Source organism: Eumetopias jubatus, unplaced genomic scaffold (assembly GCF_037043125.1).
Source record: "Eumetopias jubatus isolate StellerSeaLion01/CBP00866 unplaced genomic scaffold, mEumJub1_p1.0 scaffold_4, whole genome shotgun sequence".
Taxonomy (NCBI): domain Eukaryota; kingdom Metazoa; phylum Chordata; class Mammalia; order Carnivora; family Otariidae; genus Eumetopias; species Eumetopias jubatus.
The window spans coordinates 28,802,729-28,874,817 of NW_028274810.1; the positions used below are offsets into that span (position 1 = coordinate 28,802,729).

The following is a 72,089-nucleotide window of genomic DNA, read 5'->3' on the forward strand; positions in this document are numbered from 1 at the left end:
AGCAGGGGGAGTGGGAGAGGGAGAAGCAGGCTTCCCGCTGAGCAGGGAGCCCGATGTGGGGCTCGATCCCAGGACCCTGGGATCATGACCTGAGCCGAAGGCAGACGCTTAACGACTGAGCCACCCAGGCGCCCCTGTATCTATTACTTTTGATGGTACACCTGGGTTACCAGTCCGCCACCCTGGACTACCAAGAACTAACTCTCAGAGGGGGCACCTGGGTGGCTCAGTTGTTAAGCATCTGCCTTCGGCTCAGGTCATGATCCCAGGGTCCTGGGATCGAGTCCCACATCGGGCTCCCTGCTCTATGGGAAGCCTGCTCCTCCCTCTCCCACTCCCCCTGCTTGTGTTCCCTCTCTCACTGTGTCTCTGTCCAATAAATAAATAAAATCTTTAAAAAGAAAAAAAAAGAACTAACTCTCAGAGGGGATGAGAAAATGAAGTAACACAGGTAAAGATCTAGTACAAAAGTGTCCCCTTCATGTCATATTTATCATATATTATAAACTATCTTTATATGTGCATTTGTACTATACTTCTTGTTTCAATTCTCAAAATACAAATCTGTACACTCAAAAAAACATGCTTGTTAGGAAGCAGATATTTGTACACTTATGTCCCTAGCAGCATTATTCACAATAGCCAAAAAGTGGAAGCTACCCATTCATCAATAGATGAATAAACAAATGTGACATATATACACAATGGAATATTATTCAGCTGTAAAAGGAATGAAGTTCTGATACATGTTACAACATGAACCTTCAAAGCATGATGCTAAGTGAAATAAATCAGACACAAAAGGGCAAATACCGTTTGATTCCACTTATATGAGGTACCTAGAATCATTGAATTCATTAGAAACAGAAAGCAAAACCGTGGTTACCAGTGGCTGCAGGGAGAGAAGAATGGGGAATTACTGTTTAATGGGTACAGTATTTTAGTGTGGGATAATAAAAACGTTCTGGAGATAGTGATGGTTGTACAACAATTATCAATGTCCTTAATGTCACTGAACTGAACACTTAAAATGATTAAAATGGTACGTTTTATATGTATATTTCACCACAATAAAAGCGCGTTTTATATGTATATTTAACCACAATAAAAGCAATTAAGGGGTGCCTGGGTGGCTCAGTTGTTACGCCATCTGCCTTCGGCTCAGGTCATGATCCCAGGGTCCTGGAATCGAGCCCCACATTGGGCTCCCTGCTCGATGCGAAGCCTGCTTCTCCCTCTCCCACTCCCCCTGCTTGTGTCCCCTCTTGCTCTGTGTCTCTCTCTGTCAAAAAAATAAATAAAATCTTTAAAAAAATTAAAAATAAAAAAATAAAAGCAATTTTAAAAATACTTGTTAAAAGATATACACTGCAATGAGACAGTATACCTGATCTATCTTAAACTGGGTTTGGCTAGGATCTCCGGGTGAAAAGCAATGAGCAGGTAGATTTAAAAAAAAATTTTTTTTTAAGATTTTATTTATTTATTTGAGAGAAAGAGTGAGTGAGAGAGAGAGAGAGAGCTCATGAGCAGGGGGAGAAGGAGAAGCAGGCTCCCCACTGAGCAAGGAGCCCAATATGGGACTCTATCCCAGGACCCTGAGATCATGACCTGAGCTGAAGGCAGACACTTAACCGACTGAGCCATCCAGGCACCCCAAGCAGGTAGTTTTTTAAGAACTGGACCAGCTTTCTAGGGGGTACAGAGATCTAGAGATGTGAAGTCAGAGCCACCTTTAAGATTTTACTTTCCTTAAAATATATTTTAATCCTGGGTCTATTCTCTCCAAATCACCTTGCTTCTTTTTGTCTTATTGATTTACACCATGTGTTGCTTCCAAACAGAGGTTCAATTTCAGTCTTTCCCCAGTACCCTATCCTAAAAGTAAAAACCTAGATGTTGCAAGGTTCTCAACAAGGGGTGATTTTGTTCCCCCTCCCAAGACATCTAGGGATGTCTGGAGGCATTTTGGGCTTGTTACAAATGGTGGGGGGTGGGCGCCTGGGTGGCTCAGTCATTAAGCGTCTGCCTTCGGCTCAGGTCATGATCCCAGGGTCCTGGGATCGAGTCCCACATCGGGCTTCCTGCTCAGCGGGAGGCCTGCTTCCCCCTCTCCCACTCCCCCTGCTTGTGTTCCTGCTCTCGCTATCTCTCTATCAAATAAATAAATAAACTCTTAAAAAAAAAAAACAAATGGTGGGGGGGCGCTACTGGCACCCAGTACATACATAGAAGCCAGGGATGCTGCTAAACTCACAACACACAGGACAGCCTCTCATAACAAAGAATTAACTGACCCCAAATGCCAATAACGCTGAGGTTGAGAAATCCTAAGAAGTTCTAAAAAATTAAGAAATTCTAAGGTTCTACTAAGTTGCTTGATTTCTGGTAGAAATTGATTATAAGTTATAAGTTGCCTTCTTTGCTTCCCTACCTTCTCTTTTCACTCATATCTTGTATAGGGAAAAAGCAAATTTAAGTACATATGTAAGAGTAGACCTTTTATTTTGAGGAAATAGAAGAAGGATCAGTGGTGATGCTTGGGGGGATAGGTGAAAGGATGCTATTTATGCAGTCACTCTCTTCACCCTGGCCAATCCTACCCATGATATTCTATGCCGTGGGGCAAGGTAAAAAGTAGAGGGGGCCAAGGCGTTGGGGACAGAGGAGAAGAAAAGAAACAAACACAATCCAAGTGAAGCCCAGTGGGAGGCAGTCTATGCCATCTGGATTAGATAATTCTTCCTCGTGGCCATTTGGGTATGAGGAAATATCTCTATTTCCAAAAAAGGTTATAACAAAAACATTTTAATTCAATTAAAAATGTAAATCATATATTTTCCATAACTAAACATTCTATTTACAAACTCAACATACTATTTATGATTACCTAAAACGTGCATTTCTTCTGAGGAGCAATAATCTGAGTGCACAATACTACTGTGTCTATAATAAGAACAAATACTTTTGCTTTTATTTTCATCCTGTGTGATATTAAATAACAACAGACCTGCTGTAGCAAATATAACTCATTTGGTAAAATTTAGGTATTCTGAGAAATTCACTAACATTGTCAGGCCTCTAGACCTTTAGAGTAATTCATTATAATGGTACATATTAAAATAGTGCCATCTAGTAAGCTTTTGGAAAACTGACATACATACTAAAACCAAATATGTGCACACCCCATGACCCAGCAATTCCACTCCCAGGTATATATTCAACAGAAGTGCATATATACAGTCACCAAAAGACATGTATAAGAATGTTCTCCACAGCATTATTCATAATAGCCAGGAACTAGAAATTCCTCAAATACCCATCAATGGTAGAATGGAAAAATTTTGGATATAATAAAAATGGTTAAACTAATGAAATACTATTCAGCAATGAGAATGAATGACTATAAACACATACATTCTGAGTAAATCTCACTCTAGCAAGTTGAATAACGGCCTCCAAAGAAATCTAGGATCTAACTCCAGGGAACCTGTGAATGTTATCTTATGTGGCAAAAGAGGCTTTGCTGGTGTGATTAAATTAAGGATCTTGAAATGAGATTATCCTGGATTATCCAGGTGGGCCCTAAAGGTAGAGGCAGAGGAAGATTAGACTACAGAAAAAGTGATGTGATGATGAAAGCAGAGGCTTTAATACCAGGTAAGGGGCCACAAAAACTACAGGGAGCCACTGGAAGCTGAAAAAAGGCAAGGAAACAGATGTTCCATTCACAACCTTCAGATTCAGGAACCAACCCTGCTGATAGCTTGACTTTGGCCTAATAAAAATAGTTTGGGACTTCTGATCTCCAGGACTAAAGAGAATGAATTTGTGTTGTTTTAAGTCACTAAGTTTGTGGTAATTTGTTACAGTGGCATCAGAAAACCAGTATACTCACAAATATAGCAATGATCAAATAAAATAGTATACCACGGTGGGGGGGGTGGGCAGTGCCTGGGTGGCTCAGTTGGTAGGCATCTGCCTTCAGCTCAGGCATGATCTCAGGGTCCTGGGAGAGAGTCCCGCATCCGGCTCCCTGCTCAGTGGGAAGTCTGCTTCTCCCTCTCCCACTCCCCCTGCTTGTGCTCTCTCTAATAAAAAAAATCTTTAAAAAAAAGAGTACATTGGGGTGCTGAGTGAGGTGGCACTGGATTGGCAGGCAGGCAGGGCTGCAGTCCATGACGCTAGGGAGCAGCTCCAGAGCCTAGAGCGTGAGGCAGAGGGCGATGGAACAGGGTATGCCTGTGCATGGCACCTGTCATAGACTTCCTGGCCCAGGGCTGTGAGGCACCCAGAATGCTGGCAGCCCTCTTCTAGCCCCCATCCACCTTCTCTCCCTCTTTTTCTGTCCCTACTCCCACTCGTGTGCTCTCTCTTGCTTTCTAAAATAAACAAATCTTAAAAAAAAAATATTTTAAAGTAATTTCTATACCCAGCATGGGGTGTAAACTCACAACCCCAAGATCAAGAGTCACATGCTCTACCAACTGAGCCAGCCAGGCGCCCCAAGCTATTGCTCATTTAATGAGGTCAGCTAAAGAAAGAGCTCTCAGGATCCTTGAGATGATAATTCTCACATCCAGAAGATCAGATCAAGGGAAGTAGCTCTGAAAAACAAACTTCATGTTACTTAAACGAACTACAACAGCTTGCCACCTTAGGAAAAGGTAGATATGAAAGAGTATACAAGATCAGGAATAAATTAGATGGTCAATGTTTTGCAATTAAAAATTTACAATTAAAAAAATCCTGATTAAGGGTGCAACTAAACATTGCTTGAAGGTACTATGGTGAGTGAAGGTATTGGCAGGTCTTCGGTATCCTACTTGTAGGGCCATCATAATGCTTGGATAGAACATGTTCCTGTGGCCCGAATGCAAGGTAGAATTTCTATTCAGTTGCCATCTGTGGAAGTGAGGTTGGAACCAGGAGGATGACAAAAATCAGTATGATGTTAAAAATGATTAAAGTAACAGCTCATCCACTATCCTCACCAAGTTCACCCTAGAAAAAGAAAAATTCTTAGAAGAATCTGGCATTGAAAATCAGACTAACAGACTGATGAACTACATCACCAATTTAGTCACAAAAGATGCCAGTGAATTTGAATCATTCCTTTCACTCCAAGAAAATGGCTTGGCTGATTTGTCTTCCAGATTGTTGAACATCAGCGGCCACTTAGGCATGATTGCGACTTTGAAGAGAATTTCACATCCATCGAGGAATCTTCTGAAGAAAACTTAAAACTTGTTGGGGCAGACATCATCTCATGGAGTGCACCTGATGTTGCACATCCAGATCCAGCTGTGGGACTCTCTCTGTGAGACTGGATAGCTGAGAGAAACAAGCAGGGCCAGGAGTGTGGGGGCCAATCTGCATGTCCTTATGTTATGGCCAGTGTTGCAATAAAAATTTTTCAAGAATTGGAGGAAGGTGTATTTTATATTCATAACATGAGAATAGTACACATATATCTGAAGCCCAGAAATATTTTCCTCATGGCCCTGATCAGCAAGTAAAAATAGGAGACTTTGGTCTGGCCTGCACAGACATCATACAGAAGAACACAGACTGGATCAATAGACATGGCAAGAGAACACCAACACATACTTCCAGAGTAGGTACTTGTCTGTACCCTTAACCTGAAGAGTTAGAAGGATCTGAGTGTGACGGCATATCAGATATGTATAGCTTGGGTGTGATCCTACTGGAGCTCTTTCAGCCGTTTGGAACAGAAATACAGCAAGTACAAGTTTTAACAGGTTTAAGAACTGGTCAGATACTTGAATCCCTCAGTAAAACACAAGCCAAGTGTATCCAGCACTTAACCAGAAAGAATACAACTCAGAGACTGTCTGCTCTGTTCAGCTGCTGTAAAGTGAACTTTTCCAAAATTCTGGAAATGTTAATCTCACCCTACAAAGATACTAGAACAAGAAAAAGAAACTGAAGAAAGAAACAGCTAAGCCTCCTTTCTCAGGACAAAAGGGTTAAATATGAAATGGAAGATAGGAATGTGCCTTTCTAGCCTTAATTAGGCTCTATAAATGTGGAAGTGGTCTCAAACTCTTTAAGCTAGTCAGCTGGAATGTAAATTTTCAATTTTTATTATGGTATAAAGGGTATAATACTTTTCTTTAGTAAGCCTGTATAAGACTTATTAAAGTGAAGTTGTAAAAGTTTTTAAAAAGTGTATTATTTATGATTGCATCTACACAAAATAAAAGACAAAACTAATCTATGGTTTTAGAAAACAACAGTAGTTACTTCTGGGGAGGAAGAAGGTAGCGTTAAAATAGGGGCAAGAGGGGCTTCTGGGGTGTTCGTACAGCTGTATGTTGATCTCAGGGTCAGTGATAGGACTACGTTTAATTTGTCAAAACCCTCACTTATATACTCTTCTAGATGGATGGTATATGCAGTTTTTAAAAATTGGTAACTTTTCAGCATTTATCAATTTGATAGGCTACTGAAAAAGATATGTATTCAAGGAAGTGGGGAAAATATTTACTAAACAATAACCTTATTTCTCAAGAACCCTAAAGATTTGTTTCTATCTCCACAAGATTTTAAAAATCTCAACGGACAGTATAGTGACTTTTAAATGTTAAAAAATAAAAGTAAAACACTGCTTAATGAGCTTTGTTATGCCTAGATCCTAGGACTGTAAATTACAAAAGTACAAGTAAAACCACATTTCCTGAAATAACAATAAAGGAAAAAGTCAGGTACTATATACCAAATGATAAAAATATCTTCTGGGCCTAAGATTCTTAAAATTAGTAAAAATGTTAATAATAGAAATCTGCTGCTAATCTACATAGATTATTAAATGTAAAAACAATTTATAAAACACATCAGAATTTTATTGCTTGAAGAATACAGCATATGAAATCACAAGAATGTCAAAATGAAAAGTCACTAGGCTTCAAACATATAATACATTATCAGATGCAGTAAAATATTAATTAACCTGAACTCTGCATCAGGGAAAAAAAAAGTGTGGAAAAATATCTAAGTTGTTTACTTAAGAAACAGATAATCTTAAAATAGAAAGTATATGGATGTTACAGTACAAATTAGAAAAGCCAACACTTATTAACTTATTATTTCTTAGACTAGACTACCTTTGGTACTTAAACTTTTAAAAAAACAACCCCTTCTATCTTGTCCAAAGCACTTCAAGGATACAGTATCAACTTCAACTTAAAACATCCAGCAAAATTAACCTTTTCATGGCATGGGGGAAGTGTATTTAATAAACATATGCTAATATTTGATTTTTTCTAAAACTGCAAAATAAGATCATTAAGAAATCTAATACTTATAAACTTCACTTATTTAGCTCTTCAATTAAAATTGGAATCCCAGCAGCCCCAATTTATCCTTGGGCTTGGTAAATATACAAATTTAAATGATTTGGCAACTGACATAGGAATTTAGATTGCTTTATACTATCTTAAGAGGCTTTTTCATTCTGTTTCCAAAATACACACACAATATGCCATTTCCTCAACTCACTGGATTCCTATAAAAATCACTACTTTATTTTTATTGTAACCAAAGTAAACCTTCTCCCTTTTAATGAGTAGGTTGAAACTATTTATGTTTCACATAGGGCTGATCTGTTATGACATGCTTTCTTAAACAAAATAAAGCCAATCATTTTTAAAGCTATCACTCAATTTTGATGGAGACAATGATGCCATTTCAAAAGGAAGCACTGGACACTCTAGGCCATCTAGTCAAGAAAATGTAAAAGTAATGCTAAAAACAAACAATAAGTAAACTATAACTACAAGTTAAATTACAAAAAAAATCCCTCTTTTACAGTAAGCATGCTTATTAACTTTCATTTCTTTCCCCCAGCAAAGGTTTGAATATTCATGAATCTCCATTAAACCAATGGAACCTAAGCAATTGTTTCACAAGGTCCAATAAACATGGATGGACTAAGCAAGTAATACTATTAACAATTATTGGAGTGAAATAGTTAAGAATCATGACAGTCCTCAAAATTGGGCAGTCTTTGAAATGTAATAGCACAGCTCAAGATGAATTATGCCATAATAAAACTGTAGTTTTTACCTCTACATAAAACAAAAACAAAATCAGAAACATAACCCACTGAATTTATACAACTACTGAACACACTCCTTCTTAGTTTTTGAATGTTTAGAGATTTTTTCTAAACAAGTATATTTATCTGAGCATATATATTTACTGCCTATATATATATATATATATATATACTCATTTTAAAAGACAAAAAATTCAGATACTACAAAACTGAACTCTGTTTTTTCACCAACCTGATCTAACATCTACTGCATCACACAACACCCTCCCCCCAATAATTTAAAATTCCCAATTTTTAGTTTAGTTAAAAGGGCAGAGGAAATGCAAATGCAGATTTAGTTTCTGTATGTATAAATTTCACTGTATTTTATAAACTTGACGTTTTCTGTAACACTGTTTATTGATCAAATAAAGGACTCACTGCTATCTAAAATTTCATAAACACCATTAAAAATTCAAAATTGATATTATACTGAACCTTAAATTTTCAATAGTTCAAAGAGACAGTTTTTACATGAGTAGCACACAATAGATGAAACTTAACAACAGACATCCCTAGAATACCAATGGCAAGTCCACCAAGATGCATACAAAATTACAGATAAGCATTTCTTTCACTGTTTTCTTGTGCAGGGAAAAACATTTATAGAGGAAATAGAAACTCAGCTGGTAAATTTCAGATATCATCATCATCTTCTTCATCCTGAGAAGATCCTGCCTGGTGAGATGCACTGGCTGTGGCAGCAAGCTGTGCTTGTTGAGCAGCTTGCTGCATTTGAAGCCATTCCTGCTGGGCCAATTCTGCTTGTTGCTGTCTAGCCTAAACACCAAAAACATAAAAACAAATAATGTATATATTTTTTAAACTCACAACATATACACTTCAGTTAAATATAAATTAAGCCAATCACAGACTTAATTATCAAATTTGGGTATTTTCCAACCACAATATAACTGTTATACATCTGGAGAACATGAAATTTATAAGAAAATATAGACGACTGCCTCTCTGTCAACTAAGGACAGTTTCCAAAACTTCGTTCTTTTACAGACAGTCCCCTTTATGCCACATAATTTTATGACCTTTGGCTCAACTGAAGTTGAAAAAGCTGGTAGAAAAATCACAATGTCCTCTCTTTGGTTCCTTTCTCTGCTTCTCATTCCTTTTGTTTCACTTGATTCTTCCGTCCCCTCAACTCACAGTTAACATGCAAACATTTTTCAATCTAAAAATTATTTCTGTGGTTTAAATGTTGTCTAGTACAGTACCTTTAACTCTTAAGGAGAAGTACTATACGTGAATGCAATAGCTACCTTGATGTTTGAGGGTTTTTTTTTTAAGATATTTACTTATTTGAGAGAGTGAGCGAGCGCACGGGCTTGAGTGCCTGGGAGAGTGGCGGAGGGAGAGAGATAGGGACAAGCAGACTCTGCCCTGAGCACAGAGCCCGACGGGGGGCTCTAACCCACGACCCTGAGATCATGACCTGAGCCAAAATCAAGAGTTGGATGCTTAACCAACTGAGCCACCCAGACACTCTGATGTTTGAGTTTCTCTCACAGTTCCCTACCCTATACATACATTTCTCCTCTGTCCCTCTCCCCATAAATACACACACACATACACACTTCCCATACACAGTAAAGAAAACGCACTTATCCAGGGCTGAATTTAAGTGAGATAGTTAAAATCCGTTCATCTGATATATAGCCTCTCCAACAATCATCACAGAATTTTTAGAAACCAGGGTGCCTGGCTGGCTCAGTAAGTAGAGCATGAGACTCTTGATCTCAGGGTCAGGAGTTCAAGCCCCACACTGGGCATGGAGCCTACTTTGAATAAATAAATAGAAAAATAAATAAAGATTTACATTCTAAAGCTTTATTCTTAATAAAGAATTTTAGAAACTAAAATACATACATATGCATTGCGCACACTGTTGCAACATCTAAAGCTCTTTCCCAATTTAATTTCATCCACTCACAGAAAAATCCCACGAAAAGGGAAAAAAATGAATCTGTTCTTGAAAAGATCATATAATTTCCCATTGGATTCTTTTTTTTTTTTAAAGATTTTATTTATTTGACAGAGAGAGACACAATAAGAGAGGGAACACAAGCAGGGGGAGTGGGAGAGGGAGAAGCAGACTCCCCGCTCAGCAGGGAACCCGATGCGGTGCTCGATCCCAGGACCCTGGGCGCCCCTCCCATTGGATTCTACCGAAATAATGCTGTTTCTCTTTCTCTGCCTTTTCTCAGAATTGTTCCTTAAGCCTGGCTCATATCCTCTACCTTCCTTTATGCATGGCCAATTCCTAGTTATCATTTAAAATAGAAATTGGTCTTTCTTGACCCTTCTAGGTCATATTGAATACTCTATTTCATATGCCATAATTCTCTATGCATTCCTACACCTATCTACTTTATTCTTTAATTATCTGAGCATATTATCTTTTTTCTCCACTAGACTTGAGAATACAGAATATTTTCATACTCTTTGCTGCATTCCCAACATATAGGCCTCCAGTATTTTCTGAATGAATATTTTGTGGGGAAATGGTAATACTCAGCATAACTCTAAAATTAAGATTTTACCATGTGCATTCCTAACTTTTCTTAATAATCTGTCATGAATTTACTATCCAAACATTTCTAGATGAGAATTCTAATCAGGCCATGATCATACTTTAAAAAAATCGTCTGTTATACCAATTAAGTCCACTTTCTCAGCCTAGAGTTCAAGGTCCTCCAAATTACTGCCTGCCCTAACCTATCTCCCAAATCAACTTCTGTAATATATACTTGGTACTCCAAAAAAACTTAGAACATAAAATATTTCCCAGATACACCATACCCTCCCATTTTTGCTACCTTAACTCATGCTGATATTCACTCTATTTGAAATTTCCTAATTTTCATGAAATTCCACTCTTCCTTCAACTCAAACTGAAATACTATTTTATCCATTAAGTTTTTTCCTGATTCCTAACTGTATCATTCAGGATCTAATCAGGAGACAGAAGTCACACTAGTAGGGGAACAGAGAAAATGAAATATAAAGGATTGTTAACCAAGTATAAAGCTGGGAACTACGTCATTGAAAAGGCAAGAAAACACTAAGATATCATGCAACTGGTAACTATCAAAACCAGCCACCATCCCTAAAACTGGGGCAACAAAGGAAGAGGCTGGAATTTTTAAAACTTAGAAGCTTAAAGGAACAATCCATGGAACTGAAACTCAGACCTCTGAAGAAGGGACATAGATTGGCTGGTAAGCATCTCTTGAGCTTGGTAGAGTGACCCAAGGTTTGAGACCCACATCCCTAAGGAAGAGGGTGAATGTTTAGGCTGGTTCTGTAAGTATTAAAGAAAACTGCAAACTGGATTCAAGTCCTGCTACAGGAAAAAAAAAAACAAAACTGATGCAGCCAGAGTGAAGAAGCACTGGTAGGTTATTCAAAAGAGCTTGAAGCCAACAGTTAGTAAAAGAAAGGAGCCCAAGTGCTGCCTTCCACCTCCAACTGGCAATCTCCCTCCAGAACCCCCTCGTGGCAGCAGAGTCTATAATGAAGTCCACAAGAAAAGCAGAAACTCGGTTTGCAGAGTACTAGGCTTGGTCACAAATCAAAGCATAGAAAGGCGGGTTTCAGGCTAAGAAAATTGTTTAGTAACTGGCACATGGTGTTTTTTTCTTTTTAAAATTTTATTTAAACATAATTATGCTGGGCGCCTGGGTGGCTCAGTTGGTTAAATGGCTGCCTTCGGCTCAGGTCATGATCCTGGAGTCCCGGGATCGAGTCCCATATCGGGCTCCCTGCTCAGTGGGGAGTCTGCTTCTCCCTCTGACCCTCTTCCCTCTTGTGCTCTCTGTCTCTCATTCTCTCTCTCAAATAAATAAATAAAATCTTAAAAAAAAAATAAACATAATTATGCTTACAAAAATACACTCATATTGGGTAACAGAATGCAATATAAGTTTAACTTACTCTACTCAATTTGGACCAAAAACTTAGTATATAGTTTAAGCTCAAAAAAAAAAAAAAGGATTTGCAATTTGATTTATTTTTCACCTACTACAAGTGTATACAAAAGATTCTCCATCAAATGCTACAACAAAACATTGTAATGTTTCAATGCCAGTTTACAAAGTTCAATAACTAATGGATTGTTGAAAAGGGTGGGGAGAGCCTATGTAAAAATGTGAAAATGTAAAGCTATCCAATTTTTTTTTTTAAGATTTCACTTATTTATTTGTCAGAGAGAGAGAGAGCATAAGCAGGGGGAGTGGCAGGCAGAGGGAGAAGCAGACTCGCCCCTGAGCAGGGAGGCTGATGTGCGGCTCGATCCCAGGACCCTGGGATCAATGACCCGAGCCGAAGGCAAACGCTTAACCAACTGAGCCACCCAGGCGTCCCAAAAGCTATCCAATTTAGTTAATTATTGCATGTGGATCACAAATCTACACAAATCAAGATTCAGATAATCTTGAATCTGAATTAACACTATCAGCTCAGTTCATCTGCTGAGGTCAACAAGAAAACTGCACACTAGCTGTTTTTCTGAATTATGCAAAAAAGAAAATTAAGTTTCTTCCCCAGCTTTTCAGTCCAGAACTGATATTATACTACAGGCAAGGTATTCCTTCCATTGTCAACATTCATAAGGAGACATGTGAAGTCGGCTTAGGTTTAAATTTGTATTAGCACTCACATGCAAAATAACTGGCACACTCTTACACTGCCAAAATCTAATGTGATGTCTCCGTTCTTGGGGTCTCTATACGTTCCTCATGAAACAGTCAGCCTCCTATTATAGTTGTTAGTGTACCTATTATCATACCTCTCCTACAAAACAAAAACTTTTTTTGTTTAGGAAATAAAAAACCAGATATTCTAATCACCACTTTCATCAATTTTTATTTTAAAAAAGTATGGAAAATAGTTATTCTAACACACAGACATATTTACTTTTATGGCAGGAACACCCGGAGTGTAAAACAGACTAAGAATGCTTCATGAAAAACATTTTAAGAGTTCATAATGGGGTGCCTGGGTGGCTCAGTCGGTTAAGCATCTGCCTTTGGCTCAGGTCATGATCCCAGGGTCCTCAGAGGGACCAGATCAGGCTCCCTGCTCAGTGGGGAGTCTTGCTTCTCCCTCTCCCTTTGCCCCTCCCCGCTGCTTGGGTTCTCTCTCACTCGCTTGCACACTCTCTCTCCCAAATAAATAAATAAAATCTTTTAAATAAAGTTCATAAGAAAATTATAGGTCAAACCAAATATTTGAATTTAATAAACTTAAGAATACCTACTCTGTGCCTTAATCAACTATAAATAGGTAAAATTTCATAGCACAGAAAAAAAAACTCAAATAGTTTCAGGTCTCTACACAGGTTTAATTGCAAAAGGTGCTTGATCTCATGTTTATTCAATGATCTGCAAAGACACGTACTGGTTACAATTAAAATTTAACTGACTTTTAAGTACCATGGCCCCATATCAGCAACCACACTTTTCTGTCTGGACATAAAAACATTCCCGTGCCTTTAAAATCTTTGCTGACTGATAGACTTTGTTTATATTCAGTGGTACTTTTTCTAATTTCCTTTTCCCTCTTGCCTCTTATCCAATGTACCCCAAGTATTTTTCTTCTAAAATGGGAGTGTGAAAGAGAGTAGACATATATTTCCTAATTCATTTCTTCTTTTGGAGAGTTTTCCTATGTTTTAAGAAGCTCATTCCCAAATACTAAAACGACTCATTTATAATTCAGAGTTAGCCTTAATTTCAGTATATTAATGGTTTCCCCTTTCCAAATATTTGTTGCTAACAGCTGAAAGACAGCTTCAAATGAGGCTGCAATTGTGTTAGTGTTTAAAGTCTAAAAGATGAGGGGTGCCTGGGTGGCTCAGTCATTAAGCTTCTGCCTTTGGCTCGGGTCATGATCCCGGAATCCTGGAATCAAGCCCCACGTTGGGCTCCCCGCTCTGCGGGAAGCCTGCTTCTCCCTCTCCTGCTCTCCCTGCTTGTGTTCCCTCTCTGGCTGTCTCTCTCTCTGTCAAATAAATAAAATCTTTGAAAAAAAAAATAAAGTCTAAAAGATGAAATGAAACTAATGAAAAAGATATTATATTTACTTAACAGTTCCTTTCATATTTAGGACTTCACTGCTTTGTGCTTTGAGGAAGAAGTACTAGATAGGTGCTATAATTTTATCTCTCTGCTGATCTTCTCACAAGAGCAAAGAAATACTAAGGGATCTTGACCCCATAGATGAGGGTAAGAAAGAAGGGAGATAAGGAAGAGGAAAAAACAGATGACAAGCATAGAAAAGCAAAGACAGATTTGGCAGATTTCTTTCGTTCTTCTTTTTGCCCTGGAAAGGATAAGGCATGTTCCACTTAAAAGTTCCAAAATAGGGGCGCCTGGATGGCTCAGTCGTTGGGGCGTCTGCCATCGGCTCGGGTCATGATCCCAGGGTCCTGGTATCGAGCCCCACATCGGGCTCCCTGCTCGGCCCCGCTTCTCCCTCTCCCACTCCCCCTGCTTGTGTTCCCTCTCTCACTGTCTCTCTCTCCATCAAATAAATAAATAAATAAAATCTTTAAAAAAAAAGTTCCAAAATAAAGTTAAGCAGACAAAATATGGGCTAGAACATTAGCATGGTAATGAAGAAAGAGCAAGTTTTGGAATCAGAAGATGTGAGTTTTGAATTTAAACTCCAACACTTCCTAACTATATGAACTTACTTGTTTTATTTAACTCAATCCTTTCCAGTAAACTACGTTTCAGAATAGCAAGAACCATGTCTCTTTTGTATACCATTATAAGCCTAGAATTATACGTCTGGTAAGTAGTGAGGACTTCAGTAATTATCTGTAAAACAAATGAATGAATGATCTCAATCAAGTTTCTCCATCTCCAAATCTGTTTCTTAATGTGTAAATGAGTATAGGAAAATTTACATTTATTTATTTTACTCATACTTATAAAAACTCTGCAAAGTATGTAAAGTATCTAGCAGAGAATCATTTTCTTTTCATCAAATATCTAATTTGGGGGGCACCTGGGTGGCTCAGTCGGTGAAGCATCGGACCTCTTGATTTTGGCTCAGGTCAGGATCTCAGGATTGTGAAAAAGAGCCCTGAGTCGGGCTCCGCACTGTCATGGAGCCTGTTTAAGATTCTCTCTCTCCCTCCCCCTCTCCCCCTCCCTACCCTCTCTCCCTCCCTTTAAAAAAAAAAAAAAATCTAATTTGGAACTCTCTAGGTGATCTACAATAGCAGAGAATTAATAAATAATAGCCATTAATATTTTTTAATCATCTTTCTTTGTAACCTCATATTCATATGGATTATATAGTTTGCTTGTGTTTACGCCTGCTTCAAAAGCTTTTAGTAACTCTTTAGTACGTATAGGTGGTTGTGAGGATTAAAAAAATACAGGTAAATTACTTAGCAACATGATTAACACATGGTTAGAACTCAAATGTTAGTAAACTTTTATTTTTCTTATTAGTTTAAATGGTTTCTAGTGCTTAATACCTGACAACATTTAAAATTCAAATGCTTTTTGATTCAAACCCAAATGACTGTTATTACTACAGAGATCAGGTATGGTGCCAATCTGGAAGAGATTACCTAAAATGATACTTCCCAGTTCTACAACACAATACGGGTAACTACAATAACTGGTACAAAATCTCACCCTTTCTATTCAAACCAAAACTGCCTTACAATCTCAAATGAGAGGCCAAAACTTAGTGGGGAAAAAAGAACTTTATCCTCTCTCTTCCTTTTTTATTTTTTTTTAAATAGAGGAATATTAAAAAATAAAATAGAGGAATATTAGTACTTGGTGCTAATCCTTCACAAACTGGTAATCAGAACTTTAATAAGAAAAAAAAGTTCTCTCCCTTTCTCTGTTCTACTAGCCCTTCAAAATTTTTTAGGATTAGAATGTTTGTTTTATTATTTCTTTTAAAGATTTTATTTATTTATTTGTCAGAGAGAGAGCACAAAGCAGGGGGATTGGCAGGCAGAGGGAGAAGCAGGCTCCCCACTGAGCAAGGAGCCCAATGTGGAACCCAATCCCAGGCCCCTGGGATCATGACCTGAGCCAAACGCAGACGCTAAACCGACTGAGCCACCCAGATGTCCCTATAGAATGTTTGTTTCAAAGGTGTGTTAAAAACTTAATTTAACTAGGGTGACGGGCAATAAGGAGGGCAACGTGATGTGATGAACACCGGGTATTATAAGCAACTGATGAATTACTGAACTCTACATCTGAAACCAATGATGTACTATATGTTGGCTAACTGAATTTAAATTAAAAAAACTTAATTTAACTATAAAATAGATGTTTATCAAATTTTCCTCATATGCTACTCATTATAAGATCTGATATAGTATTTTCTCACCAGTCCCATCATTTTAAATTTTAAGAATGTTTAGGTATACTTCTCATGCTTTTAAGTGGGTATTTTGTCTAGAAAAAAAAAAAACCATCAAAGTAAAATCTCAGCAGTTATTTGGAGTTATTCTCCTCAGAAAACAGGTTGCTACAAATATATACTTTTCTAAGAAGTAAATAACTGGCCAAACAGAGTCAAACTGGTTAGTTAGATCTAAACATCAGATTCTATGATCAAACAATCAGCCACAGAAAGAAAATCCTCTGGGTATGTATGTTGATTTAGGAAATGATTTCAGAAACCAGTATGATTTCTGTTAGCAAACAGGGTAGGATTCAGATGAAAATAATTTAAAATGCATTACTTACTTTTGCAAATAACTCTTGTTGCTGTCTTAATAATTCTTCTTCAGGAATGCCAAGGTTTTCCAAACGAGAACTGGCCTTTCTTCTTTTTAACGCTACAGTCTTGCATTCTTGTAAGACTTCCTTTACTTCACTGATATAAGAGCCAAAGCCCAAACTTTCTAGTGCTAGGGAAATGAAAATAGGAAAACATGAAAGAGTGATAAAATTTAGTCTTTCGCCCATCTATGGAACACTAAGTTTTTGTGGGTTTTTTTTTTGGGGGGGGCCGCTGTCTTGTAATAATTTTACCTATTTTATAGTTGCACAGCAACTATCTGAATGACTAAATCCATTTTATCAACTTTCTTAATATTAAATTGCAAATTAGATAAAACTTGAGGAACATTTAACAGCATAGGTCTTTCCTTTTCCTTTTCTTTCTAACTTTTAAAAACCAAAGCATTTCCTGTCAGAAAAACAAAAAGTCCAGTGTAAGAATATGTGCTTTTAGTAAGAAAACATTTTCCTATACCACTCATTGTAAATCAAACATCATTAACTCAGTCACTTTTTCAAAGAACACAAAAAAAGGAAATATTTGGAATCTATTTGTTAATAACATATTTTGTGCCATTTGGCTTAGAAAAGGTAGGCTGGTAACACATGTTCTAAGTGTCAGTACGATAGGATGAAAGAACAGATAAGTTCTTTTGTACAATATATCAACAGAAAACTATTTTTAGCAAAGACACTGAAACTGCCAAGTTTAAGAAATACTGGTGGAAATAACTTATGAAATTCAGCATTTATATTCAGCCAACAAGTTTCCCTTGAAAATAAAATTTAACACAAAGCACTATAAAAACATTTCAAGTGATGTGGCAGAAAAATGGGATAAAGGAAAACTGTAAGGATAGAAGCATTAACAAAAAATTCTCTCCCTTTATTTTTTCACACTTAAAAAGAATATTTTATAATAATGCACTTTCTAAATGCCTTCTGTAATCAAGACAAAGCATTAAGTTTCCTTTTGGCTCACAGTAATTAAAATTATATTTTATAGTTTACTATCTGTTGATATCTCCAAAGGCATTTGGGGGTTTTTTGTGGTTTTTTTGGCATTTTTGTTTTCTGACCCAATGATGAAATATAGGTGGTGAAAAACATAGTAAATGAACTTAACTTAGTTCATCAGTTCTTGTAGTTTTTCAACAATTATGATGAAACAGAGTGCCCTCAATAAAGATGCCCTGAATTCTAACATCAGGGATTTGCTCTTCAGGGAGAATACCAAATACACCTTTATGGATACACATTCCCCCCTGTGTAAGCTGTGGTTTTTAAGACATTTTGAAATGATAATTTTAATTACTTCAAATATCAAGCTATTTGCATCAACCTTCTTCAGAAATAATCTTGATGCCAAAAAGCATAGTACTTGCTTGAACTTTAATTATATTAACTTATTGCCCCTCTTCACCCTCCAAAAAACTTCAGTAAAGCATTACTCTGAATTCTGTATATGAAATTAACCACCACATAATTCTTGGCCTCAAGGAGCTTGGGGTATAGTGGAAAATTAAGTGAAGATTAGGCAACCTGCATTTTTTATTTGAATTGACAGACGGATTATTAAGCGTCAATGACAGAAGTCAAAATTTTTCTTTTACTCTCTTTTTTAAAGGCATGAACGTAATAGTATATTTTCAGTAATATTGGCTGGAGATAATACCAAAACCAAGAATGGCTTATGGTTCCTCCCACATTCTGAAGAAAGTCTTATTTCCTTAGTGTACACCAAGTTTCTCCAGGATGTAGCCCCACCTTCCAGCTTTATTTCTGCCATTAAATCCCTGCATACTTATGCTAAATCTGACAGCTCAGTGTTTCCCAGCAGACATCAGTTTCCCACATTCATCCTGATGGTAATGCATTCATGGCTCAAATAAAACTCCATCTTCAAATTAAGCTTTCCTGATCCTTCTATACAGAAGTAATCTCCCCCTTGTAAAATCAAACAGATATCTTAGAATTTGAAATTTGGTTGTCAATATATTCATATAACCTTCAATACATATCTCCAAGCTTCAATTTTCCTTCTCTGAGAATAGCATCTATTTCATATCTTCCTAAAACATATGCAGTATAGTGGTTATGCATGTAGGCCCTAAGGCTGCCAGACTGATACCAGCTCTGCCTCATTTCAGCTGTGTGACCCTAGATAAATTCCTTCACCTCTGTGCCTCTAAAACAAGAATAACAGTATCTTTATCTCATCAGATCAGGTTACTGTGAAGAATAAATGAATTAATATAAACAAAGAGCTTAGAACACAGGATGGCCCATAGAATGAGCAAATAAAGTACTCACTATTATATTTTTATTATTTTTGGATGTGAGAGTAATATCAAGTAATCTAAGGCATTTAACAGTGTCTAGCATGTAAGATTAGCTTAACCACTTGGACTATTTATTATTCATCTTTATTTTTTTTCTTACATTTAAAAGAGTGCCCTACCAAAAAAAAAATTAATTAAAAAATAATAAAAGGGTGCCCTGATAAGTGTATAGGACCTAAATAAATGTAGAGATATGCAGTATCACACTAAATTCAAGTTGAACGAATGTATTTGTAATATAAAATAGTAAAATTTATAAAATTAACAAATCAACACAATGGAAATAACTCTTCAAAATATCATGAATTACTAGACTAGACATCAAAAAAAAAAAAATCCAATCCAAACTACCTTTAACCATGGGTGGCTTGAATTAAAAATTTAAAAAAAAACAAAGAATTCACCTTTAAAAACATCTAAGGTTGAGAGCACTGCTTTCAAAAAATTTGCAAGTAAATCCAAGGTTAATATTTAATATTATTCAAAGAGCTTCCATATACAAATCTGTACTCTCAATAAAATGGCTCAATGGGAAGAGCCATAAATTTAATTTCAAAAACTACATTGACTTTAATCCAAATTTTAAATACATTTTGGCTAACAGATAGCCATAAGTGGTTACAGTATCTTCTAAACAAGACGTTTTACATCATTTGTTACCATGTAGTAATAATCATTCCCATTTTACACAAAGGAGAATCTTAAAGGATAAGGGAAATGATTCATAAGCAGGGCCATCATTTGCAGTGGTGCAGGTTATTTAGTGCACAACAGTACCATATCTAAGGAGGGCCATTCCTACTGTAAACACAGATTTGTATGTTTATTATGGCACTTTTCTGGCAGATAGTAGTAAAGGTTTTTAAGTAAAAAGTGCCTTTTTCTAGTTTGTGTAAAGAGACTTAATGGACTGTTATGGCCCTGGCTCTAGGGATCTCAGAGTAAAAGCCAGAAAAGAAAAAAAAAACAAAAAAACTGTGGGTAAAACACATACATCACTTGCTCCTCAGAGGTCTGTCTGCTATCCTCTGCCATGTATTTTAAAACTATACCCAGAAAAGTGCATGGTATATTAGGGGAAAAAAACACTTGGCACAGTTTTCAATTTGAAAGACAGATGTTAACAAGACAAACACTTAAAAAACACTTTAAAAAAAAAAAGGTAAAACTTCCACCCAGCAACAATAATTCTAATATAGTCTTATCTTATTTTACAAAAGTGATATAATCTTATAAAGTTTTGTTATAACAAGACTTTGTGTGACCTGTATAATGCAGGTTTTTCATTAAAAAATTAAAAAACATAAAACAGCATTCTCAAATTTCTCTATTTTCTTTTGTTTATAAGTTAAGGGAAGGGGGTTGATGTAGTTCACTTAAATATATTTAGAGGATAATATAGGCCAATGTGACTTCTTGGCTCATGAGCCTGGCAAAGGTTTCTGAAGACCCTTAACCATGTCCTCTATGGATCACTATTCCTGAGAATCTGGGACAATAATGAGACTGATAGCAGAGCAGGAACCAAATATCATCCATCTTTCTATCCTTAGCAGTATCTAATACAGTGCCAAGTACCTAGTAGTATTCAAAAGAAATTGTTGGGTGGCAGAAGGAAAATAAAAACGAAAGATATATCAGTTTTAAGGAAAATAATAAAATCCCAACTTGAAAAGAACAATGCCATATACAATGTGTCCCCTTGGAAAAAAATATAAGCATGCATGATTATTTAGGTAATACAGTATCATTCTCCTTATTATTACAACTTCTCTGCAATCACTCAGGTTCTCTGATTTAAAAACTACTTCACAACCACTTTCTAAAATAGACTGTGGTTTAGGCTTTATAGCAAATCTACTCAAACTATGGTCCGTGAACTTGTGCCAGAACTGCTTATAAAGGTCTGTGATGGGTTAAGTATGAAAATCAAAGTAAGCATTTTGGAAACTTCACAGCAAAACTGTAACTACGTGCGGGTGATGGATGTGTTAGATAACCTTACTGTGGTATCATTTCACAAATATGTACACATATCAAATCATTATGTTGTACACCTTAATCTTACACAATGTTATGTCAATTATATCTCAATAAAGCTGGGAAAAAAAAGAACCTTCATAGCAACTTGACAGTAATTTTATGTCTACTAAATCTAACAACAAAAACTGAACTTTTGTCTTTTTTTAATTTTGTTTTTCTAGTGATCCATTTTTACTGTGTTTTACAAAAGTACCAGTGTGAGAGGGACTGAATTTTTAAAAATCCTTTAACATAGATAGCTTGGAGAAACTCAATTGCTGAAGAAGCAAATCTTCAGAGACTTTTTCAAACTTTCACTACTTTCAGTTACTATTGTTATAAATGTGGGGGGGGGATTTAGCAGAAGATTAAAAATGAAAAAAAAAGTCACTTAAAATATCCTTACTTACACTTTGGCTTTAACAAATGGCATCATGCTGTAAGATTAAACATAACAGACTTCCAGCTTTATGTTTCAATCAGTATCATTATAATTTTAAAAATGATTATTAGAGCATATCATGTAAGGGTCTCAACCTCAACTGATTCTCAATAAATGCAAGTAATACCTGAAACAATTAGGTATTATATATACATAAATGGGGAAACCTTTAACAGAATTGCATAAGGCCAGAGACTTTCCAGTGTAGAACTTGCCACTTTTTTTTTTTTTAAAGATTTATTTATTTATTTTGAGAGAGTGAGAGTAAATGAGATTGGGAGGGTTGGAGGGAGAAGCAGGCTCCTCACTGAGGAGGGAGCCCGATGCGGGACTCAATCCTGGGACTCCAGGATCATGACCTGAGCCGAAGGCAGTCGCTTAACCAACTGAGCCACCCAGGCGCCCGAACTTGCCACTCTTAACTCAATGTCAGTTCTTTCCATAATACAACAGACTGTGTTAAAATTCATTTAAGAATATGTGTTCACAGGGGTCCCTGGGTGGCTCAGTTGGTTAAGCGTCTGACTCTTCATTTCAGCTCAGGTCATGATCTCAGCATCCTGAGATCAAGCCCCAGGATGGGGCTTGAAATTCTCCCTCTCCCTCTCCCCTTGCCCCCTCCCCCACACTCTCTCTAAAATAAATACATCTTAAAAAAAAAAAAGAATGTGTTCACAGAAACCAGCGGTGAAATAAAAGGAACACCTTTTATAGCTTAGAACTCCTCTGCGTATCTGTGATCTTCAATACGAAGTCCACTTTCCTAAAATAAATACATTTAGAAATTTTTTTTGAATTTAACTATTTCAAAGATTTTCTGGCAATAAAATTATTTCAACTTTAGTAACTTGCATTCTACAGAACTGCCTCAAATGCTTAATTTGCTCCGAGAAGGTAAAGCAAAGTAGCAAGTGAAAAATGACATGTCCTAAAGCAAAATCTAGTTCATTAAACTTATTACTAGAAAATCTAAACTTCAACATGTGAGATTCATACAACTTGAAATATACATTACTATTCCACTTGGATATATCCTACATACCAAAATAATCAGTGCTTACAGAAAAGCAAAAAAAAAGTGTATCTACCATGATTTAGCAAGCTTTAAACACCTAAAAAAATACACACCCTAAGGATTTCTTTTTAAAAATGTAACCACTCAAGACAAAAATTCTTTAAAATGATTAAGGAATGTGAGATTAATACAAGATGATAAATGTATATATTTTATTCCCCTAATTGGACAGAATTGGGGGCAAAAATCGTAGGTCCTTATCTACTTAACAACAGCAATGTTACCAAAAAGAAGGGTAAATTTGTAAGAGTGTAACAGGTCAATGGATGATTTATTTTTCCCCCAATGAATGATTTTTTTTAAAAATTAATCATCCTCAGTACACTAAGGAAAATGCTTTCACTGGAACTTTCTGACTCACACCTTAAACTGAATTTAGCATATTCCAAAGTTGAGCTATTTAGCATACTGCACGCTACAGCTGTACTTTTATTCCATCATGTCAATCAGAAATCTAAATATATCCTAGAAAAGAATAAAGTACCCAAGAAGACAGATTGTAATGTGTTATTAGATTTTTGGAATGATCCCCACTTCTGTGTTGTAAACAAATGTTTAGGCAGATCCTTTAGAAATCTTGTGCAATTTTCATTAGAAAGGCAATGTTGATAAAAGATTCCTTTTCTTTGTTATGAGTTGTAAAGGGAAATTGTAGCTATCTGTGTTAGATAATCTTATGAAAGACTTATGACAATTGTACAATGGAAAAATAAAACACAAGGCAAAACATATAGAACTTGACTTTCATTGTACTTGCCAGAGTATTCAGCGCACCAAACAAGTAGAAAAAAATACTAGCTTTAAAATCAAATATCATTTTTCCTAGAGATTTTTTTCCTCCTCATGTACATAAGTGGAAATAGCAGAGTATACTTAAATATACCTTCCACACATCATTAAGGACCAAAAATGAATCATTTAATTCTTTTGTCAATACTGACAGTAAAATATTGGATATGGTGAATACAAGCAGATGTGTTCTCTACTTCAGAATAATAGGAAAGTCACCTTTAAAAAGTTAAATTATAAAAAACAAAATGGTAGACAACTGCCTGCCTACTTAAATGATTACAATTAATCATGATTGTTTTACTTCAAATGCAATAAAAAATTGTTAGAATTTTATAAAAGGCAAATAATCACCTCAAACTGAATACAACTTTTTCATAAGAGTACATGTAAGTGCTCTCAAAAAATTAGGACTAGTAAATATGTCTCCCTATGCCTGAAACAAACCATCAAAATGTGGTCCCCCAAATCCCTACTACTGGACTAAATCCTTTCCAAGATAAGAAACGATTGAAACTTTCAAAAATGCTGGTCAATAAAAGCTTACACGTATACAGCTAAATGGGAATGGCAGCAGGAAAGGACAGGGAAATGTTCCATGAAAAAATCTCTTACAACCTTTCAATCCAAGCTTTAAAATTTATCTCCATAGAGCAAAGCAAGCTACACAAAAGAAAACCTAAGAAAGAGAGAAAAAAGAAGGAAAGAGGGAAGAAGAAAGAAGATAAAGATCATCCGCCCTTTTAACAGAACTGAAAAGTTTTATTAACTTGATGAATGGCAGGACCACTGAACCATTTTTTTTTTTTTTAAGATTTTACTTATTTATTTGACAGAGAGAGAGACACAGCGAGAGAGGGAACACAAGCAGGGGGAGTGGGAGCAGGGAGCCCGATGCGGGGCTCGATCCCAGGACTCTGGGATCATGACCTGAGCCGAAGGCAGACACTTAACGACTGAGCCACCCAGACGCCCCCACTGAACCATTTTTAAAGCAGAAAATATACTGTCTTTATTCAACATCACTAAACTTTACAGCGTTGAACACACTTATGTTAAGAATTCTTTTACTCGTGTTCAGAAAATTTATCTTTTCCTCTACACTGGTAAAAAGGTCGGGTGGGGAAAGGGTGCTGCCTCTCACGCTTGAAGTTCCTGTCTGAATTTTCACTTTCCAAGGGAGAACTCTGGGTTCCTTTCTCAGTTGTCACGATCGAGGTTCCACTTTAGGCAGACAACTTCTCAGTTGTGATGTCTGGGTTCAACTTTAGGCAGGCAAAATTCTTGTTTCGGCTTACCTGGCCGTAAACTGAGACGGCAACTAATACTTTATCTTTGGAGGATGTGAGCTGACCTAAACGCTTGCAATCCTTACGTGTACTCGCTGGATGAAAAGCACCATCACAATACTACAGAGGAGTTTCTTAAGGCACCGGCTGCTTCCATGCCCGCGTGGCTTCCCCCCCCCCCCCCCCCACGTCTGCCAGTACTTATCAGGGGAGAGGAATGAAGGCTTTGACATGAACGGGTCACGCGACTAGCAGGCTGTCCCCGACCCTCATTTAAACAAAACCCCACACCTACCACTTACCTTGTATGACGTGCTCGGGTGAGATGGTCTTCTTTTCCGATTTGTTGCAAATCTCATTGGCTTCAGAAGATATAAGGTGAATGAATTCAGTGCAGCAGTTCACCACCAGCTCCCGGGCATCGTTGGCCACCCGGACGTTGGGGAGAGTCTCTTTGATCATCTTATTGATAGCAGCTCTAGGTATAGTGAGATCATCATCGTTGCCAGATGAGGAAGCCATCGTATCTCCCTCTCTCGCGCGTCCCGACTTTTAAAAACTCCCCAGCTCTGCGGCACTATTCCGCGAATTTTTCAAAAGGCTGCCCCCAAAAGTGTGATCCCAGGAGCGCGAAGAGAAGAGGGTGCAGAAAATGAAGGGGGGCGGGGAGGAGCCGGTTCGTGAGGGTGGGGGAACACCCGTGTGAGAGATTTAGGGCGAGGTTGGGAAGGAGGTCGGGACGCTGAGGATTACGGGGACAGCACTGTCCAGGTCGGAGAGGAGAAAGCAAAGGTGGTCCGGAAATCTGAGCACTGGGGAACCACCTTCGTGTCCCCTCAGAGGAGCGGGCGCTGTCGCCTAACCGGTCCCCAACCGCGCCGGAGCAGAGGCAAGGTCCAGGGGCACTGGCCTCACCGCGGTACTGGGCGGACACCCAGCGGGCTTGGCTCTAAAGAGCCGGAGCCCCCGCTGCCGCCGCCGCCAGCAGCCGCTGCCGCCGCCTCTGCCAAACCATCCTTCAGACACCCGCGCCGCCGCCTCACAACATGTCGGCCGCGGCCGCTGCTGGAACCGTGGCGGTCGCCTGGGAACGAATACAGACAGAGCCGGGCACAAGGGGAGCGACAGCAGCGGCCGCCGTGGCCGTTTAGCCCGAACGCAGATCGTGGAAGCCGAATCCGCGGCAACGGTGGTCCCTCCAGAGGCCAAGGAAGAAGGTTTGCTGGAAGCCTCTCCCGACACCCTTTGCGCTACCGGAAGCCTCACCCCCCCCGTCCCCCCCACCCTTCGCAGACCGACTTCCGGGTGTGACTGCAGCCCTTCCCCCACCCGCCCCGGCGAGAACAGCCAGTCCTCGCAGCCAGCAGCTTCCGCTTGCCGTCGTCTCGGCACGCGCCTCAGAATCCCAACCCCTCCACTGGGACCGCAGCCCGGCGAGCGTGCGCCTCGTGGTACCGGAGATCCCCTCAGCACGCGCTTGCTCTGGGGCTACGGCGCCAGACTGGGGATGGGGCGAGGGTGGGTCCTCTCTACCATCTCAGCCAGCTGAGGCCTCGAAACCCTCTCCCGGCCTTGTTTAAGGACATAGGAGCACTGGATCTCGTCTAAGGAACACTCTTTGCTATCCTTAAAGAGCGCAAACTGGGATTGAAAGAAAGAGGCCCGGGTTCAGAAATGAGAGGGGGAAAGCAGAACGTTGTGTGCCTGTCTCCATCGTCCGGAAGAAAGGCTTTTGATGATATCTCATAGACGTTGTGCGGATCAAAGCTCTTTATGGTCCTTTACCCATTTCCTTGTTTAATTGGAAATGAAACATTCAGAGAAGTGACTTGCTAATAACTAAGCCAGAAACTAGAAGTAAGATGCAACGTAGTGGAAATGAGTAGCGCACAATGAGCCACGTTAAGAGGTTCCAGCTTAGCCGTTTTTCATGTTTCCAGAAGCACGTTGGCTTCTGGAAAGTGTGGGGAAAAAAAGTAAAAGTATCAAGCAACTCTCATCTTTGCTTCTCTCCAGGGTGACTTGTAGTATATGTCAAGGTCTTCACAAAATTTGCCGTACTGCCATTTGGAAGAAGAGGCTATGTTGTAAAGAGTGGGGTGTTGCAATTTCTAAAAAGTAAAAGATCACATTTAAGTCACTTTGGGCGCTTTAGATACATTGTTCTTGATACATTGGACAGCAGCTGGTTTGTTTGAAATGTTTCCTTAAAACGTTTTATTTCCTTCTGAGACCTAGATGAGGCACCTGGAGGAAATCTTAGCTAACTACACTTTTTTCGTTCAGCAGTTTCTCCAGTACGGGTTTCTTTAATTTGTAAAGTATAGATGCTTGTTTTTCGGTGCTACTAAGTTTAGTCAAAACAGAATTTCTTTGATAAAACCATAATTTTAATTTTTTTCAAAATAGGAATGTGAAATTCTTGGTTCATTTGTTGGCACTTTATGAAGTGTTTTTGTAAGCCAGTTTACTGTCCGTTTAAAGAGTTATATTGTCTAAGTTTATCTTGGCCTTACCAAGTGTATTAGTCTGAAAAAGCTAGGTAGCAAAAAAATGTCCCCAGAGTTATCACATTGTTGCTGACCCAAATCTCATTTCTGAAAAAAAAGTCATAATGATAAACTTGCTTTTTTATGTAACATTTATGCTATGTAGACTTATAGGCTAACGATACATAGATCTATAGAGCACATGTGAAGTTGTTATTCCGGTAATAGTTTATTACTACAGGTTCTGTGGTGGCATAAGCATGAAATATGTAGTAAAGAGGCCCTAGGTTACAGTCCCAGTTTTTTGTTACTTTAGACAGGTCACTGAGCCTCATTTTTCTTCAACTAGAAATGGAAATATTATATAACTCACAGGATTCAAAGCCAAATGAGACTGTATGTAAAAGCACTTTTAACATTATGATGAATTAATATAGATGTTAGTGTTCACTATTATCCTTATCAGGTCTGGGTAGCCTTCAAACAATAATAAACCATACATAATACGGCTGCAGAGAAAATTTAATTAAATTTAATAGCGTGAGATGTTGGGGCACCTGGGTGGCTCAGTCGGTTGAGCATCTGACCCTTGATTTCAGCTCAGGTCATGATCTCAGGGTTGTGGGATCAAGCTCCTCCTTGGGCTCCGTGCTCAACATGGAGTCTACTTATCCCTCTCCCTCTGCTCCTTCCCCCACCCCTCTCACTCTCCCTCCCTCCCTCTCTCTCTCAAATAAATAAATGAATAAAATCTTTTTAAAAATAGTGAGAGATGTCATGAACTATGCTAACCTGGATCCCATATTTAAATTGTTATTTATAGTACAATATATCCCTAGTGTAAATAGGCTTTTGAAAACAAGGATAATGTCTCCATAATAAGCTTAAGAGTTTTAGAGTGCATATATATATGAAACATTACTTTTTTCATGGGATTCCAAGATTTATGATATGAAAAAAACACAACAGAGCTATTTCTTATAATGAAGTAGGCGAACGCTATAGTAGTTATCTTAAAATGGGTTCATTCATAGCTGCCCAGGTTTTTAGCTAAAATTACTGACAATAATCTATAACATTTGTAATTTGAAGCTTAACGTTTAGAAAAGCAAATAACAGGGCCCCTGGGTGGTTCAGTCAGTTGGGCGTCTGCCTTCAGCTCAGGTCATGAACCCAGGGTCCTGGGATCGAGCCCCGCATCGGGCTCCCCGCTCTGTGGGAGGCCTGCTTCTCCCTCTCCCACTCCCCCTGCTTGTGTTCCCTCTCTCACTATCTCTCTCTCTGTCAAATAAATAAATAAAATTTAAAAAACAAAAACAAGTAACACTCTCCATTATGTTCATTTGTCATTGCTAACAGACCAATTGCTAATTGGTGATAATGCAAATTTAAAAAAATAACTAACATTATTATATACTTCTTCCTTAGCACTGTGCTAAGTGCTTTTACCTGTATTTAACCTAAGTACTTTTATCTGTATTATCTCATTTAATCCTCAGAGCAACTTTATTTGCTAGATACAGTTTTTGTTTGTTTGTTGTTTTTTAAGATTTTATTTGAAAGAGAGAGAATGAGAGATAGAGAGCACGAGAGGGAAGAGGGTCAGAGGGAGAAGCAGACTCCCCGCCGAACGGGGAGCCTGATGCAGGACTCGATCCTGGGACTCCAGGATCATGACCTGAGCCGAAGGCAGTCGCTTAACCAACTGAGCCACCCAGGCGCCCACTAGATATAGTTTTAATCTCCATTTTTCAGATAAGGAAAGTGAAGCTTGGAGAAGCTAAATAACTTTCCTGAGGTCCATGTAACAGTCAGGATAGGCTAGATTATGTTGCAAGAATAAATAACTCCCAAATCTCAAAAGGTTTATTTCTTGCTCATGTTGTGGGTTCATCATGGGTCAGGAAAAGGATTTGACACATAGTAATCACTCAAGCTCCAGTGGAGCTGTTGGGAAGAAGTAATGAAGGAGTCTTGAAAGATAGGCTTTTGACAGGTGGAGAGAAAGGGAGGAAGTATGTGTGTTCAAGCAGCAACAAAGTTGTAGAGACAGAAATTGTTCTGGGGACAGTGAAGGGATCGCCTTAATTGGAGTAAAGCATTTGCGTTATACATTAGTGAGCGAGAAGTGAGACAGCCAAACACATAAGGCAGCAGAAGTTACGAAGTATTAATAGCAAGAGAAGCAAGGAGAAAAGCTTTAGGACCTCAAACACTCACGTCAGAGAGCCCAGCAAAATAACTGGATTGCTAGAGTGTTAGTATATTCTGCTTTCAAAATAGACAGTAAGACTCCATGAAACAGTCTCCTGTGCTTCTTTATTTTCTGTATATCTTCATAATACTCTTCTAAAAATCCTTATTTTTTGTTATACTCAACTTGAAAAAGCCCAACTCATTCAAAGCCTTTGGCTTCAGATCTGGGTTTGGTCCCCACTCTGCCACTCAACTAATTGTAACTTGGGCAGTGCATTTAAGCTGTGTCTTGATTTTTCTGATCTATAAAATAAGGATAAGAATAGCTGCTTCACAAGGTGTTTTGAAGATCAAATGACAGAATTAATACAAAGTCTTTAGCCCAGAACTGCAACGTTCATAAACGGTAGCAGTTGTTAAAAAATAATCATCATTACACTGAAGGAATATCATAATGGGATTGAAAAGAAAAGTGATTCCAAGAACTATTTCACAGAAAGAACTGGGAGAACCTGATAGTTTGATTCCTAGATAGTCAAGGAAACAGATTAGTCAAATACAATTATAAGATTTTTAACCTCAGAAACTGAGATTAGATTATCTGCTAAAGGTTTTCATATTCCCTGTTTCATTTAATTTTCAGATATTCATACAAAAAGATGTTTTGACAGATAGGAAAACAGTTTTAGATTTGCTAATTTGTTCAAAGTCTCACAGTAATGGAGCTGGAATTTGAAAATAGGTTGTTATTTAACTCTGAAGCTTAGGCCATTTTCAATATGGTAACTATCTCCAAATTAAAAAGGGAAAAAAAAAGCATATTCTCTCTAGCACTTAAAAAATATAAAGCACTTTCTTATGTATTTGGTTTTCATCACCAGTCATTAATCCCATCTTATAGATGGGAAAATCAAAACTTAGCAAGATTATTTACATAGGTCACAGAGTGAGTAAATGGCAGATTGGGAATGCAACCCAAGCCTTCTGACTCCAAAACCTAAGGTCTTTCCAACATCCTTTTAAGGAGTCTGGAGTTTCTTCTGTAGACAGTGGAAAGAGCAAGTGAGCATTTTTAAGGGGCATGACATAAATGTTTAAAAACATTAGTTTGGGATATCATGTGGGATGGACTGGAATGGAGAGAGACAGGACACTAGTCACTAGGCTATTTCAAAAACAAGCTAATAATGATGTAGACCTGAACAAGAGATTCAGTGATAATAAGATAGAGGAAACAAATCAGAGGCATTTGGAAACAGAATTTATAGGACTGCATCTGCAGTGAGGTAGGAGAAGTAAATAGTACAGTCAGTGAGTGTCTGGTTTGTTCATTTCTGCATCCCCAGGGCCAGCATAGTTCCCAGCACATGTTAGACACTAAGTAAGTATTTCTTAACTCTAGAAGTAGATAAAGACTTTTAAGGGTGGTAGAGTAAAAAAGATGTCCAAAAACGAAAAGCTGAGAAAAGACAATATCTCAGGGAATTCTTGATAGAAATAAAAAAAAAGCATACTGCAAAAGAAACCATGAAGGGGACGCCTGGATGGCTCAGTCAGTTAAGTGTCTGACTTGATTTCAGCTCAAGTCATGATCTCAGGGTTGTGAGATAGAGCCCAGCATTGGGCTCTGTACTGGGTGTGGAGCCTGCTTAAGATTTGCTTTCTCGGGGTGCCTGGATGGCTCAGTCGTTAGGTGTCTGCCTTTGGCTCAGGTCATGATCCTAGGGTCCTGGGATGGAGCCCCGCATTGAGCTCCCTGCTCGGCAGGAAGCCTGCTTCTCCCTCTCCCACTCTCCCTGCTTATGTTCCCTCTCTTGCTGTGTCTCTCTCTGTCAAATAAATAAAATCTTAAAAAAAAAAAAAGATTTGCTTTCTCTTCCTCTCCCTCCCCTCGTTCTCTCTTTCTCTAAAAAATAAATCAGTTAATAAATTTAAAAAAAATTTTTTAAAGAAACCACGAGGGAAGAGTTCCAAGAGTGTGAAATGCCAGAGAGGCATTGTTGGAAGGAGATCAAACGTAGCATCATTGAAATAAAAGGCCAATAGGAGAGAGCAGAAGTCAACATGTAAACAGTTAAAGAGAGGAATGAGGGGAAGAACTGGATTCAAGGAGCATAGAGCACACCTTCTAAATTTGTTGATAAAGGGAAAGAGGGCAATGGGATGAGAGCTTGAGGGAGAAGCAAGGTCAAGGAAGAATCGCAAAGGCTAGAAGACACATGAGGTTCAAGGGAAAAGAGCCAGTGGAGAGGGGTAGATGGAAAATACAAGCAAAATAAGGTGTTAGGAAATGGAGGTGGATGAGCTTCAAAAAGCTCGGTGGAGAGGTCAAGATTAGATATACATCTCTGGCACGTTTCACAGAGAAGAGAGGTTGAAGACAAGATTATAGGCGAGTGATTATAGACAGTGATTGCAAAAGGAGATGAGCAGAAGACTAAGGAAATCTTTAGAGAATGATCACAGGCAAGGGCAAAGGAGTGGTCAGAAACATCGCAAGAAAGTTGTATAAATTCACGGTCACATAAACCAGTATACAACTGACCGAATTTGACAAAAGTAAGAAGTAGACAAAAGTGTCTAGTGTTGCAGAGTAAGGAATGAAGACTGGGAATAGATGGTATTCATCTAGTGATATTTGTACAAGCAGTTCATGAACAGAAACCTTGGAAGTCCTTCTTTGTCTATTCAGTTAAAGCTGATACATTTCCGTGGGTCAACTTTGCAACTAACTCAGACTTTTTAGGGTGAATAACAAATCCCTTTGTTTATAAGTGATACATTTAAAACATGATGCAAATAAATTTTTCTTTCAAAATGATGTGAATTTTGAATCTAATTTAATCGTGATAATTCAATTTAAAAAGCATTTGAAGCAAGTGAAACTAGGAAGCCTATTTCTGTAAATCCCATTTGTTCATTCATACATTGCTTTCATCCAACAAATGTTTATTAGGTGTCCACTGTATACTTTGCTAAGTACTAGGAACCTGGGCAATAAACAAGAAAGACACCATCCTGGCCTTCATACTGAAAATAAAAATACCAAAGAAAAAAAAAGCTGTCTTTGTCCTGATGTTGATAACAGCAACAACAACAACAAAATAACCTAATAATAGAGAAACGATTAATTATAGTATAACTGTTTGAAGAGCTATCACATAACCATTAAAATAAGTATGAATACGGTACTTCCTTCTAATATTAAAACAAAATCCAACATTGTTGTTATTTGAACTCTATGAAAATACATATGCATGTGGGTAAAGGCTGAATAGAAACATGAAAAATTAACATAGGTGTGTTGGAATAGAGAGGTTATTGGTAATTTTACTTTTGATTTTCCTTTAAAGTATTTTAAAAATGATAAATTAGTTTTTAAAGTGTCTTATAGCAAGTAGTGAGAAATTTCATTTCTACTGATTTATAAATTTATCCAATCTTCACATTCACAGTGGAACTCATAAAAGCAGTCCTTGGATTTTAAATCTCTTATTTAGCTAACAAAGCTCTCAAGTTGGTGATCCCCAGATGAAATTTAACTCACAGATATTGTACCAGTTATTTATTGCTACAAAAATGCAGCCTAACAACCATTTATTATTTCTTAGGAGTCAGTGTGTTGTTAGTTGGGTAGCTCTTCTAGAATTAGCTGGGCTCACTCATTTTCTGAGTCAGCTGTGGGTTTGGTAGGTGGATCTACTCATTTTGGCTGAACACTCGTGTTTGGGGACCAGCTGTCTGTCCTTAGGTCTAGAAAGGCCTTGGCTCTTTTCCATCGTTTCTCACATTCTTCAAGTAGGTGAGCCTGAACATGTTCTCGTGATGAAACAGAAAATTTTACTCATTTATCCATTTACTTACTAGGTCTCCTATGTGTCAGGCACTGTAACAAGGAATCAAAGAAATAAAGTCAAATGAGAACTTGCCCCTTCTATGAAGGAGCTTGCCATCTAATGGGAGAGACAGGCAAGTAAACCAGGGACTACAGTGCAGAATGGTAAGTGCTATGACTGTGGCATAATAGGCTGCATGGGCACAGTGGAGGGCCTTTCAAGTCAAAACAGGTTTAAGTATGGAGTGATGATTGAAAGTATCACAGAGGGTTGGGGTGCCTGGGTGGCTCAGTTGGTTGAGCATCTGCCTTCAGCTCAGGTCATGATCTCGGGGCCGTGGGATGGAGCCCCTCTTTGGCTCCCTGGTCAGCGGGGAGTCTGCTTCTCCCTGTCCCTCTGCCCTTCTCCCCGCTCCTGCACTTGTGCTCTCTCTCTCTCTCAAATAAATAAATAGAATCTTAAAAGAAAGAAGGAAGAAAGAAAGAAGAAAGAAAGAAGAAAGAAAGAAGAAAGAAGAAAGAAAGAAAGAAAGAAAGAAAGAAAGAAAGAAAGAAAGAAAGAAAGAAAAAGAAGAAAGAAAGGAAAGAAAGAAAGAAAGAAAGAAAGAAAGAAAGAAAGAAAGAAAGAAAGAAAGAAAGAAAGAAAGAAAGAAAGAAAGAAAGAAAAAAAAAGAAAAAGAGAAAAAGAAAAGGAAGGAAGGAAGGAAGGAAGGAAAAGAAAGAGGTATCACAGAGGGGGTAATCCTTGAGCAGGTTTTCAGGGAAATAGGATAAGCTCAGTGAGCTAGAACATTGTGGCATTCTTGGTGAACTTTGACATTTTGGTGAAGGGTGTAGGGAAAGGAACATATGAAGAAATAGCATGAGAGAAAGCTATTCAGGGAAGTATAGTAGTTAAGGTTCTTCTGATTTCAAATAACGAATCCAGCTAGTTGACATTACCAGAATGATACCAGGGTATAGTACAGACTTTTGGGGATCATATAACCAGGGGAATTCAGTAGTAAAAATCCAAAAACTCTTCCTGGTGGGTTGTAAACAACTCCCTGTCTCTTTGCATTCTCAGCTCAAAATTTCAGTTTTCTTTTTTTTTTTTAAAGATTTGATTTATTTATTCATGAGAGACAGACAGACAGAGAGAGAGGCAGAGGGAGAAGCAGGCTCCCAAGGAGCAGGGAGCCCGATGCGGGACCCGATCCCAGGACCCTGGGATCATGACCTGAGCCGAAGGCAGACGCTTAACCATCTGAGCCACCCAGGCGCCCAAAATTTCAATTTTCCAGGAGAGCAAGTCTGTTTGGCCAGTTTGGGTCAGATTTCTAGCCCCCACCCCTCAGCCATGACTAGACTGAAGTTATGTGTGGGGATGCTGGGGAGGGAGGTGTCCCTATGAGCTGTTGTGGCTGGCCTAAGGGGAATCTGTTGAGTTTTATTATTTCTTTGCCTTTCCCCACATGTGCAATGAAAATAAAATGCCTCCAGCTTCTGTGATCTAGCCATTCTAGTACAAAAGCCCCTGAACTTGCCCAAAGGCAAGTTCTTTCCAAGCCCAAAGATACCTCCAAATGGTGGAAGGAATATCTTGAGGTTATTGTTTTCCTGGTCCTGATCTCTGGGTGTAAAATGCCCATTTTTTCAGTTCTAGCAGTCTCATCCAGGTGTGGTTCCTCTTGGTCTCACAATACAATGACTAAATGGTCAGTATAATTATACCAGTATACTCTGTAAGTAATTGCTCGGGACAGGGGTGGCAATGGTTGCTACAGAAAGAAAGGAAGAAAACAAGGATAGTTCTTCATTTAAAAGGGAAAAAATAGAGTAATTTTTTCGTCTCAGACATTCCAGCAATATATGTGCAGAATACTCATTCCTGCTACTGTTAATGAGAGTATAACTGGCCTATTCCAAGTTTCCTTGCTTGTAGCTAATGTCTCAGCTGATTGAGGATTTTGCCACTATGGTGATTTAAGCCTTCATTTCTGGAGGTCTAAGCCCTTGGTGATCATCAGCGTGGATTGTGTCAAACCAAACAAAGACAATGCAGCAGACTGGAGACAAGGCTGAGGTGGAAGGACAGGGAACCAATGCGTATTTGTTCCATAAATAGTCTCCGTTTTACAGATGATGAAGCCGAAGCACAGAGAGTTTAGATTAACTCTGTCTGGCTCTAGAACGACCCTTCTCCATAGTTACATTATATTGCCTCTGCACTCGGTGTGCACATTGAGTCTGGGCGCTGAGCCTTTTATACCCACGATTGAGTCATGTCTTAGCTCTTCAACTTTAGCTAGCCTTGTGACCAAGAACAAGTTGCTTAATCTTTCTAAGTCTTTTCATCTATAAAATGAAGATAGCCTTGTGCAGGGCACAATACTTATCATTTGATAAATAGATTTGTAAAATGGTGGCCATTATTATTATTATTACTATTTCTTTTTAGAGAGGGAGAGAAGGGGGGAGGGGCAGAGAGAGGGAGAGAAAGAACCATAAGCAGGTTCCACACCCAGTGCTGAGTCCAATGTGGGGCTCTATCAAACGACCCTGAGATCATGACCTGACCCAAAATCAAGAGTCGAATGCTTAAGGAGCTGAGCCACCCAGGCGCCCCAGTGGCCATTATTATTAATTCAATAAAAATGTATTGAGCATACCATGGTAGGCACTGGATGTACAGTGGTGCATAAGATGGGCATAATTCCTGTGTTCCTGAATCTTTCAATAAAAAGAATCTGAACTAAGCCATTAAATGAAAATAGCAATGTGTGGTCTACAGATCTGCCTCCCTCGCTTTGGATTATGAACACCGGGAATGACATAAGGGAACATAACGAAGATTGTGAACTGAAGAGGACAGATCAGGAAAGATTGTTCCACGGCTGGAACAATCCAAAGGAAAGGGAGAAAGACAAAGAACAGGGGTGAATTCAGGAAAACTCCCAAGGGAAAGCATCATCACCTACTTAAGACTGGCAGGTAAATCTGGATTTTTTTCTTTTTAAGATTTTATTTATTTATTTGAGAGAGAGTGAGAGCAGGAGGGTGAGCACAAGTGGGGCAGGGGGAGGAGAGAAGGCGGGAGGAAGAAGCAGACTCCTTGCTGAGCAGGGAGCCCCACGTGGGGCTCAATGGGGGGCTGGATCCCAGGACCCTGAGATCATGACCTGAGCATCTGCTTACCCGACTGAGCCACCCAGACACCCCAGAAATCTGGATTTTATATGAAAAGTGGAGCGATTCTTGTCATGGAACAGAAAGTTAGAGTAGGTAAAATGGAAACGATCTGTGAGAGACCTGTGGAGATGGAGTGGTAGATAGTCTCAATACTCTGTAGAAAGCATGATTAAAGGGAAGGAAATGAGAAACAGTCATTAAAAAAAAAATAATCCTCAAGTCCTGATTTGGAGAACAGCCACAATTTGTAATTTGAGCCAACAGAGAAAATAAAATTTGTCTCTCGGGGGGACAAAATAAGCCTTTTTCAGGCTCAATTCCCCCGGCACCTGGCTTGTTTTCTTCACTGTAAATGAGCACTGGGAAAAGAACAGGCTTTAGACATTCTGCCCGAACAATTCACAGACCATTTTCTTGGTAATCACTATGTAGCTCTTTTTTCAGTCAGGCTCACACACAGGATTTAATCTTGGTGTTTGATAGCAAGTATTATTTTTAACATTTATCAAAAGTATGAAAATAACTCTAAAAGTGCCTTAGAATGTATGTAAGGGAAGAAAAGTGAGTTATATTTTATATATATATATCCATCCTCGAAGTGACCGAATATAAAATTCTGCAGAATACAGTCTCCGCCGAGAGTCGCCGCGGTTTCCTGCTTCAACAGTGCTTGGACGGAACCCGGCGCTCGTCCCCCACCCGGGCGGGCCGTTCAGAGCCAGCCCTCCGCCATCTCTTCGTCGCGCCCTCGGACCGCTCCAAGGCCCCCGCCGCCGCTCGCCGCCGCCTTTTCTCAGCCGCCGCCATGACGACCGCGCTCCCCTCGCAGGTGCGCCAGAACTACCACCAGGACTCGGAGGCCGCCATCAACCGCCAGATCAACCTGGAGCTCTACGCCTCCTACGTCTACCTGTCCATGTCTTACTACTTTGACCGCGATGATGTGGCTTTGAAGAACTTTGCCAAATATTTTCTTCACCAATCTCATGAGGAGAGGGAACATGCTGAGAAACTGATGAAGCTGCAGAACCAACGAGGTGGCCGAATCTTCCTTCAGGATATCAAGAGGCTGCAGATGCATTGATGTGACCTCTTCTCATTCAGAAACCAGACCGTGATGATTGGGAGAACGGGCTGAATGCGATGGAGTGTGCATTACATTTGGAAAAGGGCGTGAATCAGTCACTACTGGAACTGCACAAACTGGCCACTGATAAAAGTGACCCCCATTTGTGTGACTTCATTGAGACTCATTACCTGAATGAGCAGGTGAAATCCATCAAAGAATTGGGTGACCACGTAACCAACCTGCGCAAGATGGGGGCTCCCGAATCTGGCATGGCAGAGTATCTCTTTGACAAGCACACCTTGGGAAACAGTGATAGTGAAAGCTAAGCCTTAGGCTGTCTTCCCATAGCCACAAGGGTGACTTCCCTGGTCACCAAGGCAGTGCATGCATGTTGGGGTTACCTTTACCTTTTCTATAAGTTGTACCAAAACATCTACTTAACTTCTTTCATTTGTACCATTCTTCAAATAAAGTAATTTGGTACCCAAAAAATAAATAAATAAATAAAAATAAAAATAAAAATAATAAAATAAAATAAAATTCTGCAGATTTATCCTTATGACTGTGGTTATGTAATATGACCTAAATCACTGTCATGTTTAAAGCCAACATTTACCACAATGAGATCCTACATGGATTAAATGACCAGTTACAGTATTTTCAGGAGCACCTGATCATAAGTGACTTAATTGTGGCTATATGACAGGCAAAGTAGTTGAAAAAGTCATTGTTTCCAAGTAAATCCCAGCTGACAGTGTTTACCATCAAACCTGTCATCTTTACCAAAACTAAAAGTAGCTTCATTGGTTCGATCAGAAATATGTATTGTGATTTGTGTGTGTGTGTGTGTGTGAATTTTTTTGTTCAGACCAAAGGAACATCTATAGCACAAAAATAGATCCAACTTTTACACAGATGCTTCTCTATGTGTTTTCAACTTCAATTTAAAAGGTAGCAAAGTTAATTTCAATTTCCACAGTATAATTATGTTGATTGTATTGGAAAAACATGAACCAATACATTTAACTTTAAGATCCATGAACATCTTATAGAAAGTTACCCATGTATATGAAATTTGTTGAGCACTTGACATTCATAAATAATATTTAGCTTCTGAACAATGATGATAAATATATACATTTATGCACTTATCATGCATAATACATTAAGAATGTCTTATTGGCTTATTGAGCAAAATATGATCATAAAATATATGTCATTACAGCCCAGATACATAGCAATAAAAAATTTAAGATATTTAGATAAGTTTTTGGGTAAGACATTTAGATTTTTTTAAGAAGACATTTAAATTAAAATACTCAACAGCATAAATTGATTTTAGCAATGATATTGTTATAAAATACTTTGAATATTCTCTGATTAAAAAAAAAAGCCAGAGATTTATTCAGTATCTTTCTGGCATTTGAAATGCCATCTCTTCATCTTCCGTACAATTGCTGGTTAAGAGGGAAAAATGATTAAATCTGTCAAGAAGCTCTATATTTTCACATTAAAATTCAAAGTTATTCCGATCCAAGTAGATAGATAAGTAGCATTCCTTTTTTTAAAAAAGATTTTATTTATTTATTTATTTAAGAGAGGGAGAGAGAGCATGAGCTGTGGGAGGGCAGAGGGAGAGGGAGAAGCAGACTCCCCACTTAGCAGGGAGCCCCCCCATACAGGGCTTGATCCCAGGACACGGGGCTCGATCCCAGGACCCACTCGATCCAAGGACCCCAGGATCATGACCTGTGCTGAAGTCAGCCGCTTAACCGACTGAGCCACCCAGGCACCCCAATAAGTGGCATTCTTAATCAGTAAGGAAAGTATAAATTATACAATAAGTTAAGGAGCCAGTGCCCAATTGTTTGAAGGAAAGAAAACATATACTTGTGCCAAAATAAATTCCTGGTGGATTAAAGATTTTAATATAAAAATATAATCATAATATTATTAAAAGAAAATATAAAAATACTTATATAATCTTGGAAATGGGAATTATATTGCATTAAATATAAAGCAAAAGATTTTTAAAATACATTAAAAAAAATGGAGCGCCTGGCTGGCTTAGTTTGTAGAGCATGCGACACTTGATTTCAGGGTTGTAAGCTCAAGCCCCACGTTGGGTGTAGATATTCCATAAAAATAAAATCTTATAAAAAATAAATAAAATATGTAAAAAACTAAAAACTATTTCAGAAATCACCAACAAATAAAAAGACAAAATCCCAAACTGGAAGGGAAAAAATTACCCCCAAATTAAAGGACAAATGCCAAACTAGAAAGAGGAAAATGTGGGGTGCCTGCCTGGCTGGCTCAGTAGGTAGAACATGCAACTCTTGATCTTGGAATGGTGAGTCTGAGCCCACATTGTGGGTAGAGATTACATTAAAGGGCAGGGGAGGGACAAAGGGCTAAGAAGTCTTACAAATCAACAAGAAAAAGTTAAATAGAAAAATGGATAAAGAACTTCTGCAGGTAAAATAGAAAAGAAAGACTAAAAAGGGTCAATAAGATGAATATTTTGCCTTTTCATCAGTAATAAAAAATGTCTATTATAATGCCAACTTTGCCTATCTAATTGATAAAGATTATTTTAAAAGATAATATCCAGGGTTAGAGAGGACACTACATCTGTTCTCAATTACTCTTTGACAAAATGTCTGAAAAGTGCATACCTATTAACCAGCAAGTCAACTTCAAAATAATTCTAAGGAAATATACGCTGGGGAAGTAACTAATGATATATTCCACAAGTTGTTTATTGCAGTTTCCTTCCTTGCTTCTCCCCTCCCTCTCCCCCCCCACCTCTCTCTTTCTATCTCCTTTTTTTGGGGGGGTTTATGTTTGATACTGGTGAAAAACTGAAAAAAATTAAAATGTCCAACAAAAGGGGTATTGGTTAAATAAAATACGCTAAATTCATTCAACAAAACATCTACACTAGTCAACCAATAAAAATGACAGTGTAGTAAATACAGTTAACCCTTGAACAATAAGAGTGTTAGGGGTGCTGACCCCATACAGTTAAAAATCCATGTATAACTTTTGATTTCCCTCAAACTTAACTACTAATAGCCTACTGTTGACCAAAAGCCAATACCATAAACAGTCAACTAACACATACTTTGTATGTTATACGTATTATATACTGTATTCTTACAATAAAGTAAGCTAGAGAAAAGGAAATGTTATTAAAATCACAAGGAAAAGAAAATACATTTATATTACTGTACTTATTGAAAAAAATCCACATATAAGTAGGCTTTCACAGTTCAAACCTGTCTTATTCAAGGGTCAACCGTATATTTAAAAAAGTGTTCACCAATATATTGGTTATTTTTTTTTGCTTTTGTGATTTTTAAATTTTATTTTATTATAATTCCAGCATAGTTAATATATAGTGTTTTATTAGTTTGAGGTGTACCATGTAGTGATTTAACAATTCCATACCACAATATATTGTTAAATAAAAAACTTGGGATACAGAGCAAAATGTATTGGCCGGGAGGTGGAGGGTTAGGGGAGTGGGAGTGCATCTTTCCATCTCTCTGTCCTCTCTCTGCCACCACCACACCCACAGATACACTTAATGCAAAGGTATTGGAAAGAATAAACTATGGGGAAGGGAGATTACTAGATTATTAAATGTTCTTTTTGCCTGTCATTATTTTCTAATTTAACTACAAAGAACAGGAATTATTTTGTATAAGCAAACATATTTTCTGCTTTTAAAGATTTTATTTTTCATTTATTTTAGAGAGAGAACAGGAGTGAAGGGAGGGGAGCAGAGGGAGAGAGACAAGCAGACTCCCTGCTGAGCATGGAGCCCAACACAGGGCTCAAAACAAGGCTTGACATAGGGCTTGACCCCAGGACCCTGAGATCATGAGATCATGACCTGAGCTGAAATCAAGAGTCAGACGCCCAACTGACTGAGCCACCCAGGCGCCCCCAAACATATTTTCAAATTAAACATATAATGTTACTTAGTGGTTGCCTTTACATAATGTGTAAGAATCATCAATTAGCCAGTTAAGTATAGTTTCATTCCAATATCTTCGTATTTGGGATGCAAAATTGAGAAAAAAGCATTGAATCTTAAAATGCTATAGAATTGGCAGATCATTTTTCATTTCATAAGGTATTATTTATAATCACTATTTTTATTGTTGCTGTGGGAATGTTCTATACATAACAATGCTGAAGTTAGGCATTTGTGTCCAGAAAAACATCAGAACATCAAATCTAAAGTAAATAATGATTTCCTCCTTTAAATATAACAAAGATGTGGGAAGAAGTAGTGGGCAAGAAGGCTCCGTGTTACCATGGAGATGATTACCTATCCATGGTGCAAACCACCCCCACTGTAGCTTCAGGGTCAATGACTCACTAGCTCACAGAAAAGTCAACAAATAAAGGCATACCTGCTATCTGCACAAAAGAATTTTCATTATGCAGAGAAGTGCTGTAAAATATTATTCAGACAAATTAAGGAAAACCAATCTAAATTAGTGTTTTTAAAATTTTAATTGGGGAGTATTTAAGATGGATGAGAAGACAAATTCTTATCCCAGGTCACTCCAAAGCAGATTAAAAATTAATGTGAACACGAATTAAAATCATTAAAGCAAAATCACAAAACCCTTCTATTAGTACTTCAATTATTTTTTAAAAACAGCATTTATTAAAACAATCCCCAGGGTAGTCTTGTGATTTATTAATTTTAAGCTTCTGTGTTAAACTCTGGGGCCAGTCAAGGGAGCCAACAGTCTGGCTGAGGAGCCAAGATAGCCATTCATCAATTCATTCATTCATTCAGTAAAATTTATTGAGAACCTACTTTGTGCCAAGCAATGTGTGAGGCATTGAGCATTAAAAATACCTAAAACATGCCTCCTACCCTCAAAAAGTCACATTTAGAAGGAGAGAGATTTGTAAATAAATCACCGCTATAGGGCCAATCTCAGTGACTGCCGTACTGACTGCTCCTTCTAGAAGAACTCTTCCCATGTCTCCTGATGAATAAGCCCGGGGTGGCCATGTTCCGCACAGAGTGACCAGTCCACTTCTCTTTTTCATCAGCTTTCCCTGCCATAGCTAGGAAAAAGGCCTTAGCCCAAAAAAATCCCGCCAGAGTGGGGCAGGGTAGTGATCAGATGATTTCTTTAAGAGTTCCAGTGTGAGATACAGAGGGCAGGTTAGTAGTTGGTAGGAGGAGCAGAAGTGGGAGTGGAAAAGATTCTTAGAGAGAGACTGTTATAAGCCTTCAGGGGACCAAAGTAATGAGAAGCAGAAGCTCTGCAGTACAGAAGACATGAAAAGGGAGTTAGAAGCAGCAGCAGATGAGGGAGGAGAATGGAAAAATGGAGAGAATCATGGTTACCTTCATGGTGAAGGATCAGTGAACTACAATTGAAGAACGGCCAATGATATAACCCAGTTCTTAGGACTATGTTGATTCCTGAATGTTTACTTAATATAAGACAATCTTCATCATATGGCATTAAGGTAGAAAAGGAGGATTCAAAATTTCTTAGTGATGTCTTGGTTCAGCCACAACAGAATAAAGGATTCACCTTCCCACGGTAAATAACCATAAAACTGGATAAAATAAATGAAGCAACTGTTTTCAGACATGGGCAGTAGACAGCACAGATCCTTGAGAGAAAGGGAGCAAAGAAGGTGTTAATCACAGAGTGATTTGATGTTTACTTAATGAGCAAAGAAAATATTAAACATCTCTTTAGGAATAGTTTGCATGAATCGCCTTAATGTTCACTTTATTTCTAGAAGCCCCCATATATAATCTAGAAGTTCTCATATGTAATCCAACAAATGCGTGATGATAGAGCATCAGTGTAATATGTTACACACTTCCACAAGCTTCCACAGGAGAGAAGTAGTTAACATCTGGCCAGTGCAAGAGCAAGGGAGTTACTTTTATAAAAATTAGAATATGGTCACTACAGTCCATTGTGGATTGTACAACTAACTTAATTCTCTAGAAGTCTAACCTGTAATTCTACAAAATATTTATAGATAATCAACAGTGAGTTCATACTTGGAAATAAACAAGGAACTCCACAGTATATGCTTAAATCTGCTTAGGTCAATAATATACCGGAAATTCAGTAGCTCGCTGTAAGGAAAGGCACGCTATGCATAACACTGAAGAAACCTTGTGAAAATGAAGGGTAGAGTGATTGGCACTAAAACCTGATGCACTTTTGTAATAACTGAAATTTTTCTTAAAGCAGATATAAATAATCCTTATTTAAAAATGAAATACTGAGGGCGCCTGGGTGGCTCAGTTGGTTAAGCGACTGCCTTCGGCTCAGGTCATGATCCTGGAGTCCCGGGATTGAGTCCCACATCAGCCTCCCTGCTCAGCGGGGAGTCTGCTTCTCCCTCTGACCCTCCCCTCTCTCATGCTCTCTCTCTCTCTCTCTCATTCTCTCTCTCAAATAAATAAATAAATAAAATCTTTTAAAACTAAATTTAAAAAAATGAAATACTGAAACGTGTAAGTAGGGCTGTTACAGATAATAGTCATACATAACCTGCTAATTGTAGAAAATTGATTAGTATTCCAATGTGTCTGACTATTACTAATAAAAATGTATTAACCCCCTCTATGCTATTGAGATACAGGCTAAGGGGTGCCTGGGTGGCTCAGATGGTTGGGCATATGCCTTCAGCTCAGGTCATGATCTACAGGTCCTGGGATCATGCCTGCTCAATGGGGAGCCTGCTTCCGCTCTCCCTCTGCCTGTCCCCCTGTTTGTACTCTGTCTCTCTCTCTCTCTCTCTCTCAAATGAATAAACAAAATCTTAAAAAAAAAAAAGATACAGGCTGAGATTTTTGTAGGAAAGAGACACTCGTGTAACAAATTGGAGGTGAGCGCTCCAGGCTACTAAAGGGATGGGTTTCTGCTCCAAGAAGTCATGCAGGGTCCCAAGGTCCTTCAGTGTTTTTGCTCTGCCATCCCCTAGAGTGTTGTCCTCATTTACATGTCTAAGGTAGGGTTGAGTTTCAGCCTGGGGGAAGGGAGCAAGAGAAGCCCTGGAGGGCAAGCAGTTTCCTTTTAAGTAAAAGATATGGAAGTTGCAAATCTCATGATCCAGTGGTTAAGAACTTAGTTTCAGGGCCATGGGTGAGGGACAAGTTAAAGGTTCATTGTGAGCCACCAAGATGTTCCAAAATGTGTCCATTACACAAGGGCCATGCTGTAGATCTTGTGGATCCTGGCAGGACTGATCTCCTCCCTTAGGGAAAGCAAATGAGCTGAGGGGCAGCCAGGGATATGATGGTCTGCAGTTACACAGATGGGCCTTCTTGATGCATGTCTTGATCTTGAAGATCAGACTAAAAGGGAACTGAGAGAGGTATTGGTAATTTTTTTTTTTTTTTTGGTCTGTGACAACTTTCCCTAAAAATATAAAGTTACCTTTTCTACAGGTGACAATGATTGAGTTTATTCAAAAGAATTGATTTCAGGGGCGCCTGGGTGGCTCAGTTGGTTAAGCGACTGCCTTCGGCTCAGGTCATGATCCTGGAGTCCCGGGATCGGGTCCCACATCCGGCTCCCTGCTCATCAGGGAGTCTGCTTCTCCCTCTGACCTTCTTCCCTCTCGTGTTCTCTATCTCTCATTCTCCCTCTCTCAAATAAATAAATAAAATCTTTAAAAAAAAAAAGAATTGATTTCACCACCTTCACATCTTGCCCAACTGATTTGGTGGTGAACAAGTTTGAATGCTTATAAATGGGCTGATTGAAATATTCTAGTCACTGAAAAACATAGAAGTATATTCTAGTATTTTCAGTACCACTTATTGGGAAGTAGTAAGAGTTGGTTTGCTTGTTATTTTCCCCAGAAACAGCCAATATTCTTACACTGCACATTAGTCAGAAATAGCCCTGAAGACAGATAAAGAATGCCAGAAGAGACTCAGGTCAGGAAAAACCTGGGATAGCATTTCTAGTATAAATAGTGTGTGTAAAGGGGTACCTGGGTGACTCAGTTGTTAAGCATCTGCCTTCGGCTCAGTCCTGGGATCGAGCCCCGCATCCGGCTCCCTGCTCAGCGGGAAGCCTGCTTCTCCCTCTCCCACTCCCCCTGCTTGTGTTCCCTCTCTCTGTGTCTCTCTCTCTGTCAAATAAATAAATAAAATCTTTAAAAAAAAATGTGTGTGTGTCTATACACACACATATATATTTTATTTATTTATTTATTGAGAGAGAGAGAGAGAGAGAAAGAGAGAGAGAGCAGGGGTGGGGAGAGGCAGAGGGAGAGGGAGAGAGAGAAGCATCCTTTTTTTTTTTAATAAATTTTAGTTTTGTTCTTGTTCTCCTTTATCTTTTTTTTTAAGATTTTACTTATTTATTTGACAGAGAGAGAGAGAGAGAGAGTACAAGCAGGGGGAACAGTAGAGGGAGAGAGAGAGAAGCGGACTCCCTGCAGGGAGCCTGATGCGGGGCCCGATCCCAGGACCCTGGGATCATGACCTGAGCCAAAGGCAGACGCTTAACCATCTGAGCCACCCAGGCGCCCCTTTTGGGTTTTTTTTTGAGAGAGAGAGAGAATCCTAAGCAGACTCCACACCCAGCGTGGAGACTGATGCTGGGCTCGATCTCATGACCTGATATAATGACCTGAGCTGAAATCAAGAATCAGACGCTCAACTGACTGAGCCACGCAGGCTCCCCTATATATATTTTTTTCCCAAAATATATATATATATTTTTAAAGTCCTCTTTATTTAAATCCAAAAAGTACTCTATTTGAAGAATACACATAAATAATTCATTTTGAAAATTATACCACCAATAAATAGGTTGTGTTTACTAAATGGATATGAGCATAAGTGATAAAACCTTAAGACCTTGAGCCACTGTAACCCAGAAGAGTACTTAATAGTCAGGAAGTTACAGGGCAGCCATTTTCTGTCAAATGAGGACAAAGAATTTTCAACTTAGACTCCAATTTGAAAGTTGTTGTTTTTACATAAAAGAGAAGAGTTTAAAAGACCTTCTCCTCACATTATGGGAAAAACACTTTGGAGAGAGAGAGAGACAATGGCCATACCCCAAGAATTGGCAAGGCATTTTGCAGAGAGAAATGGATTCTACTTTAGCACTGATAAGGACTTGGTACATAAAATACAATTTAGGTTTCAGTTTAAATGTCCCTTTCTTCAGGAAGCATTTTCTCATCCCCTTAGACTAGGTTAAAAACTTCTGTCCTGAACTTCTATAGGGTTGCAGATTATATGGGATATACTTATACTAATACATTATTATCTCTCTGAAATTCAAATTTAACTGAACATCTGTATTTTATCTGACAACTCTATATTTCATTTTTTCTAAGCACCTAGCACAACCCACTGTGACTGCTTATTTAAGAGAGAAAGCTCTGGAAGGGCTGAGACAATTTTACCCGGTTTACTTTTCATCTCCAGGGCCAGATATGGTCTGGTCATATAACATACGTTTGATAAAGATTTGTTGAATGAAAGACAAAAGTTATTGTAAATGAATACGAAGTAGAGACTGAGCATTTTTTGTAGATGGTTATAAAGACTCAGATTCAACAAGGTACATATCTTAAGGTGGGATGTCTTAAGATAAAAACAGGGGTTTACACAGAAGAGGATTAATTGAGTCTGGATTTGATTAATGCAAGAAAAGAAAACATCATATTAGACTAGAGATAAATCCGTAGCTTTACTGCCTTCTCACTGCAGAGAAATAGAAATCCCCCACTGAATATTAATTATGGTTTGTTGACATATTCTGGAATTTTGCTGAAATTAAATGTCTAGTGAACTGTTTATAGTTCTCACTTCATAGTGGGAACTGTCTTTTTCAGCTACTTCTGGCCATTGTGGTAATAAAAGGCCCTCCTGACATTGTAAAACATGAAAACAGGGGGCTCAATTAGATACCGGAATGATCCTTGTAGTGGAGATTCACAGCTAAGTCAGAAGACCTGGGGAGACCTCCAGTAAGCCTCTTTAATTCATTGTGGGGTGCTACCTGTTTCACTTGCAGGAAGAGAGTGCCAGGCTGTTTCTCAGCTTTCTGGGTGGACATTGGAGTCAAATGAATTGCTATTGGTTCCTAGAAGCTTTTTTTTTTTTTTTTTTGGGTATATTTACACATCATGTAATTCTAGGCACTCAAACTTTGTTTATGCTATTCAATCTCCCTAAACAAAACTTATCTTTCATCCATGGTTACATTCAACTCTCTGCCTCATGCTTGCATCCCCCAGCTGAACATGTACTGCCTCGCTAGACCCACTTTAATTTTTTTAAAGATTTATTTATTTATTTGAGAGAGAAAGAGAGTGGGGATGGGGTGGGGGGACAGAGGGAGAGAGAGAATCCAAGCAGACTCCCCACTGGTGCAGAGCCTGACACAGAGCTGGATCTCACAACCCTGAGATCATGACCTGAGCCAAAACCAAGAGTCAGAAGCCTAACTGACTGAGCCACTCAGGCGCCCCTAGACCCACTTTAAATACCCATCCCTTAGTGCCGCCCATAAGCATGTTATGTTTCTTTAATGCATTCATGGTCCCACTGCTTCCTGCTTTCTCCTCTCCTCTAACCTCCATCCTCATTCTCAGTGGATGATCTGGCTTCCTGCTTCTTTGTAAAAGGAGAAGCCATCAGAAGAAAACTGGCACAAAAAGGAGAACTCACAATGTTCTTTTGGGGCCTAACTCCTGAGCCTCTTCATTCATTTCCCTTCCAACCCAACTCTTACCAGATTTCTGGCCATTTTGGTCATAATCTGTTACTTCCAATCCAACTCTTACCAGATTTCTGGCCATTTTGGCCATAATCTGTTAAGCTGTTAAGCCAAAGTTATGCTGATATAGGAATACAGAAGAAAATAAGAGAGAGACAGTGAGAGAGGGAACACAAGCAGGGGCAGTGGGAGAGGGAGAAGCAGGCCTCCCACAGAGCGGGGAGCCCGATGCGGGGCTCGATCCCAAGACCCTGGGACCATGACCTGAGCTGAAGGCAGAAGCTTAACGACTGAGCCACCCAGACGCCCCAACACTCCTGTATTTTTTATTTTATTTTTCAAGTGCCAGTTGTGATGTAATAAACAGGTATCATTACTCACTATTGAGTCTAAGCCCATGGTTTGGAAAATACTTCATTAAGGGTTAATTAGAGATATTTTTTTATTTTATTTTTTTAATGCATTATTTGTTCTTAGTATTTATTTAATTTTTTTAAGATTTTATTTATTTGACAGAGAGAGACACAGTGAGAAAGGGAACACAAGCAGGGGGAATGGGAGAGGGAGAAGCAGGCTTCCCGCGGAGCAGGGAGCCGGATGTGGGGTCGATCCAGGGACCCTGGGATCATGACCTAAGCCGAAGGCAGACGCCCAACGACTGAGCCACCCAGGCGCCCCGAGATATTTTTTTTTAATAGACAAACTCTTTAAGATTCCGTGAACAGGGCGCCTGGGTGGCTCAGTTGGTTAAGCGACTGCCTTCGGCTCAGGTCATGATCCTGGAGTCCCGGGATCGAGTCCCACATCGGGCTCCCTGCTCAGCAGGGAGTCTGCTTCTCCCTCTGACCCTCTTCCCTCTCGTGCTCTCTATCTCTCAGTCTCTCTCAAATAAATAAATAAAATCTTTAAAAAAAAAAAAATAAGATTCCGTGAACAACTAGATGACAATTAGTCTAGGACCCATTCGAGTATAACAACCCCCCCCCACACACAAGGAGTGGCCATATGATTAGCTGTTTGGCTAAGACTAAATGACTCAAACAACTATTTGTCTATGTAGTGAAAAGCACCAAGCTGATGTCAGAACAAGTAAGGTAAAATCAATTAGGGAAAGGGAAACAGCTCCTCCCTGTTGTTCTCTCTTTGTTCTCCACCAGCGTAAACACCACAATTAAAGTAACCTCTGCATAACAGAGGGCTGAAAATAAAGCCCTGGACTAGGGTTAGGGACTAGATGGGTTAAAATGACTTCTAAATTACTTTCTAATCCTCAAACTTCATTGCTTCAACAAGTATTTACTAATTGCCTAGTATATTTGCCGGTCACTCTACCAGGAGATAGGGACCTAGCAGTGAACAAGGCAAACAATGCTGATCCTGTTGAGAAGCCAACAAACAAATAGAAAGTCATGAAGGACAAGAAAGTCTTTTTTTTTTTTTTTAAAGATTTTATTTATTTATTTGAGAGAGAGAATGAGAGACAGAGAGCACGAGAGGGAGGAGGGTGAGAAGGAGAAGCAGACTCCCCGCTGAGCAGGGAGCCCGATGTGGGACTCGATCCCGGGACTCCAGGATCATGACCTGAGCCGAAGGCAGTCGCTTAACCAACTGAGCCACCCAGGCGCCCAGGACAAGAAAGTCTTGAAGGAAATAACAAAGGTCAATGATAGAGAATAAGAGGGATGACCTACTATTCTTCTTATCTATTGTCAGTGTTAATCACACTACGGCTACTATGACCATAGAAGTAGTAGCAATATAATAATTATCATTATCATAATAGGATGGGCAAGGAAGGCCCATCCGGGAAGGTGACATTTAATCTGAAACCTAAAGAGTGAGAAGGAGCCAGCTATGGACTGAACCAGGAAAATAGCCTTTCCAGACAGTGGAGCTGCAAGTACAAGGTCCTAATTCAGGAAGGAGCTTGTTGGGGGGCATTGGAAGGGAGAGAGGATTGTATGACTGGAGCAGAGTGGGGCCGGTGGGGGGATGGGGAGTGCAGGAGATGTGTTTGGAGAGGTAGGCCCATCAGGGCCCTGGAGGCTAGAGTATGGAGTTTGGATTCTATTCTTTGTCAAATAGGCAGCATCAAAGGGATTTAAACAAGGAAGTGACAGGACCTGATTTTAAAACAACACTGGAGATTGTGTGGAGAATGTTGGAGGGGGAACCAGCGGAAGTAGGGGAATTGTTTTAGGAGTCCAGGCAAGAGATGATGGTGGCTTGGATTATGGTGGTGGCAAACGCTAAAAGCCTGTTTTGTTTGCAATTAACAGACAATAGGAAAGTAGTTCTGAACATTGACTTGAAAATGTTGCCTATTTTGTTTCCAAAGCAAACATGCAAACATTTTTCCATCTTTGGAATAATTTAAATCCAAGAGCTCAAAACCTGTGTGTGTGTGTGTGTGTGTGTGTGTGTGTGTGTGTGTGTACAGTGACGTGGCGGTGGCTCTTTTTAATATCTCAGAGCTTTGTAATCATGATGTGTAGGAGTTGCTTGGAGGATGGAAGGACTGGAGTAAGTTGAAACTAGTGGAAAGGAGAAGCTGGTGCCAAGTATCACTGTGCGGAATGAGGCAGAGGCATATACCGTAGCTCCCTGGGAATTCCATTACACTTGGAAAGTGTTGGAGATGCTGTATAGACAAGGCCCACCTTGGTCAAATAGGGGGATAGAAAGATGTGTAATTTATAAGTTCACTCGGTAAAGTCTAAGATATCAGAGTAAGAGAGTATTATTTGCATGAAGGTCTCAAAGCCTCAAAGCCTTCTGGAGGAAACGATACAAGAATTTGGGATTGATGGCCAGTCCCCAAAATACCCTCGTTCTATTTCCTAAACCAAATAAGAGGAAAGAGATCTTTTCTAACAATCTTTGGGGGGAAAGGGTTGGGGTTGCTTCAGAAGGCAGGAAATTCTTCTTAAGATTCATCAGGAACCCAAGAGATGTAGCTGTCTGCCTGTGAATTGCTTATTATGACACAAATTAATGCTTTTCTGGCCTAGTGTCTGAGAAAACTTGTTTCAAGTCCTTAACAAAAAGAACAGTGAGTCTGAAAAGAAGGCTGCCTCTGAGGGGCTTAAACTGCATTAGCCCGAGGGCTAGTTTTGCGCTGAAAGATCTGCATTAATCACCAGAAGGAAGGGGGTAGGAGTCCCCACCCCTCCCCCATCAGATTTAAGCGGAGCCCCAGCAGGAGTAGGGAAAGACTGGCAGAGTTCTGGCTGCAGCCTTGGCAGGAGACTGATCCTGGAACAGCAAGGAAAAAGCTCCCAGGGCCTGAGAGACCACTTGAGGGCCAAGAAAATGAGACGAAGTCGGGTGTCCTTATAAGAACACCAGAGTGGGAACTTGGAACCAAATACCACCCATCTTGTCATCAACATACTCAAAAGACCCCAAGTATGGCCTGGGAAAATGAAGGTTACATTTGGCGAGTTGGAGTAAGAATTGCTACAAGCCACGGAATCTTCTTTGGAGATTCGCAAGAATTAGTTAAACTATAATTTATTTAGTCTAGGATAGTTTACATCCAGATCTGCTTGGAGGTAAGGAAGTAGATCAGGGAAAGTCCCAGCCCCCACCTGCTGTTCAGCAAGAGAGAACAATCACAGACCCGCATGCAGAGTGATTTTGTGTTCTTTCCTCCTGCACGTGTGGTTGACCAAATGTGGACAACTCTAAAAATAAGCTTTCCCTAATCAAGATTCCAGATCAGGCAGAGGCTAAAAGAGGTTTGGGCAATGTTTCATTTCTTAGAGCTCTTGGTCTGGAGACACAGAGATGAGTAGAGCCTTGTTCCTGAAAGTCCTTGTCTGGGCTAGGTGCAAGGCACCCTGTGAGGGCCCTGCAGGGCGCCTGGCCGCTGGCTGGTGTGCGTCTGTGTCTGTTCTGGTTTTTTAGCCACAGTCGTGAACCACAGAAAGGCAAGGAATTCACAAACCAGAATGAAGTAATTGACATGCGATATCACATGGAACACATTTGGCTTTCTGAAAGGTCTCAGAAATGAATCACACGTGTTGCTTTCCACTTGGGGAAGAGTCTAGAACTAGTTCAGCATGTCCAGCAGGTTGATCTGGTTTCCAAAAGCTGTAGTGCTGTGTATGGATGTGCATTTCTCTAAGGAAAATAATGAACAGTGCTTTCATCTGTCAGAAGTAGTTCTTTGTTTAATTACTCTTTTCATCACCTTCATAAATTCAGCTCTAGTTCACCACAACATTCTAGAGGAGTGGGATATGGGAGCCAACAAAAATGAACTAATGAGGGGCACCTGGGTGTCTCAGTCATTAAGCGTCTGCCTTCGGCTCAGGTCATGATCCCAGGGTCCTGGGATCGAGCCCTGCATTGAGCTCCCTGCTCCACGGAAGCCTTCTTCTCCCTCTCCCACTCCCTCTGCTTGTGTTCCCTCTCTCGCTGTGTCTCTCTCTGTCAAATTAAAGAAAAAAAATGAACTAATGAAAAAGTGTCATAAAAGCCATTTTAAGGAAACATCATTAAAAAGTTGAGTAAGAAAATAAATTTAGCAGCCCAGATATACCTCGAATAGAACTTCTTGTTCAAATATAGAAAATTACAAACACATATTTATCTATTTATTTTAAGAGATTTTATTTATTAGAGAGAGAGAGTGAGCACGCACGAGTGGGGGTAGGAGCAGAGGGAGAGGGACAAGCAGACTCCACGCTGAGCAGGGAGCCAGACACACGACTCTGAAATCATGATCTAAGTGAAATCAACGGACTGAACCACCCAGGTGCCCCTGACAAGCACATATTTAATTCTTGCAAAAGATATAGACTGCTGATGGGAAGGACAGATAGAAGCATATTAAACTATGAATTTAATTCTTGCAAAACACCTAGACTTTATTGACAAGAAACAGAGATAGAAGTGTGGGTTTGGGTGCATGAATGGAATCACTTAAGGCTATAATGAAAGGCCATAAGGAAAAGAAAGCATTGACCCTGAGTTTGATCTTCTGTTGTCAGGACCAGATATAGCAGTTCCTGTAAAGAGAGGAAGGAAAACAAAAACAGAAACAAAAGCAAAACAAAAACAATGGATTAAAGGAAATCAGTTCTAGGCCAGAATTGTAAAAGATGTGGGATTGGTGTTTTTGAAAGCCAGTGCTGTCTTAAAGGGTAAAAAATCAAATTCTTTTCTCCATAGAATTAGTTTTAAAGAAATGTTCATTAGAATTGAAACAACAGAACTTTCAACTACTGATTTCAAAAAAGAAGAAACACTACATTTGAGGGGCACCTGGCTGGCTCAGTCTGAGAACCCTGTGACTTTTGATCTCAGGGTTGTGGGTTTGAGCCCCACATTGTGTGTAGAGATTACTTAAAAAATAAAATCTTTTAAAAAATAAAAATAAAAAATACTACGTTTGAATAGTGAGAGAAGAGTCTAAAATGATTCATTTCCCTTCTGAAATCCCTGCCCGACCTGTTTCTAACAGCCAAATATTTTATGTCCCATGTTACAGAGGAAAGAAAGTTTTCCTTTCTCCCCCCACTTCTCTCAACCTGCTTGCAGAATAAAGAAATAACCAATTTATTTTTTTAAAGATTTTATTTTTTTATTTGAGAGAGAGAACAGGAGCGGGGGGTGGGGAGCAGAGGGAGGGGGAGAAGCAGACTCCCTGCTGAGCAGGGAGCCCAATGCGATGGGGGCTGGATCTCTGGAATCCAGGATCTTGACCTGAGCTGAAGGCAGATGCTTAACCGATTGAGCCACCCAGGTGCCCCAAGAAATAACCAATTTAAATGAACATTCACTGTATATCTATTTGGGGACCTACAGTGTTCTGAGTACTGGAAAATCAGCTGTGAATAAAACAGACAGTAATAGCGCCCCCTATTTATGTTTCTAGTTAATGTTCTAGTGAGGGAGGACAGGCAATAAACCTATTAAGAAGAAATGAATAAGAACTTCAGGCACTGATAAATGTTACGAAGAAGGTACACAGGATACTGAGCCACAGGGGACTGGGGAGGTGTGGTACTACTTTGGCTACAGTGGTCAGGGAAGGCCTCTCTGAGAAAGTGACATTTGAGTCACTTATTACCACCTAAATGATAAAAAGGAGAAACCACATGAAGATGCAGAGGAGTTCTCCAAGCAGAATGAGCAACAGGTGGACAGCCTGAGCCAGAAAAAAGCCTTATGTGTTCATGGAACAGAAAGAAGATCAATGGGAACAAGGGGAAGGGTGGACACCAGAGCAGAGGAAGATGGAACAAGATTGGGGGGGGCCTCATGGATCCTGATGATAAGTTTGTAGGTTGTCCTGATTGCAATGGGAAGTCTTTAGAGGGTTTTAAAGAGGGAAATCGTATTATGGATGACCTTGACCAACACAGGTTTGAACTGCGTGGGTCCACTTATACATGGAGTTTTTACAGTAGGATACTGTAAATGTATTTTCTTTTTTATATTTTCTGACTAGCACTTTCTCCTCTCTAGCTTACTTATTGTAAGAATACAGTATATAATATGCATAACATACAAAATATGTGTTAATTGTGTATATTATCAGCAAGGCTTAGGGTCAACAATAGGCTATTAGCAGTTAAGTTTAGAGGAGTCAAAAATTATATATAGATTTTCAGCTGCACAAAGGGTGAGGGCCCCTAATGACAATGGTCTTCAAGGGTCAACTGTATTTGGTTTACACCTTATAGAGATTACTCTGGCTGCTATGTGGATGGAGGGACAATGGGGGATCAAGAGTGGAACAGAGAGACCAGTGAGAAGTGATGATGGCATTGACTTAAAAAGAGTAGAAATGGAGAGAAGTGGCTGGGTTCAGGATATATTTTGGAAGTTGGAGCCAATAGGACCTATTGATGAATTTGTAGTAGATACTGATGGACTGAGTATGCTGCGTAAGGAAAAGAGAAGAGCCGAGTAGGGCTTCTAGGTATGCGTCCTGAGCAACTTAGTATATATTTGTATTATTTATTAAGATGAGGAAAGCTGGAGAAAGCAGACTTGGGTGGGGTAGAAATCAATAGCTTTGTTTTGGCCATGTTAAATTTGAGATGCTTATTAGACATCCTAGTGGATATGTTAAATAAGGAGTTGGATATACACATCTGGACTTAGGTGAGAGTTTTGGGTCTAGAGGTATAAACTTGAAAGTTATCAGTATACAAAGGTCTTTGAAGCAACAAGACTAGATGAAATCACCTAAGGACCCAGTATGTAGAGAGAGCTGGGGTCAGAGCTCTGGATACTCCAACATTTAGAAGTCTAGTAGAGGTGGCCTCTCTTCATATCCAAGGCAAGTCTTTTATGTGTTCTCTGATTTTATCCAACTCACTCGTTTTGTAGCAGTTTTAAAATGGCTGTAAGTTCTTTGAACCACAAAGAAGTGCAATCTAATTCCCCTCCCCTGAATCTGGGCTGAGTCTCTAAGGATAGTGACTTGTTTGACCAATAAAATTAATCAGAAGTGATTTTGGCACTTAAAAGACTAGGTTATGAGGCACCGGGGTGGCTCAGGCAGTTAAGCATCCAACTCTTGGTTTCAGCTCAGGTCATGATCTCAAGGCCATGAGATCAAGCCCCATGTCGGGCTCCATGCTCAGCAGGGAGTCTACTTGAGCTTCTCTCTCTCCCTCTCCTTCTGCCCACCCCCCCAATCTCCCTCAAATAAATAAATAAATCTTAAAAAACTAAAAAGACTAGGTCATAAAAAGTCATGCAGCTTCTGTCCAGGACATTTGGAAAAGTCTTTTTGGAAGCCTGAGCTATCATGTAAGAAGGCCAATCACCCTGAGACTGCTCTGGGAAAGGCCACTGTAGGTGCCTTGTGGTTGATATTCTTAGCTGAGTCCAGCCTTCTAGGCACTCCTTCCAAGGCATTGGACATGTGAATGAAGTCATCTTCGACCTTTCAGACTAACCCATCCACCAGCAGATCTGGCAAATAACCTCATATGACATTATGCAAGGCAAAAAGAACTGCCCAGCTGAGCTCTGCCTGAATCCCTGACCCGCAAATCATGAGATATAATAAAATAGTTGAGATAATTGTTTTGTAGCAATAGAAAACTGTAACACCTTCCCTCTTTCTCTGGGACCTTATTTTATAATCAATTCCCATCCCTTCTGGATCACCCTTCTCAACACACACATTATTGTGTTAACTTTTTCTTCCTTACTGCTTCTTTCTCCTCCATGTGTAAGATGCTTAGTCTTTCCTATCTTCATAAAAATATTCATTAACCTCTAGCTGCCATTTTTCAACCTACTGCAAAATCTGGCTTTTGTCTTCACCACACCCCTGCAAGTGATCTCACTGAGTTCACTAATGTCAACTCCTCATTGACAAAGCCACTGTATATTTTTCTATATTTAACTATGTATTGAAATATGTTTAAACACTCTCATCATGAATTTTTAAGGACGAGGAGAGTTGATGGGGCTGGCTGAGAAATAAGATGGGAATCAGAACCAGTTTGCAGAGCCAAGGACTTCAGGTCTTCAAAGGCATAAATTTCTTCAGCTGGAATATGAGAAGCAACTCAAAACAAACCAGGAGGGATCCTGAAGACAAGATGGGTGCAGTGTGAGTGAACCAGGCAGAACCACGTTGGATAGATGAGAGGAAAACACCAACCTTGAGAAATTATTTGACCTAGAATGCTGGTCGAGCATTTGAGCAACCAGCATGTTCAAACTCCTGAGAGTAGAGCAGTAGATTGTTAAAAAAAGAGGGTAGGCTTAGAACAGCGTGGAGAACAGGCAGGAAAAAACCTTTAAGCTTAGACTTTATTGTGTCTGTGAATAAAGTGGGGAAGTGTTATTTAAGATGCTGATTCCCCTGTCTTGCCCAAGAGATTCTGGGGTTGGGTCAAAAATTTCCTTTTCAAATAAACACCCCACGTCATTCTGATACATGTGGGCTTCAGGCCAGACTTTGAGAAACACTGCCTAAAGCAAGAGGAAGGTCTTGGTGAGGGTGTTCCAGGATGAGGCCATTTTGTTATTTCTCTTTTACTTAATTAGTTAACTCATTAATTTTCTCATGATTGCATAATCAATGCCGGGCTCAGCTGAGACAGCTGAGCTGGTTTCTTTCTCTCTTTCCATGTAATTTCATGGCCTCTTCCTTTCAACATGGCCTCTCTGTGCAGCTTCTTTCCATGTGGTCTCTGCAGCAAGGTCGCCAGACTTCTTACATGGTGGTTCAAGACTCCCAGTAGCCAAAATGGATGCTGCTGGGTCTCCTTAAAGTTGAGGCCTGGAACTGGCACAGTGTCACTTTTGCCACATGATGTTGGTTGAAGCAAGTCACAGGTTTAATCCAGTTTAAGGGCAAGGGGCTATACATGTGTGTGAACACTGGGAGATGTGGTTCAGTAGGGGCCATAATGTAACAGATTAACAGGGAAAAAGCAAGAAAAAATAAGATAAAGCTGGGGATATTTGGAACAGAGATGTGTAAGATTAGGATATAATATGCACATCACAAGGCATGCTCACTTTCTAAGGTGTTAAGAAGACCAGCTGGGATTTAATGAGTTAATAAAGAATTCCAAGCAGCACAGATACACAATAAGGTATCTTTATTAATATAATAAATCACAATTATAATAATAATTATTATTATTGCAGTAGTCTAAAACAGAAATAATACACATGGGAATAAGATACCAAATACGAGGAGGCAGATTTGATTTCTATTTTTTTTTAAAGATTTTATTTATTTATCTGAGAGGGAGAGAATGAGAGATAGAGAGCACGAGAGGGAAGAGGGTCAGAGGGAGAAGCAGACTCCCTGCCGAGCAGGGAGCCCGATGCGGGACTCGATCCCGGGACTCCAGGATCATGACCTGAGCCGAAGGCAGTCGCTTAACCAACTGAGCCACCCAGGCGCCCCAGATTTGATTTCTAATTAGATGTAGAAAGTAAGAAAGAGAGAGAGTTATCATTAATTTTATTAGGTATAGAATGGCATTGAAATTATATAGAAATCTGTCCTTATTTTTTTAGAGATGTATATTGAAGCATTAGGGATTAGCCAGCCATCTTATCTACAATTTACTTGAAATGCTTTAGCAAAAATTAGAACAAATAAATATAGTAAAATACTAATAATTGTTAAATCCCAATGATTGATAGTTTTTGGTTTATTATACTGTCTTCTCTGCTCTTCTGATGTTTGAGGTGCTTACTCATAAAAAGTGAAACAAATAAATCCAAAATTTATGAATTGTCTTCTACATTCTAGGTTATGTTTTATGGGCTTGTGAACATCAGCAAATAGAATAGACCAAACTCACTGCCCTCAAGGAGCTTACACTATAGCAGAGGGAGACAGACAATACATAAACAAATAAACAAGAACAGCATGTATGTATGAGGTGCTAAGTGCTATGGACAAGTAGAGCAAGGTTAGAAAAACCGGAAGTCCAAGACAGGAAGCATAGTGTTCAAGGTTAGCCTCATTGAGAAGGAGACAATTGAACAAAGACTTGAAGGATATGAGGGAATTTTTCACTTATATATCTGCAAAGAGCCCTTGAGGCAGAGGAAACGCAAATGCTAAGGCATGGGTTTATCTGGTGTGTTCACAATCTGTGAAAGGCAAGGAGGCCAATGTGACTGCCGCAGAGTGAGCCAGCATGGAATCAGTGAAGATACTTGGGAAAATAAAAAGGGGTCAGGTCACACAGGGTCTGTGTGAGGCCACTGTGAGGAGTTCGGGTTTTACTGTGAATGAAATGGGGAGCCACCAGTTTTTGATCAGAGGAATGACATGATCTGAATGATGTTTTTTGTTTTGTTTTAAAAACAAGCTTTTATTATTCTTTTTTTAAAAAAAAAGATTTTTATTTATTTATTTGGGAGAGAGAGACAGCACAAGCCGGGGGAGAGGCAGAGGAGAAGCAGACTCCCTCCTAAGGAGGGAGCCCAACGTGGGGCTCGATCCCAGGACCCTGGGATCATGACCTGAGCCAAACGCAGAAGATTAACTGACTGAGCCACCTAGGTGTCCCTGAATGATGTTTTTAAAGGGTCACTATGGCAGCTGCCTTGGGAAGGGGCAGCAAGGAGGGCAAGGATAGAAGCAAGGAGAAGAGTTGACAACTGTAGTCATCCTGATAAGGAAAATCTGTGTCCTAAGATGGCCGACAGAGCCAGCGAGAGAGTCCCAGTCCTTGCCCCGGGGCTCTTCCAGGTTCTTCTCCCTGCCCTGCTTCGTGCGCACACCAAAAGTGCCAAGTATGCAGAAGTAGAAATGTATAAATTGCCCCCTTTGTTTGTGCTGGGGCTTAGACCTTTGGTGATCACTATCCTCTGAGCCCGCCGATGTTAAATAAACCTCCTATCCTCCAAGATCTCCAAGTGCTGCTTGGTTCTTCCGTCGGGCGATCCAGTCCAGGTTCTGTAACAATCCAAGCGACTGATGGTGGCCTTTTGAGTCAACATTGTAAAGCTGAATATGAAAACTGAAACTGTAAATGTTCAAAGAGAGAAAATGTAGAGGAAAAACTTCACTCCTTGGCATAGACAAAGTTTTCTTATACAGGACATAAAAGTAATTATCATCAAAATTTAAAATTTCAGTTCATCAAAATATGTCACTGAGAAAATAAAAAGACAGACTACAAACTGGAAAAAAATATTCACAGTACATATATCTGATGAAGGATTCAAAGAGTCCTACAAGTCAAAAATACTAAGTCAAACAAAACTATAATTATAGGCAAAAAGCTTAAACCATTATTTCATAAGGAAGATATTCAAATGGCCAATAAACTTATGAAAATGTGCTTGCTCAACATCATTTGTCATCAGAAAAATTAAAATTGAAACCGCAATGAGATACCAATACACACCCACCAGAATGACTCATATTTAAAAGACTGACTCCACCATTCCCTTTTAATGTTGTCCAGCCCTTCAGTTCAGGAGTTCACAGGGGGACCTAGGGGCACTGAGGGGACAGGTGGTAAAGCAGAGGGAGGCCTGGCCTTGCTCCATGCATATGCATTGGCAAGAATGCGGAGCAATCAAAATTACCACACAATGCCAGTGGTTTAAATGGTTTGGAAAATTGGCAGTTTTTAAAGTAAATTTAGACATACACCTACCTTATTATCTAGCGATTCCATTCCAGAGATATGCCCCAAGAGAAATACAGATTTCAGCAAAAAGTCAAGTGTTATTAGTAGCTCTATTCACAGTAGCCCATATCAGGAAACAACCTGCTGTCCATCAACAGAATGAGCAAACAACTGTGGTATATTCATATAGTGGACCACTACTTGGCAATAAAAAGGAACAAACTCCTTATATATGAATGAATCTAAAAACCATGTGGGTGAAAGAAGCACATGACAATAACACTACATACTCTATTATTCCCTTTATATGAAATTCGAGAATAGGCAAAACTAATCTCTGATTGATGAAAGAAAGTAGAAAATTGGTTGCCTTTGGGTTGGAGTGAGCGGAAAGGGGCACCAGAGAACTTTCTGGCGTGATATATCTTGATCTGAGTATTAGTTACACTGGTACATACTTGTCAAAATCAGGTTTGTGTATTTTGCTGTTTACAAGTTATACCTTAATAAAGCACTGTAAACATAAAGAGAGATGCTTCCATAATTCCCTTTTAAGCTTGTTCAGCATGTCAGTCAGGTGATTTGCATGTACCTGTTCGACCTGGCACAGCGGCCTTACGGGAGTTGGGGGACAGCCCTGCTCCATCTAGGGAAGAAAACCAAGAGGGTGAAATATCTCTGAAGCCAAGTGAAAAGAACATTTCAAGGAGGAGGGAGTGAGAACTATGAAATGCTGCTGGTACATGAGGTCGAAGAGGACCGAGGACTCACTATTGGATTTGACAATGGAAAGGTCAGTAACTGGTGACCTGGACAAAAATGGTGTCAGAGGGGTAGTAGAGGTGAAAAGCCTTCCTAGAATAGGTTTAAAAGAGAATGGGAGGGGAGGAATTAGATATGGTGAACACAGACAAGGCTTCTCAACTGTCTGGCTGTGTTCTCCGTGTCTAGCAGAATTCCTGGCATATATTTAAGAGATGTTCACAAATATTTGATATTGAATGGTGCACTTACCTTGAATTACCCTGAATCCACTCTAATTAATTTAAAATCTCCCTCTCACACATGTGGTTTAGTTATTGATAGTAATAAGTTCCTCATGGCACACCTCATAAGTGAGCATTTTTTTTAAAGATTTTATTTATTTATTTATTTATTTGAGAGAGAGAGAGAGAGAGAGAGCGTGCATGAGCCGTGGGGCTGAGGGAGAAGGAGTAGCAGGGTTCTCAATTCCAGGAGCCTGAGATCATGACCCCAGCTGAAGGCACATGCCCAACCAACTGAGCCATCCAGGCGTCCCATAAGGGAGCATTTTTAATAGTCACTAAAACATTTGTGTAGTCACAACTTCCTTAACTAGTGACACCATTATCCTAGCCATTATTTTTGGACCCAGAATATTTGTCTTACTAGAACCTTGCTAAGAAGATTAAGGATTGAGTGAGACAATGAATAGTTTCAGGAAGAGAATTCTGTAGATACGATTACATAGGTCAATCTGGTGATCTCCTACAGGAAAAAAAAAATGCTTGATATTTGTCTCAGCTGCTCTTAAGAATGCTTTTGGTTTTCTGATAAGCAGGAAAGATACGTCTTTCTCCAGGGCAAATACAGAGTGACTCTTCCTTTCACCCTTGACCCAGCCTTCACAAAATGGTTAAGGACGAGGTCTGCAAAAATTTCAGCAAAAAGTCAAGTCCTCTAAGTGAGGATTGAGGAAGAGAACAAAACCAGGAGGACATAAGTGACAGTCCTTGTCACAAATGAAGAGAGTAAGCTTTATCAGGAGAGAGACTATGTCTACATCATCGTCCAATGTATCCTTAGTAACTATCTCAATGCCTGGCACTCAAAAGAAAACATGGTAGGCACTCAAAACAAAACAACCATATGAGACAAAATGGTTAAGAGTTTGGTCTTTTTTTTTTTTTAAATTTTGCTGGGTAAGTGAAGATCTGAAGGAATTTTTATTTTATTTTAAAGATTTTGTTTATTTATTTGACAGAGAAAAACACAGCAAGAGAGGGAAAAAAGCAGGGGGAGTGGGAGAGGGAGAAGCAGGCTTCCCGGAGCAGGGAGCCCGATGCGGGGCTTGATCCCAGGACCCGGAACCATGACCCGAGCTACCCAGGTGCCCCTTCAGTTTCCTTAATGGAATGGTCCTAAAACATTGCTGATGACCAAATTTTGACACCTCATTAGAGTTTCCCAACGAACACTGATAAAAGATGTATTCAGATGCCAAATTTGGGAGGCAGGATTTTAAATGCCTACATGACCCATAGCTCCTGCTTATTGGTACTAGATCGTGTGACCTCTTAACTTTCACCTCTGCCATTACTGATTGGACCCAGATTTACACCTGCCCTAAGCTGGACTGATTAGATTCACTCTCCCAGGAATGTGGAATTGGTAGTGGGAAAATCTCTGAGGACAAGGCGCAAATTGAATGCACTACTTTTTGGGATAAGAAATGTTTTAAGCACTTTATAGAAGCTGGTCAATAATTTTCCATCTAAGATGAAATGCTTTTTAACATCATAAATTGACATAGATCTAGGATACTTACAGGCTATGCTTCAATTCTTTCTTTTTTTTTTTTTAGATTTTATTTCTTTATTTGTTAGAGAGAGAGAGAAGGAACAGAGGGAGAGGGACAAGCAAGACTCCACACTGAGCATGGAGCCTGACATGGGGCTTGATTTCAGGACCCTGAGATCATAACCTGAGCTGAAATCAAGAGTTGGACGCTTAACCGCGTGAGCCACCCAGGTGTCCTGCTTCAATTTTTAGGTAATTGTCACAATTGTGAAATCTAGTAAATACCGTTATTTATGGTTTAGTTGAGCTGTAGAAAGAAGAATGAAAAAATGATCTTCCTATAGGATAAAACAGGACATTTCAAAGAGGAAGACTCTTTAAGAGAGCCATTTTCAAACTCTTTTAACCATCACTCACAGTAAGAAATATATTTTACATTGTAACACATATACACACAATTGAAACAAATGTTTCACAAAATTATATTAATCTCTAATATGTATAATATACCCAGATATTTTCAATTCTATTTTCCATTTTTTTTTAAGATTTTATTTATTTGACAGAGAGAGACACAGTGAGAGAAGGAACACAAGCAGAGGGAGTGGGAGAGGGAGAAGCAGGCTTCCCACAGAGCAGGGAGCCCGATGCGGGGCTTGATCCCAGGACCCTGGGATCATGACCTGAGCCAAAGGCAGATGCTTAACAACTGAGCCACCCAGGCATCCCCTCTATTTTCTGTTTGAAAAATACTGGTAACATCCCATTAAATTGATTTCATAACTCACTAGTGAGTTGTGTCCTAGAGTTTGAATGACACTGCTATAAGTATGTGTCTTAGTCCATTTGGGCAGCTATAACAAAATACCATGAATTGAGTAGTTTATAATAAACAGTAGAAATTTATTTCTCATGGTTCTGGAGGCTGGGAAGCCTAAGATCAAGGTGCTGGCAGATTCGGTCCATGAAGGCCCACTTCCCATAGATGGTCATCTTTTCACTCTAACTTTACATGGTGGAAGAAGCAAGGGATCTTTCTTAGAGGAGTGTTAATCCCATTCATGAGGGCTAATCACCTCACAAAGCCCCCACCTTCTAATGCCGTCTGTCCCAACAAACTTAAGTTTATACAAAAAGAGAAGCATCCAAAAGACTAAACAAAATGAAAAAAAAATTAACCCAGTTTCATTGAAAAAAATATTGCAGGTCCAAGGAGAAGTAACAAAGCATTAAGTACCTGGAGAAAACATCTACAACAGGGGAAACTAAGAAACCCCCAAATCACAGACAGGTAAGATTAGAGTGATGATGTCTATTTTGAAAGAGATAAATGTCATATTGAAGGCCCTCCAAGGCTATGATAACAAGGCTGAGGCACTCTGGTAAACACTGAAGGATCTAAAAATAGTAGTGAAAACTACCCAGTGTTTAACAAGACTCATGGAATCCATGATGCCCGTAAAGGTAAAGTATAGTGGAGGTAAAACAAGACATTGAATATTCCTCCACCCACCCCCAGCACAGGAGACCAGAGGCCACACTGGACATGTCCTGGGTGAGGAGTGAGGTTTTGGCTTCTGAGACCCACATTTTGTGACTGTGAGCAAGGGCTTTGAAGGGAGCTGGTCCTACCTCCTACTAGCCCTGTGGCTTTTATACACATCTCTAAACATCCGTTTCCTCCTGTGAAAAATAGGGATAGGAAGAGTCACTGCATCATGATTCATTGGGGTTGTGACAGTTAAATGAGATAATGCATTAAAAGGATTAGCAAAGTTCCTAGAATTAAAAAAAAACAAAACCCAAAAAACTAACTCTGCTATTTTTGAATCAGTCACAAAACAAATGGTGAGGGATCTGGTGTCCAGACGAAAATGTGGTGGGAAAAGAAGAGCCAAGATAGGAAACCAAGAGGATTTAGCACTCAAGGAGTCATTGCCTAAGGGATGGCAGCTTCCATGAGAATCACAGCTTGAGGGAGCATTTTCTAGAACAGGGATTGCTGTTCTGGAAAGACAAAACAACAAATGTCTACGACACTGAAAAAGCAACTGACACAGTAATTGAGTCCATGTTACTGTGGGTCTAAAGCATGTGTTCTTAATTACTGTATTAGCCCATCTTAAGATTTTAATTGGGACATTACAATCAATAAAATTGAACACACACAATAAAGAGAATTAACAAATAGATTTGCTGAAATAATTCCATAATTAAATACTGTAGGTACTTATGTTTCAAAGAGTTTTCACAGTCTTAACAAAACTTGCCCTCTAGTAGGGCCTTTATAAAAACAATAAAAAGCTCATGCCCTGCTCTTTCACTTGCTCTGTTATTTCTCCTTCTAAATAAAACTGCCCCACAGTCACCTTAGAATCCATAGGCATAGAGGCTCAATGAAAGTTTATTTAGTAAACCCAAAATGTCTTCCAGAAAACCATATTTCTGGATATAATACCTCAAAATGCAGCTAGAACTGAAATATATAAAGAGATAAACAAATAGTATAATCATAGACTCTAATACTACCTGGCAATAAAAAGGAAAGGCTAGTCATGCATGTAACATGAATAACCACAAAAACATTGTCAAAAAATCATTATGATTCCATTCTGGAAAAGATAAAATTGTAGGGTCAGAATCAGTGGTAGACATGGGATGGAAGAAGGTAACTAATTAAAAAGAGACGTGAGGAAAACTTTGGGAAGATGGAAATGTTCTGTATCTTTTTTAAATTAAGTTTTAAATTTTATTCTAGTATACTTAATGTGCAGTGATATATTAGTTTCAATATAGTGATTCATCAAATCTATATATTACACAGTGCTCATCATGGTAAATGTACTCTTTAATCCCCATCACTTGTTTCACCCACCCTCCTCCCACCTCCACTCTGGTAACCATCAGTTTTTCTTGGTCTCTCTCTTTCTCTCTCTCTCTCTGGAAATGTTCTATATCTTGACTATGGTGGTGGTTACATGACTATATACCTTTGTCAAAATTCATAGAACTGTATATGTAAAAGGGATGAATTTTACCCTATATAAATTTTGCCTCAATAAACCTGACTAAAAAATTAAAAACAAACAAACAAACAAACAAGACCAATCTATATGCTTCCTACATGAGATTCACTTCAGATATAAGGACACACACAGACTGGAAATGAAGAGATGGGAAAAGATATTTCATGTATATGGAAGCCAAAAGAAAGCTGGGTACTTACATCAGACAAAATAGACTTTAAAACAAAGACTGTAATAAGAGGAAAAGAAAGCATCACATAATGATAAAAGGGTCAATCCAACAAGGGAATAAAACATTTGTAAATATCTATGCACCCAGTATAGGAGCCCTGAATATATAAAGCAAATATTAACAGATCTAAAGGGAGAAATAGATAGCAATACAATAATAGTAAGGTACTTTAATACCCCACATTATCAATGGATAAATCATCCAGACAGAAAAGCAATAAGGAAACATTGGCCTTAAATGACAGTTCAGACCAGATGACGTGGAATACAGACTAGAGAAATAGTGGAACAGATCAATGAAACTAGGAGCTGGTTCTTTAAAAAGTTAAACAAAATCAAAAAACTTTTAGCTAGATTCACAAAAAAAAGAAAGAAAGAAAAAAGAGTACTCAAAAAAATGAAATCATTTATGAAAGAGATGTTACAACACAAACCACAGAAGTACAAAGACCAAAAGTTCATAATAATGAACAATTTTACACCAACAAATCAGACAACCTAGAAGAAATGGATAAATTCATAGAAACTCACAACCTTCCAACACTGAATCATGAAGAAATAGAAAATCTGAACAGACTGTAAGGAGATTTAATCAATGATCAAAAACCTCTCATCAAACAAAAGTCCAGGATCAGAGAGCTTCCCTGGTGAATTCTACCGAACAATGAAAAAGAAGAACTGATATTAATTTTTCTCAAACTCTTCCAAAAAATAGAAGAGGAAGGAACACTTCCAAACTCATTTTATGAAGTCAGCATTACCCTGATACTAAAACTAGATGAGGGTACCACAAGACAAGAAAATTGCAGGCCATCAGCAAAAGTCAAATACTATATGATTTCACTCATATGTGGAATTTAAGAAACAAAACAAATGAGCAAAAGGGAAAAAGAGAGAGAGAGGCAAACCAAGAAACACTCTTTTTTTAAAAAAAAGATTTTATTTATTGGAGAGAGAGAGAAATCGAGAGACAGAGCACAAGTGGAGGGGGAGGGGGAAGGGAAAAGGAGGGGAGGGGGAAGGGAGAGGGAGAGAAGGAGGAAGGAGATAGGAGGAGAGGGAAGGGGAGGGGAAGGGGGAGGGGGAGAGGGAGGAGCAGACTCCCTACTGTACAGGGAGCATGATGCGGGACTCGATCCCAGGACCCTGAGATCATGACCTGAGCCAAAGGCAGACACTTAACCCACCCAGGCGCCCTGAAACAGACTCTTAGTTATAGAGAACAAACTGATGGTTGCCAGGAGGGAGGGGGTTGGGGGATGGGTTAAATAGGTGATGGAGATTGTGAAATACACTTGTCATGAGCCTCGGGTGATGAATGGAATTGTTAAATCACTATATTGTACACCTGAACCTAATATAACACTTAGATTAACATATAAGCTAACTGGAATTGAAAAAAAAAAAAAAGAAAGAAAATTACCAGCCAATCTCCCTAATGAACATAGATGCAAAATCCTCAACAAAATATTGGTAAACCAAATTCAAGAATACACTAAAAGGATTATACATCATAATCAAGTGGGATTTATTCCAGGGATGCAAATGTGGTTCAACATCAACAAATCAATCAATGTGATACACCACATTAACAAAATGAAGGATTAAAAATCATGTGATCATCTCAATAGATGTAGAAACAGCATTTGACAAAATTCAACATCTGTTTATGGTGAAAAAAAAACCTCTCAACAAAGTAGATATAGTAGAAAGGTACCTCAACATAATAAAGACCATATATGACAAGCCCACAGCTAACATCATACCCAATGGTAAAAAGCTGAAAATTTTTCCTCTAAGATCAGGAACAAGACAAGAATGCCCACTCTTGCCGTTTTTATTCAATATAGTATTGGAAGTCCTAGCCAGAGCAATTAGGCAAGAAAAAGAAATAGAAGGCATTTCAATTGGAAAGGAAGAAAGTACAATTGTCACTATTTGAAGATGAGATGACATTATGCATTGAAAACCATAAAGAATCTACCAAAAAAACTGTTAAAACTAGTAAATTCAGTAAATTTGCAGGATGCAAAATTAGTATACAGAAACCTCTTTCATTTTTATATATGGGTAATGAATTATCAGAAAGAGAAATTAAGAAAACAATCTCGTTTGTAATTGATTCAAAAATATTAAAATACTGATGAATAAATTTAACCAAGAAGGGGAAAGACCTGTACACTGAGAACTATGAGACATTGATGATAGAAATTGGAGACACAAATAAATGGAAAGATATTCTATGCTCAAGGATTAGAAGAATTAATATTGTTAAAATGTCTGTACTACCTGAATCAGTCTACACATTCAACTCAAATCCCTATCAATTTTCCAATGGAATTTTTCACATAAATAGAACAATCCTAAAATTTGTATGGGACCACAAAAGACCCCAAATAGCCAAAGCAATCTTGAGAAAGAACAAAGCATCATGCTCCCTGAATCCATAGTAATCCAAATAGTACTGTATTGGCACAAAGCCAGACACAGATCAATAGAACAGAATAGAGCGCCCAGAAATAAATCCACACATATGTGGTAAATTAATTTTTGAAAAAGGAGCTAAGAATATACAGTGGGGAAAGAACAGTCTCTTCAATAAATCGTGTTGGGAAAACTGGACAGCCACATGGAAAAGTGTGAACTGGACCACTATCTTACATCATAAACAAAAATAAACTCAAAGTGGATTAAAGCTTGAATGTAAGACCTGAAACAATAGAACTGCTAGAAGAAAACATAAGCGGTAAGATCTCTGACATCAGTCTTACAGATGATTTTTTGGATTTGACACCAAGGCAAAAGCAACAAAAGCGGAAAAAAACAAACAAAAAAACAAGTGAGATGACTACATCAAATTAAAAAAGTTTTGTACAGTAAAGGAAAACATCAACAAAATGAAAAGACAATTTAAGAAATGAGAGAAAATATTTTCAAATCATGTATCTGATAAGGGGTTAATATGCAAAATATATAAAGAACTCCTACAACTCAATAGCAGAAAAACAATCCGATTTAAAAATTGGCAGAGGATCAAAAAAAATGAGCAGAGGATCTGAATAGACATTTTCTAGAAGACATACAGATGGCTAACAGGTACATGAAAAAGTGCTCAACATCACCAGTTATCTGTGAAATGCAAATCAAAACCACCTGTTAGAATGGCTGGGATCAAAAAGACAAGAAATGAAAAGGGTTGGCAAGGATGTGGAGAAAAATGAACCCTTATGCACTGTTGGTAGGAATATAAATTGGTTCAGCCACTATGGAAAAGACAGTAGGGAGTTTCCTCAAAAATTAAAAATAGAACTACCATATAATCTAGGAATCCCACCTCTGGGTATGTATTGGAAGAAAATGAAAACATTAACTCAAAAAGATATAGGTACCCCCATGTTCACTGCAGCATGATTTATAAGAGTCAAGATACGAAAACAATTTGTGTCCATTAAAGGATGAATGGATAAAGAAATTGTGATATATATTAAAATATATATATATAATGGAATATTATTCAGACATAAAAAAGAATAAAATCTTGCCATTTGCAACAACATGAATGGACCTTGCGGGCATTGTGCTAGGTAAAGTAAGTCAGACAGAGAAAGACAAATAGTATACAATCTCGCTTCTATGTGGAATCTAAAAAACGACAAAACTGTAAAACAAAAAACACGAGCTCATAGATACAAAAAACAGATTGATGTTTCCCAGAGGCAGGGGGTGAGGAGTGGGCAAAATGGGTAAAGGAGTCAAAACTCCCATTTATAAAATAAATAAGTCATGGAGCACAGCACGGTGACTATAGTTAATAACGTGTTTCATATTTGAAAGCGGCTGAGAGTAAATCTTAAAAGTTCTCATCACAAGAAAAAAAATTCTGTAACTATGTGTGGTGATGGATGTTGACTAGATATTGTGGTGATTGTTTCATAATATACAATTACCTGATCATTATGTTGTATTGCTGAAACTAATATAATACTGTATGTCAGTTATTCCTCAATAAAAAAGTGCAAAAACTAAAGACCTAAAGCTCATAATAGAAGATACTCTTTGATAGTTTATTTTAAATACACCTATTAATTTTGATTATCAGAGCATTTCACAGAAATCTTGAAAGCAATTGTCCTGCTCTTAGCAAAGTCCAAAATATCATTTAACTATAGCATCTCAAAAATATGATAACTATTCTATTCTATTAATTTGCTATTGTTTTTGTGAAGAACATGTTGTGTAAGCCTGAAAAGAAAGTAAGAAATGAGACATAAGCCTTAATTTGGAAGAACCACCTGGAGCTGAAAAGTGAAGGGGGTAAAAAGCGAGAATTCCTGTATGAAAGGTGTTTAGTTTAACTATTTTAAATATTCAAGATCTGAACGATAAAAATGTAATCACACTTTCAAAGTATACAGAAGTATCCAGCAACTGGATAGCTGCTTATCTTCATGGGCCATTTCCTTGGTTTGTTATCTCTGTCACAGTTCATATCACTGAGGGTTGTTATTATGCTGTCTTTCATGTCTTCTCATTCATTCATTCATTCATTCAATATATCATTTATTTAATAAATGTTTATTGAACATCTCTCTACACCAAACACTGGGGATGCAGGGCTGAGTAAGACACATGATAGCCATGCCCTTTACCTTAACATTCTAGGGAGGAAAGAGACCAAAAAATGTGAACAAGTAAATACCTTCAGGTGATAGTAAGTTTTCTGAAAAAATAAAACGGGGTAATGGGGTATAGAATGACTTTGGGGGTGGGCAGTGGGTGGGAGCACACTTTGGCCAGAGTGGTGAGGGGATCTGAGGAGCCAACATTTAATGCACAGGCAGTTCTGGGAAGTGAATGATGGGAGGGAGTCCGCCTGGGGGAGAGATCCGTGGGAAGAGTATTTCTACCATAGGGAATAGGAAGAACAAATCCTAAGGCAGAAATGCATTTGGCATTCAGTGAGGGCTGTAAAGCCGGCCTGTGTGCTCAGAGTACAGTGAAGAGGAGGAGAAGGGTAACAGATGAGGCCAGAAATCTATGCAGATCTCAGAGGCTTGGACAGGAGTTACAATTTTACTCTAATGGCAACGGGAAATCATCAGAGGGTTTTAGGGAGCGCAGTCCTGTGATTTTCTTTTTAAAATGTCTCTGGCTTCTTTAGCGGTGGGCAAGAAGATAAACATAGAGAATGTTCAGATGGCCATTGCTGCCATCTAGACCAGAGGTGAGGGTGGTTTGGACAAAGGTTGTAGCAGGTATGGTGGTAAGCAGAGGTTTGATTAGGTTCCAGTTTGCAGGAGGGCTGACAGGACTCTGATGGACTGGATGGGGTGGCAAAAGGAAGGACTGGGTGACCAGGGATGTTTTATCCAAGCTGGAGAAGCCTGGGGATAGGAAAACACTCTGTTTTTGTTTTTTTACATTTGAGATGCACTAAGGGATACAAGTAGAGAAAGCAGTTGAATATTCAAGTGTGTAGATCTGAGGAGAGATCAGAGTTAGACACATAATTTTGTAATTCATCAGCATATACATTGTATTTAAAGCAACAAGACCAGATATAATCACCTATGAAGTGAGAAGTGACTTTAACTGCAGAAGAAAAGAGGTCCTAGAAGAGAGACCTAGGATGCCTAATGTTTAGAGGCAGAGTAACGGAAGAGGTGACCCAGAAGCAATTCCAGTGATGTAGGAGGACAACTGAGAGCATACAGTAATGGAAGCCAACAATGGAATGTGTTCTAAGGAGGAGGAAATGGCCATCTCTGCCAAATCCTGCAGTGTGGTCAAATTAGAGAGGTCTGAAAATTGACAT

At 39.0% G+C, this 72,089-nt stretch overlaps 3 protein-coding genes and 1 pseudogene across 3 annotated transcripts; 3 read left to right on the forward strand and 1 right to left on the reverse strand.

Moving 5' to 3' along the window:
* The first annotated feature begins 3,635 nt into the window (after positions 1–3,635).
* LOC114196858 (eukaryotic translation initiation factor 2-alpha kinase 1 pseudogene) lies at positions 3,636–6,028 on the forward strand (annotated as a pseudogene).
* An 816-nt stretch (positions 6,029–6,844) lies between these two features.
* Positions 6,845–26,101, reverse strand: DR1 (down-regulator of transcription 1). The gene is made up of 3 exons (XM_028087654.2): positions 25,161–26,101; positions 16,864–17,027; positions 6,845–8,899 (listed from the first exon to the last, which is right to left on the reverse strand). The coding sequence occupies exons 1-3, from the start codon at positions 25,378–25,380 to the stop codon at positions 8,756–8,758; spliced, it is 528 nt and encodes a 175-aa protein (XP_027943455.1). The 5' UTR covers positions 25,381–26,101; the 3' UTR covers positions 6,845–8,755.
* On the forward strand, positions 25,511–27,188 carry LOC148164504 (uncharacterized). Its single transcript, XM_088022841.1, has 2 exons — positions 25,511–25,534; positions 25,814–27,188. Exons 1-2 carry the CDS (start codon positions 25,511–25,513, stop codon positions 26,405–26,407), a joined length of 618 nt encoding a protein of 205 aa, XP_087878967.1. The 3' UTR covers positions 26,408–27,188.
* LOC114196859 (ferritin, mitochondrial-like) lies at positions 26,751–38,048 on the forward strand. Its single transcript, XM_088022842.1, has 2 exons — positions 26,751–26,834; positions 37,172–38,048. Exons 1-2 carry the CDS (start codon positions 26,751–26,753, stop codon positions 37,631–37,633), a joined length of 546 nt encoding a protein of 181 aa, XP_087878968.1. The 3' UTR covers positions 37,634–38,048.
* Positions 38,049–72,089: the final 34,041 nt, after the last annotated feature.

Excerpts from the sequence above, each read along its gene's own strand:
- DR1 (XM_028087654.2), bottom strand. The coding sequence starts at position 25,380 with ATGGCTTCCTCATCTGGCAACGATGATGATCTCACTATACCTAGAGCT. Across the intron at positions 17,028-25,160 it reads ACCCGAGCACGTCATACAAG|CACTAGAAAGTTTGGGCTTT; the intron begins GTAAGTGGTAGG and ends TCATTTCCCTAG. Across the intron at positions 8,900-16,863 it reads AACAAGAGTTATTTGCAAAA|GCTAGACAGCAACAAGCAGA; the intron begins GTAAGTAATGCA and ends TTTGGTGTTTAG.
- LOC114196859 (XM_088022842.1), top strand. The coding sequence starts at position 26,751 with ATGAGCCACGTTAAGAGGTTCCAGCTTAGCCGTTTTTCATGTTTCCAG. Across the intron at positions 26,835-37,171 it reads GGAAAGTGTGGGGAAAAAAA|AATACAGTCTCCGCCGAGAG; the intron begins GTAAAAGTATCA and ends AAAATTCTGCAG.
- LOC148164504 (XM_088022841.1), top strand. The coding sequence starts at position 25,511 with ATGAAGGGGGGCGGGGAGGAGCCG. Across the intron at positions 25,535-25,813 it reads AGGGGGGCGGGGAGGAGCCG|AGCCGGAGCCCCCGCTGCCG; the intron begins GTTCGTGAGGGT and ends TTGGCTCTAAAG.